The sequence below is a fragment of the Nycticebus coucang genome, chromosome 21, assembly GCF_027406575.1.
Source record: "Nycticebus coucang isolate mNycCou1 chromosome 21, mNycCou1.pri, whole genome shotgun sequence".
NCBI lineage: Eukaryota > Metazoa > Chordata > Mammalia > Primates > Lorisidae > Nycticebus > Nycticebus coucang.
The window spans coordinates 45457614-45529702 of record NC_069800.1 but is presented as its reverse complement, the minus strand read 5'-3'; the positions used below and the strand labels follow the sequence as shown (position 1 = coordinate 45529702).

The 72089-nt window shown below is 42.9% G+C and overlaps 1 protein-coding gene across 2 annotated transcripts; it reads right to left on the bottom strand.

Annotated features, from left to right (window-relative positions):
• Window positions 1-25560: 25560 nt before the first annotated feature.
• ACTR5 (actin related protein 5) lies at window positions 25561-58900 on the bottom strand. 2 transcript variants are annotated; one of them, XM_053574548.1, is made up of 9 exons: window positions 58281-58900; window positions 56282-56511; window positions 52532-52701; window positions 47200-47417; window positions 46385-46567; window positions 40318-40434; window positions 39455-39594; window positions 38149-38281; window positions 25561-26182 (listed from the first exon to the last, which is right to left on the bottom strand). In XM_053574548.1, exons 1-9 carry the CDS (start codon window positions 58653-58655, stop codon window positions 25925-25927), a joined length of 1824 nt encoding a protein of 607 aa, XP_053430523.1. In that variant the 5' UTR covers window positions 58656-58900; the 3' UTR covers window positions 25561-25924. The 2 variants fall into 2 exon arrangements, with proteins under 2 accessions (XP_053430523.1, XP_053430524.1); XM_053574549.1 differs by having other exon boundaries at window positions 58533-58900.
• Window positions 58901-72089: the final 13189 nt, after the last annotated feature.

Below are 72089 nucleotides of genomic sequence, written 5' to 3'. Positions count from 1 at the left end.
GTTGACCACTGAAATCCAGGGCCTGACAGAGTCTGGCACATGGAAGGCAGGCAGGACGGGTTCACTGAATGAATGCAAGGCCCCTGATTTATGAGGCTGGTGGGCCGGTTTAAAGGAGCAGGTTCCGCTCCTGGCATCACCGGGACTTTAATAAACAGTACTAGTGAATGCAGAAAGATAACATTCTGGACATTATAAACCGAAGATTAGGTTTTCATCCCCTCCATTTTTGTTCTGTTGCTGCTGTTGCCTCCTCCATCCTGGTCCATCTAGCCACTGTTACATTTGGCTTCTGGGGCGGAACAAATACCACCTGCAGCAAACAAAATTGTTCCTCATTCCCAGTAGCAAAATTGCGTCCAGAACATACATGAGCCAGAGGGTAGCCTGAAAGCCAAAGTGATTTTCACATCTTGCTGCCTGGAACAAGAGAAGGAAGGCCTTTGGGAATTCTAGAAATCCAGGCTTGGAAGATACGGTTGGGTCTCAGTATCTGGCAGAGATTGTTTCCCCAAATCGACACATACCCAAGTCCTACAGATACAAAAACGTCCCTTCCTATCACCTCTCCAATCTTACTGGCACTGTATTTTCTGTCCGCATTTGCATAATGTGGGAATCTGTCCAAAGGGAGGGCTGACTGTATTCATTGAAAAAAATCTACGGGCAAGTGGACCCATGCAGTTCAACCTGTGTTAAGGGCTAACTATACATAGGCAAAGTGTGAAGTGAGAAGGCAAAAGGTTTATCCCCAGACAACAGATTGGTTGAAGAGATGCTCAACTTCTCACTTATCAGGGAAATAGAAATAAAACAGCCAGGAGTTCAAAGCCATCAGAAGGGCCAAAAAAAAAAGTCTGCCCATACTGGGGCAGGCTAAGACTGTGCAACTGGAATTCCATAGAATGTGAGGAAATAAACATTGGTACAACTGTTTTGGAGAGAAATTTGGTGTCATTTAAGAAAGTCAGACATGCCTGTCTTGTAACCCAGCATGTCCACATCAGGGACACCAGCTGAGAGAAAATCTCCCACCTACGTAGGAGAAGATATGAGTACGGACTTATTATAACGTGTCTGAGCAGGATGTAGTTTGAGGCACTAAGGGATATAGGACATCGGTTTGGAAAGAGCCCCGATCAGAGCAACATGAATTCTGCTAAAATTGAAGCAAGAACAAACATCAAATTTATGGTGAAGCTTGGACGGAAGAGTGGTGAATCATCGACGCTTTATGAAAAGGCTTTACTACACTCCAAAGAAATCAGCAGTTCACAAATGGATAATTCATTTTAAGAAGGGACAAGACAGCCTCAGCACCTGTAGCTCAGTGGCTAGGGCGCCAGCCACATGCACCAGGGCTGGTGGGTTTGAATCCAGCTGAGGCCTGCCACACAACAATGACAACAACAACAACAACAACAAATAGCCGAGTGTTGTGGCGGGCTCCTATAGTCCCAGCTACTTGGGAGGCTGAGGCAAGAGAATCGCTTAAACCCAAGAGTTTGAGGTTGCTGTGAGCTGTGACACCATGGTGCTCTACCAGGGGCGACATAGTGAGACTCTGTCTCAAAAAAAACAAAAAAGGTTAGAATGGGTACAGGTGATTGCACTAATGTACACAGCTATAATTTAACAATAAAAAAAGAAAAATAAAATTAAAAAAAAAGGAAGGGATAAGACAATATTGAAGATAAAGCTTTCAGAAGCAGACCATCCACATCAATCATCAATTTGCAAGTAGAAAATTAACATTGTTTGTGCCCTAATTGGAGAGGACTGACAATTAACAACAGCAACTACAGCCAACACCAGAGACATCTCAATTAGTTCAGCTTACACCATTCGGACTGAAAAATTCAAAGTCAAACAAACTTTCCACTCCATGGGCGCCAAAACCATTGTTCTCAGACGGAACAATGAGCAGAACTTTCAACAGAATTTTTTTTTTTTTGTAGAGACAGAGTCTCACTTTATGGCCCTCGGGTAGAGTGCCGTGGCCTCACACAGCTCACAGCAACCTCCAACTCCTGGGCTTAAGCGATTCTCTTGCCTCAGCCTCCCGAGCAGCTGGGACTACAGGCGCCCGCCACAACGCCCGGCTATTTTTTGGTTGCAGTTTGGCCGGGGCCGGGTCTGAACCCGTCACCCTCGGCATATGGGGCCGGCGCCTTACCGACTGAGCCACAGGTGCCGCCCTCAACAGAATTTTAAACAAGTGGGATCAAGATCCTGAAGCATTTCTTCAAAGAGTCGTAACAGGAAATCAAACACTTTACCAGCATAAGCCTGAAGACACAACACCGTCAAAGAGATGGCTACCAAGTGGATGAGGTCTAGTCACAGCAAAAGTAAACCTGTCATGGCAACAAGTTTTTGAGATGCTCAAGGGATTTTACTTGCTTATTGCTTTTGGGATAATCAAAGAATAGTCTTCACCAGAGAGTTATTTTCCACTTTGACAATGCTGCCGCTCACTCCTTCCGTAAAACAAGGACAATTTTTTGAGAGTTTCAATGGGAAATCATGAAGTATCCACTTTACAGTCCTGATTTGGCCCCTTCTGACTTCTTTTTATTTCCTAATCTTTAAAAAAATCTGTAGGCTTGGCGCAGTGGCTCACGCCCCATCCTACGGCTCTGAGAGGCTGATGGGTGGTTGTAGTCCCAGCTACTGGTAAGGCTGAGGCAAGAGGATTTGAGGTTGCTGTGAGCTATGATGACATCACCACACCACACTCTAGCCTGGCAGCAGAGCAAGATGCCATCAAAAAAAAGAAAAAGAAAGTCTGTAAAGAGCAACCATTTTTCTTCCATTAATTATGTAAAAAGGATTACATTGAAGTGGTAATTCCCAGGACCTTAAGTTCTTTACGAATGAACAAAATGGATGGTATCATCACTCACAGAACTGTCTTGAACTCAATGGGCTTTGTGATGAGAACTAAAGTTTATATTTTTACCCTTAATATTTTGAAATAAAAAATAAAGTTGGGATGGCACCTGTAGCTCAAAGGAGTAGGGCGCCGGCCCCATATGCCAGAGGTGGCGGGTTCAAACCCAGCCCCAGCCAAAAACTGTGAAAGAAAAAAAAATAATAAAATAAAGTCTATATTTTTAATTTTTATCTTTTAATTCCATTTTTTCCACAAACTCTTTGAAGTCCCCTTGTCTGTCTAAGGATGTCCATTATGGCTTTGGGTATAGCAGGAAAAGATTAGCAACATCCTCAATGCCTACTAATAAGGGAAGGGATAAAAGAATTAAGAAGTAGCTTAATATCATGGAATCCTAAACAAAGAGAATACGAGCTGCAATAAAGCTACCTGCATGAACACTGACAAATCTGAAAAGCAAAATAAGCTGGGGAAAAAGAGTAAGTTGCAAATGGACACTTATAGTGTGATCCTATATATTTTAAAACTACAATAGCATCTATTTGTGATATACAGACAGACACGCAGTAGATACACAAACATAGGGGATGGATGTCTTCACTGGCCCCTCCACAGCCCTTCCCTAGCCTTCATCCTGCTCTGAAAGCACCAAGGGTCAAATTGCAGGAATTGCCTTATCTTCCAGCTTCTTGTAGGGTTAGCCAGCAGGACAGCAAAGGGCAGAAGGTGTGAAGCCATGTGAACTGTCTGCATTCTTCTACTGAAGGCCACAGCTTCTGTTGGTGGCCCTCTTCAGGCACTGGTCATTGTTCATGGCCCCTGCCTCATTTTCTCCACTCCTAAAGTTGGCATGATAAAAACACCTACCTTCTAGGTTTGTGGCACAGACTAGGTAAGCTCAGGGATTTGGCTCAGTGCCTGGTAGATTACAAACAAGCACAAATTAGCTTTTGGCTCGGTGCCTGTGGCTCAAGCAGCTAAGGTGCCAGCCACATACACCTGAGGTGGCTGGTTCGAATCCAGCCTAGGCCGCCAAACAACAATGACGGCTGCAAGCAAAAAATAGCCGGATGTTGTGGCAGACACCTGTAGTCCTAGCTACTTGGGACGTGGAGGCAGAAGAATCGCTTGAGCCCAGGAGGTGGAGGTTGCCTTGAGCTGTGATGCCACAGCACTCTACCCAGGGCGACAACTTGAGGCTCTGTCTCAAAAAAAAAAAAAAAATTAGCTTTTATTGTTCTTAATCACACCCTTTCTCCATGTCTGCAAGGAATCTCTGCCCCCTTTTTTAGACATTAAAATCTCATGGCTTCCCTTAATGTTACTTGAAATTTCAAAATACAGGTCTGAAAGCAATCCCTTATCTTAAGCCATGGGGGTCAATTGTCCTGTGGAGTTTCAGAATTTAGGTGGTTTTATAAACGTAATGTGGTGCATATAGTCTGTATCAATGGTTCTCATACTTAATGAGTGTGAATCAGAACCTACAGGTGGGCTTGTTAATGCACAGGTGTCTGGATCCTATGATTCCATAGGTCCGGGGTGGGGCCAGAGAATTCTCATTTTTCAAAGTTCCCCAGTAATGCCAATGCTGCTGGTCTGGGGACCACATTTGGAGAAGCATTGCTCTCTCTTGTAGATGAGGTCAGACAATTAAGTTCACGAACTCGTCCTAGAAAAAGTGCTACATACCTCATTGCTGAATATCACTGTGGTCATATACTTCAAAGTACTCCCCTTGGGAAGCACCAATGCCAGTGTCTAGTCCACCCTTCAATGGCATTCTGGAACTCTTTCTCTGGAATAGCCGTCAGAACTGGCATTATATGAGGTCAGACAATTAAGTTCAAGAACTCATCCTAGAAAAATTGCTTTGAGGGGTGGACAATGAGGCAGCATCAGTGCATAGCTTCCCAAGGGGGGTACTTCAAAAGTGACCATAGTGGGGCGGCGCCTGTGGCTCAGTGAGTAGGGCGCCGGCCCCATATGCCGAGGGTGGCGGGTTCAAACCCAGCCCCGGCTGAACTGCAACCAAAAAATAGCCGGGCACCTGTAATTCCAGCTGCTCGGGAGGCTGAGGCAGGAGAATTGCGTAAGCCCAAGAGTTAGAGGTTGCTGTGAGTCCTATGACATCATGGCACTCTACTGAAGGCAGTAAAGTGAGACTCTGTCTCTACAAAAAAAAAAAAAAAAAAAGTAACCCTAGTGATATTCAGCACTGAGGTATATAGCAGTTTTTTAGGATGAATTCTCAACTTTATTGTCTGATCTCATAATATCCTTAGAGGGGTTCAGAGTCACATTCCATAAGGAATCAGTAATATTTATGCTGTAAAATGTTAACGAAAGTCTATAAATAACCTTATGTCAGTTCGGGAGGTTTAGTTACTGGATAAACTTGTGCAAACTGATTGCAAACACAGTTCTCAGAGAATTTTGCATTTTGGAAGAGTATAAGAGACTGTCGACTTGTAAATGGAATTTCATGACCAAAGATGTAAGAATGTCAACCAGAGTAGTGTTAGAATTTACTTTATGAAACTAACTTTGACCTTCACCATCAGGGATTGTGAACGTTTGTGGAATGAACTAATAAATGTGAAAAAGCTTATCTGGAGGAAGGAAAACCAGTGGACTGTGCGTCATTTCTCTTGGCCACCAGGTGGCAGCATCAGCTCTCCATCAAGGTTGGGGAGTGTTCTGGAGAGAGGTCTTTTACCTGAAAAACAGAGCCAGGCAGAAGTAGCTATTCTGGAAGAGCCCTTGTGAGTTACTCTTGCTGTGTATCAAACCATCCCACACTCAGTAGAGTAAAAGAGCCATTTCACTATGCTCGTGAATTCTGTGGGACTGAAATTTGAGGAACAGCTCATTTGTTCACATGTCTGGGGCAGCAGGTGGAAAGACTCAGGGGCTGGGGGAGACTCAACAGCTGGGGATGAGAGATGCTGGGGCCGGTGACTCAGTAGCTGGAAGCTGGAATTTCCTGGAGGCGTCTTCACTCACATGTCTGGTGATGGATGCTGGCCGTCAGCCTCACACCTACCTAGGGTCCCTCTAAGTGGGCTAGCTTGGGCTTCCTCACAGCATGGCAGCTGGACTCAAGTGTAGGTTTCCAGGGGAAACAACATAGAGCACCACGGGTTGGAGGAATGTCAAGGTCAATGTATTAGTTTGCTGAGGCTGCCATAGCAAAATACCCCAGACTGGGTGACTTAAACAACAGAAATTTCTCATGGTTCGTAAGGCTAGAAATCCAAGAATAGATGTTTTGTCTGAGGCCCCTCTCCTTGGCTTGCAGATAGCTGCCTTCTTGCTATATCCTTGCAAAGACTTTCTTCTGTGTGGTGCATTCCCAGTGACTCTTCTTCATATAAGAACACCAGTCATATTGAATTAGGACCCTGCTCTAATGGCTTCGTTTTAATTTACTCATCTTATTAAGGCCCTGTCTCCAAGATCCTCAGATTCTGAGGTACTGGCCTTCACCATATAAATCTGGCAAAGCATGATTCTGCCTATAAAAGCCTCATTGTCAGAAGATCGTGGGAATGGGACATACATGTCTTGGGAGAATTCAATCTGCCATGGCACATCCCTATGCTAATGGCATCACAGTTTGCTAAGCATGTCATTCTCATTCCTACCTCCATGCCTTTGGGTGCGTCATCTCTCTGCCCGGGATGTCCTCACCTGCCCTCCTCTAACAGGCTGCTCCCACTAACCCACCCAGAGCTCTCTGCTCAAACAGAACACCCCTCCCTGTGTCTTGCCCCAGTCACCATCAACCATCATCATATCCCCCCAACTCTTGTTCCACTGACTATGTCCACTGCCATGTGTGGACTTCCTTGTGCCTGGTAAGCTCATGAGCTCACTGAGTCTCACACCAGGAGCTGGTCTCTTAGTGCAGCTGGCTGTGTGTCAGTCTCATAATTTTCACAACACCTTGAAGTGAGGTCCATTTCACAGGGGGAAGAAACCGACAGTCAGAGTAGGGAAGTTATTAGCCCAGGACCACACAACCAGTAAGTGGCAAAGTGAAGACTCAAATCCAGGTCTGCCTGGCTCCAAAGCCCATGTTTGTCATTTCTAGACACGTGGCTTCTGAAAGTCCTCCATTGTTTAGGCCCCCTCCTCTGGGCTGTCCTGGCCCACCTGCTGGCCTCCCTGCTTATGCCTGGGCTATCTCAGGGAAGGTCTTACCTGAACTTAAGCAGGCCTGGTATCTTATGCCATAAAGCCATAGCATTAATGGTTCTAAATGGACCACTTCCCTTACTGACATGGGGCTTGTTCCTGTGACTTGCTTTGACCTGTGGGACATTAGTAGACATGATGCAGTCAGGAGCTTAAAAAACAGTTATATACTGGGCCTGCTTCCCTTGGAATGCTGCCACTTTGTGAATAAAACCAGAGTAGACTCCTTGGGGATTAGAGACCAAGTAGAATGAATGACCCAGCCACTCCACCTCTTGCACGAATCCTAGCTGACACCCCAGAGTAAGACCACCTTGGACCACCCACCCCAGTCAAGTCACCATATGAGCGACTCTGTCATGACCAGCAGAAGAACTGCCAAGCTGAGCCCAGCACAAATTGCTGACTCAACAAATCCTAAGCAAATGAGATAGTTGTTGCTTTAAGCCACTAAGTTTTGGGGTGATTTTTTATATAGTAATGTCTGATCCCCTGTGATATTTTCCTCCTTCTGCTCCAGTGCCCTTCTTTAGGCTCATTGCTGCTACTGGTGCCCACCACTAAGGTTCTCCTGAAGTTCCCAAAGTGGTCACTATTTGAGGTGCCAAACCCCTCTGCCCAATTCGTGTGTCCCCTGGAGCCTGACACAGCTACACTCACTTGCAGTTCAGGTCTTATTCAGAAACATCTTCAGGTGAAACTGGATACAGGCCATCAAATGATGTCTTCAGGGCTCTGCTCGATTCTGCTGGGATTTTCTCTGCAGACAGGCATTTCCTACATAGTTGCTGTGTTGCCATGTTCGATACCCCATGTGTTAACTTAGTGAACAGACAGAGCCCTCAGACAGCTTCCATTCCCTTGCTAGGCTGGTGCCTATGGTGGAGGCTTTCCAAGTGTCCCCCGCAAAGGATAAAAACCCCAGAGCAGAGCCTCACTAGAGTAATGGTTGCAGCCTTACCCCTTCTGGCCTCTAGCCTGGTAATGATTTTACAGTCAAGACCAGCATAATAATAGTAAAATAATCATTTTACTTTCTTGCTACTTAATATCAAGGATATTATACATTTTATTTTGGTGTGTTTTATCTTTGTTCTCCCTCATACTCTTTTTTTGCATGTCAGTATTCTATTTTTCAATTTCTTGTTGTTTTTTTTTTCTCTTTATATTAGCATGGCTCTTATTACCTTATTATTTTATCTTTTAAAAAGCCTTTGGTCCTTCGATCTCATTTATAGTAAGATCGTTTCCAAATACATGTGCAGGGATTTTCTTTTTTGCAGCACTATTTGTAATAGAATAAATTTAGAAACAGATTTATTCAAATGTCACTCAAAGGTGGAATGATTAAATAAACCATGAAATGAAACATAATAGAATACTATTCAAGTATGTAAATGAATGAGTGACTTCACTAGGAATGTGGAGGAACTATATGAATAAAACCTTCAAAGTCTATAATATGGCCTGAAGATATGAATCCAAGAAAAAGGCATATCCCATTTTTGGCTAAAAATATCAATAAAGAAAAGATACCATCTTTCTATCTTTTCATCTATAATTTTATTGGGATGCAAATAAATCAACCAATGGGATTGAGAGCTTGATGAAATTATTCCAAATATCATATACAAAAATAAAGAAAAGGCTTGGTGCCTGTAGTTCAGTGGCTAGAGCGCCAGCTATATACACTGAAGGTGGTGGGTTCAAGCCTGGGCCAGTCCTGCCAAACAACAATGACACCTACAACAAAAAAAATAGCTGGGCGTTGTGGCGGGCACCTGTAGTCTCAGCTACTTGGGAGGCCGAGGCAAAGAGAATCGCTTAAAGCCTAAGAGTGTAGGTTGCAGTGAGCTGCGATGCCTCCACACTCTACTGAGGGTGACATAGTGAGAATTTGTCTCAAAAAAAAAGAAAATCAAGAAAAGTTCTGGGGGGAAAAAAGTGAAAGAAATCTGGGGGACAAATTCTGCCAGATCTTAAAGTGTATTATGTGTCAGTAAAAAATAGTTAATTCTGAGGTCAGGACTAGATAGATGAATGGAACAGACAAGTGAGTCCGGAAGTAGATTAAAATATATAAGACCATTTAATAAATAATAAATAATGGCATTTAAATCAGAAGAGAAAAGATGGATGACTCAATAAATATTGTTGGTATTAACACAGCTCGCTAGTTATCTGAATAGAAATTCAGCAGGAGCCCTACCTTATGCCAAGATAGATTCCAAGTGGATAAATAAATTATGGTCCGTGCATAAAACAAAACACTACACGGGAATGAAAATGAATGAACCACAGCTACAGGCACCGTGGAGGGAAGCTGAGCACAGTGTTTAGGGATGCATAGTGAGGGAGCAAGGCTGGCGAGCACACAAATTAAATACTGGAGAAGTCTGAATAATGGTTTCTTCTGAGGGAGGAGTGGACGTGGATTTTAACCGGGAAACATAGATCATGCCAGAGGCTACTGGGGTGACAACAAGGTTTTGTTTCTTGGCCACAGCGGATGGTGGCTGCACAGGTGTTCTTTTGGCCATAGTTGTTTGGGTGAACATTTATGTTTTATGTCCTCACGTGTGTGTCTTTACATAAAAGGGTTTAAAATAACCAAATATTTGAGAAGAAAAAGCAGCATTGTTTTTTTCCATGTCTCAGAGGAAGGCCTTCCCAAGTGTCACATAAAACACGAAAGCCATTTTAAAAGACTGCTTGATTCGAGTCCATAAAAAGAACAAAATATCAATGTCCATCATGGGAAAGTGTTTACAATTCTGATCACATTTCTTGTTTGGTTGTTTTGTTTTTGAGACAGTGTCTCACTCTGTCACCCCAAGTAAAGTGCAATGGTGTCATCGCAGCTTGCTGCAACTGCAAACACCTGGGTTCCCCCACATTTAATAATAATCAGCACACAGTCGCTCTTGTTTCATCTATAGCCCCATGCCCCGCTCCCATTTGATTATTTTGGGGTGAATCCCAAACATCATTTCATCCATAAATATTGCCATGTGTATCTCTATAAGATAAGCTCGCTTGCTCTGCACTCTGACTCTCCCTCCATAACCACAAAAATCTCAAACACATCTTTAAAAACTTATCAGTAATTCTTTCCTATCATCAAATATCCAGACAGTGTTCACATTTTCCAGATAGCCTCAAAACTTTCTTTTTTATTTTTGTTTTTTTTTTGAGACAGAGTCTCAGTCGCCCCAGTTAGAGTGCCATGGCGTCAGAGCTCACAACAACCTCAAACTCTTGGGCTCAACAGATCCTTTTGTCTCAGCCTCCCCAGCAGCTGGGACTACAGGCACCCACCATAACCCCTGGCTAGTATTTCTAACTTTATTAGAGACCAGGTCTCGCTTTGCTCAGGCTGATCTCCAACTCCTGAGATCAGGCAATCCATCCACCTCAGCTTCCCAGAGTGCTAGGATTACAAGCATGAGCTACCACGCCTGGCCACAAGTTTCTTGATTCTGCGTTTTGTATGGAACCGGAAAAAACCCCGTATAGCTAAAGCAGTTCTTAGTAATAAAAATAAAGCTGGGGGCATCAGCATACCAGATTTTAGTCTGTACTACAAAGCCATAGTGCTCAAGACAGCATGGTACTGGCACAAAAACAGAGACGTAGACACTTGGAATCAAATTGAAAACCAAGAAATGAAACTAACATCTTACAACCACCTAATCTTCGATAAACCAAACAAGAACATACCTTGAGGGAAAGACTCCCTATTCAATAAATGGTGTTGGGAGAACTGGATGTCTACATGTAAAAGACTGAAACTGGACCCACACCTTTCCCCACTCACAAAAATTGATTCAAGATGGATAAAGGACTTAAATTTAAGGCATGAAACAATAAAAATCCTGCAAGAAAGCATAGGAAAAACACTGGAAGATATTGGCCTGGGGAAAGACTTCATGAAGAAGACTGCCATGGCAATTGCAACAACAACAAAAATAAACAAATGGGACTTCATTAAACTGAAAAGCTTCTGTACAGCTAAGGAGACAATAACCAAAGCAAAGAGACAACCTACACAATGGGAAAGGATATTTGCATATTTTGAATCAGACAAAAGCTTGATAACTAGGATCTATAGAGAACTCAAATTAATCCACATGAAAAAAGCCAACAATCCCTTATATCAATGGGCAAGAGACATGAATAGAACTTTCTCTAAAGATGACAGACGAATGGCTAACGAACACATGAAAAAATGTTCATCATCTCTATATATTAGAGAAATGCAAATCAAAACAACCCTGAGATATCATCTAACCCCAGTGAGAATGGCCCACATCACAAAATCTCAAAACCGCAGATGCTGGCGTGGATGTGGAGAGAAGGGAACACTTTTACACTGCTGGTGGGACTGCAAACTAGTACAACCTTTCTGGAAGGAAGTATGGAGAAACCTCAAAGCACTCAACCTAGACCTCCCATTCGATCCTGCAATCCCATTACTGGGCATCTACCCAGAAGGAAAAAAATCCTTTTATCATAAGGACACTTGTACTAGACTGTTTATTGCAGCTCAATTTACAATCGCCAAAATGTGGAAACAGCCTAAATGCCCACCAACCCAGGAATGGATTAACAAGCTGTGGTATATGTATACCATGGAATACTATTCAGCTATTAAAAAAGAAGGAGACTTTACATCCTTCGTATTAACCTGGATGGACGTGGAAGACATTATTCTTAGTAAAGCATCACAAGAATGGAGAAGCATGAATCCTATGTACTCAATTTTGATATGAGGACAATTAATGATAATTAAGGTTATGGGGGGAGGAAAAGCAGAAAGAGGGATGGAGGGGGGGCAGGACCTTGGTGTGTGTCACACTTTATGGGGGCAAGACATGATTGCAAGAGGGACATTGCCTAACAATTGCAATCAATGTAACCTGGCTTATTGTACCCTCAATGAATCCCCAACAATAAAAAAAAAAAAAGTAAATAAAATTTGATTTATTAGAATCAGGATCCAAGCAAGATCTATCCTTTATATTTGTTATGTGTTTAAATTTTATTTTAATTTATATGTTCTCCTTTCTCTTTCCCCCCTTGCAATTTATTTGATCGGGGTGGGGGAGAATATTTATTTGTCCTGGGGAGTGTTCTGCATTCTGGATTTTGCTAATTGTGTCCCCGTGATTTTACCGTGTTTTTGACGATTTTTATTAACTCGCCCCGTTTAGATCCTCTTTCCACCTATTCTACTTTGACCTTTACCTTAGGACAACCTCCATGAACCCAGCTGGACCCTCTGGCTTTAGTTGGGTTTGGCCAATAGGGAACCCGGCTAGGAATGGAAGGGAGACAGGAGAACAGAGTGCCTCCCTGTGGGCAAGGCCATTTCAGGTTGTTTGTGCTACTTGACTGAAGGTGACCGTTTCCCTCAATAGCTGCTCTGCCCAATTATTTCTCCTTCCAGGTTTGGGTGTCCTCTCCTTCCTCCTGGCAAAGGCTTCTCTGCCGTCACCCAGGACTCTGCACTCTCCTGTGCACCCCGCCTTCACCTCCAACCACCCTAATCTGAGTCACACCATCTGCTTCATGTGGGGACCCCAAGTTATTTCTAGAGGCTTGATCCAACTCAGGTTCAATTTTTTTTTTTTTTTTTTTTGAGACAGAGTCTCACTTTGTTGCCCTCAGTACCGTGGCATCACAGCTCACAGCAACCTCCAACTCCTGGGCTTAAGCGATTCTCTTGCCTCAGCCTCCCAAGTAGCTGGACAACAGGTGCCCACCACAATGCCCAGCTATTTTGTTGTTGTTGTTGTTGTTGCAGTTGTCATTGTTGTTTTAGCTGGCCCAGGGCGGGTTCGAACCTGCCAGCCTTGGTGTATGTGGCCGGCTCCCTACCCACTGAGCTACGGGTGCCGCCAGGTTCAAATTCTTTTTTTTTTTTTTTTTTGAGACAGAGTCTCAAGCTGTCACCTTGGGTAGAGTGCTATGGCATCACAGCTCACAGCAACCTCAAACTCCTGGGCTTAAGCGATTCTCTTGCCTCAGCCTCCCAAGTAGCTGAGACCACAGGTGCCCACCACAACGCCCGGCTTTTTTTGGTTGCAGTTGTCGTTGTTTGGCAGGCCTGGGCTAGATTCAAACCCGCAGCTCTGGTGTATGTGGCTGGTGCCTTAGCCACTTGAACTACAGGCGCCGAGCCCAGGTTCAAATATTTTGGTAAGAATACTTCATGGATGATGTTCCATAAAATATCCATCTGTTATAAAGAGCCCCATCAACTTTTTATCAAATGGCTTTTTGCTGTCACTCATGCTCATTTGTCCCTTGCCATCATTTCATTAGGAATTAGAAAATGGTAGTATTCTATCATTCCATCTTCACTTACTAGGTAGAAATCCTATTACCTACTTGGTTACCATAGGGCAGAGTTTGTACAGGAAAAGCTCAATGCCTGCCTTTCCCCTCTTTTATTAGTTTCAGAATTATGAGCTGGTGCCCTAGAATCCTCCAAGGCAACCAGTGATGAATCCATGGATTTTAAGACACATTTCATTATTATTCTTTCTGATGCTCAAATTGTCCCACTCTTCCACTAGCGGGACTCCCTTCAACTTGACTCCTGAGTTCTTTTGATACAGGATTCAGGAGTCCTCCATAGTTTCCTTACTTTCTGATGCAACAAAATATTGCTGGCTTGTTGTATATATTTCCTGCCCCAGAACTGGAAACAGCCATTTCTTAAAGGAGCACTGATTTCTTTCAACAGTAAATGGTGGCCCGGCTCCTGTGGCTCACGCAGCTAAGGCACCAGCCACATACACCTGAGCTGGCAGGTTCGAATCCAGCCCGGGCCCGCCAAACGACTGCTGCAACCAAAAAATAGCCAGGTGTTGTGGCGGGCGCCTGTAATCCCAGCTACTTGGGAGGCGGAGGCAAGAGAATCGCTTAAGCCCAGGAGTTGGAGGTTGCTGTGAGCTGTGATGCCACGGCACTCTACCCAGGGCAACAGCTTGAGGCTCTGTCTCAAAAAACAAACAAACAAAAAAACCCAGTAAATGGTATTGAGAATCCATAATGTGGACACTAGGGATGTTCATTCCTTCTATAGGCTGTTCATAGTTTCTAGACCATAGTTTAGCTAAGAAATTAACTAATTTTTTTTTTAAAGAGACAAGGTCTTGGGCGGCACCTGTGGCTCAAAGGAGTAGGGCACTGGCCCCACATGCCAGAGGTGGCAGGTTCAAACCCAGCCCCGGCCAAAAAACTGCAAAAAAAAAAAAAAAAAGAGAGAGAGAGAGACAAGGTCTTACTCTATAACCAGGCTGGAGCTGATCCCAGCTCTCTGCAGTGTCAAACCCCTTGGCTCAAGCAACCCGCCTGCCTCAACCTCTGGAGTAGCTAACATTACAGGTGTGGACCACCACACCTGACTAATTTTTTAATTTAACTTTTTATTATTTTTTTTTGGTAGAGACTAGATCTCACTATGTCACTCGGGCTGGTCTCAAGTGGCCCTCCAGATTTGGCCTCCCAAAGTGGTGGTATCATAGGCATGAGCCTCCCACTGCCCCCAGCCAAATTAATATTTTTAAAGAGAAAATGCACCAGATGTTCATATAGATATGAAGATTATAAGATTTTTATTTATTTTTATTTTATATCTTGTTTTCCTGAAAATCTTGAAGATTGAAGATTATAAGATTTTTATTTTTATTTTATATCTTGTTTTCCTGAAAATCTTAGTTCCTAACATTATTTTTTGAACATACTATATATACACATATACAGAGGGAGACAAACAAATGTATACACATTTTTTTTTTTTTATTGTTGGGGATTCATTGAGGGTACAATAAGCCAGGTTACACTGATTGCAGTTGTTAGGTAAAGTCCCTCTTGCAACAATGTCTTGCCCCCATAAAGTGTGACACACACCAAGGCCCCACCCCCCTCCCTCCTTCCCTCTTTCTGTTTCCCCCCCCATAACCTTAATTGTCATTAATTGTCCTCATATCAAAATTGAGTACATAGGATTCATGCTTCTCCATTCTTGTGATGCTTTACTAAGAATAATGTCTTCCACTTCCATCCAGGTTAATACAAAGGATGTAAAGTCTCCATTTTTTTTAATGGCTGAATAGTATTCCATGGTATACATATACCACAGCTTGTTAATCCATTCCTGGGTTGGTGGGCATTTAGGCTGTTTCCACATTTTGGCGATTGTAAATTGAGCTGCAATAAACAGTCTAGTACAAGTGTCCTTATGATAAAAGGATTTTTTTCCTTCTGGGTAGATGCCCAGTAATGGGATTGCAGGATCAAATGGGAGGTCTAGCTTGAGTGCTTTGAGATTTCTCCATACTTCCTTCCAGAAAGGTTGTACTAGTTTGCAGTCCCACCAGCAGTGTAAAAGTGTTCCCTTCTCTCCACATCCACGCCAGCATCTGCAGTTTTGAGATTTTGTGATGTGGGCCATTCTCACTGGGGTTAGATGACATCTCAGGGTTGTTTTGATTTGCATTTCTCTAATATATAGAGATGATGAACATTTTTTCATGTGTTTGTTAGCCATTCGTCTGTCATCTTTAGAGAAGGTTCTATTCATGTCTCTTGCCCATTGATATATGGGATTGTTGGCTTTTCTCATGTGGATTAATTTGAGTTCTCTATAGATCCTAGTTATCAAGCTTTTGTCTGATTCAAAATATGCAAATATCCTTTCCCATTGTGTAGGTTGTCTCTTTGCTTTGGTTATTGTCTCCTTAGCTGTACAGAAGCTTTTCAGTTTAATGAAGTCCCATTTGTTTATTTTTGTTGTTGTTGCAATTGCCATGGCAGTCTTCTTCATGAAGTCTTTCCCCAGGCCAATATCTTCCAGTGTTTTTCCTATGCTTTCTTGCAGGATTTTTATTGTTTCATGCCTTAAATTTAAGTCCTTTATCCATCTTGAATCAATTTTTGTGAGTGGGGAAAGGTGTGGGTCCAGTTTCAGTCTTTTACATGTAGACATCCAGTTCTCCCAACACCATTTATTGAATAGGGAGTCTTTCCCCCAAGGTAAGTTCTTGTTTGGTTTATCGAAGATTAGGTGGTTGTAAGATGTTAGTTTCATTTCTTGGTTTTCAATTCGATTCCAAGTGTCTATGTCTCTGTTTTTGTGCCAGTACCATGCTGTCTTGACCACCATGGCTTTGTAGTACAGACTAAAATCTGGTATGCTGATGCCCCCAGCTTTATTTTTGTTACTAAGAACTGCCTTAGCTATACGGGTTTTTTTCTGGTTCCATACAAAACGCAGAATCATTTTTTCCAAATCTTGAAAGTACGATGTTGGTATTTTGATAGGAATGGCATTGAATAGGTAGATCGCTTTGGGAAGTGTAGACATTTTAACAATGTTGATTCTTCCCATCCATGAGCATGGTATGTTCTTCCATTTGTTAATATCCTCTGCTATTTCCTTTCTGAGGATTTCATAGTTTTCTTTATAGAGGTCCTTCACCTCCTTCGTTAGGTATATTCCTAGGTACATTCTATGAAGCAAACATCACCCTGATACCAAAACCAGGAAAAGACCCAAACAAAAAGGAGAATTTCAGACCAATCTCACTCATGAATATAGATGCAAAAATTCTCAACAAAATCCTAGCTAATAGATTACAGCTTATCATCAAAAAAGTCATTCATCATGATCAAGTAGGCTTCATCCCAGGGATGCAAGGCTGGTTCAACATACGCAAGTCCATAAACGTTATCCACCATATTAACAGAGGCAAAAATAAAGACCACATGATCCTCTCAATAGATGCAGAAAAAGCATTTGATAAAATCCAGCATCCTTTTCTAATTAGAACACTGAAGAGTATAGGCATAGGTGGCACATTTCTAAAACTGATTGAAGCTATCTATGACAAACCCACAGCTAATATTTTACTGAATGAAGTAAAACTGAAAGCTTTTCCTCTTAGAACTGGAACAAGACAAGGTTGTACTCTGTCACCTTTACTATTCAACGTAGTGCTGGAAGTTCTAGCCAATACAATTAAGCAAGACAAGGAAATAAAGGGAATCCAAATGGGAGCAGAGGAGGTCAAACTCTCTCTCTTTGCTGACGACATGATCTTATACTTAGAGAACCCCAAAGACTCAACCACAAGACTCCTAGAAGTCATCAAAAAATACAGTAATGTTTCAGGATATAAAATCAATGTCCACAAGTCAGTAGCCTTTGTATACACCAATAACAGTCAAGATGAGAAGCTAATTAAGGACACGACTCCTTCACCATAGTTACAAATGTATACACATTTTAAAAAAGGAAAAAGCTGTATTAAATTGTAATACTCAAGTTATTAAAAGAGGTGCTCAACATGACTTGTATTCATTTTTATTATCGGCATAGATGGAGTATTACAATTTTGTACTATTTTTTCCTTTCTTAAAATGTGCACACTTTTTTTTGCACTGACTGTATTTATATCTTATTATTAACAATATAATTACTGAAAACAGTAAGATTTCTTCGTAGTCGTTTTTTGCTCTTAGAATATACCCCACTAAAGATGTACATTCCACGACTGTGGTAGCTATTTTCTCAACTACTATGTAAAAAGTCACTTAAAATAAAGTTACCTAATTAAAGCCACTTCAAAATAAGTCCTGAGTAAGCCACCAACTTGATATATAATTAGGTTCACTTGTCTCACTTTGCTTTGGTTTTAAGCATTGTGCTGTTATTTTGATTGAAGTTGGTTTGTTTTGTAATTACGTATAAGATACACATGATTCCCAAGTCAATTAAGCAAGACACCATTAATTTAAAATGAGACAAAGCCTCTCAAACTCTTTGTTTTAAGGAAATCATAGTCATAGGACAAAGAAGAACAAACAAACTTGCAAAGCTCTTCTGGTGATATAAAGTGTACCTTCATTTTTAAAAACAGAGATGTCAGTGGAAAGGCTATGAACAGAGCAATGTGTGATTAAGGAAGGCCACGGATATACAAGCAGGGTTCTCTCTTTTGTTTTTAAAGCATTGCATAGTTACATTTCTCTGAAACCCAGCTGGCATAAAGGATTCCTTTGTTTCTTATAGCATTTGCAGCAGAAATCAGAACAGGGTAAGAGTCTCACATTTTCATACAGATGCCTAGAGTGGGAGGAGAGGGCAGGACTAGTGGCCTTGATGCTTTCCAGTTAAATGCTTCGTCAGAACAGGCTCTTTCACCAGCGTTAGGATGCTCTCAGCAGTGTCTGCTTTTCCAATCTGACACGGGAAGAGGGAGCATCTTTTTCACTGAAATTCTCAACAGAAATTGTGGATCGGGAAGATCTGCATTCTCAAGGCCAAGCGCAGGAATTCCACACGACAGCAGGGAGCCAAAAGACAGGCTGAGAATTCACACTTAGAAGATGGAAAAGAAAAGGGCAAGGAGTCTACGCTTCTGTTTCTAGGCTCACAAGGAGCCAGACCCCAGGCGCTTCGTGTCCTGAGTGATGCCTCTATTCCCATCTCCATAACCCAGCCAGTTCCTCCAGCAGCTCTTTAAAGTTGCCCCTTATTCAGAATCAGCCTCCAATTCACAGTCTTCAGAGATTTTGCACCCCTGTCATCAGGGTGGTCCCCAGAAAGCCTCCAGGAGGCACCAAAGGACCTACTCCTTCGCCCTGCTCCCATCCACCTCTCAGCCTACCCAGAGAGGGAGGGTTAACTGGGTGTGACTGGCATGTCCCCAAATTACTCAGTGTGTCTCAGCAATCTTGTAAGAGCTTCCCTATTGTCAGGCCCAGATGTGGGAAAAAAGGTCAAGAGAAAGAGGGCAGGTCACCCCCAGTCCTTGGGACGGCAAAGGCTGACAGAGTTGCCATCAGCAAAGGGCCGGGTTCGTACTCTTAGAATGCCTTTTTCTGCTAACGATGATCGGCGCATGGCTATTATTAGTCCAAACGTAAAGCCTTATAGATTTAATGAGACTTGTGAAGACACTCAGTCAAAATGACTCCTGAAGAGTCCCAAGCTGGGGAGGTAAGCCCTCCACTCCCACCTCCGTGACTAAAGCTAATGGGTTTCCAGAAGTTTATCCAGGCTGAGAACCCAGGAGGCTGCCCAGGCGGAGAGGGGCTGACAGGGCAGGACTGTCCATCTTTTGGCTGGGCGTCCCATCAAAACCATAAGCAGGCTGGAAAGTGCCAGGCAGCCGAATTCATCTCCCCATTCTTATGGAAGCAAAAGGTTGTCTAGGCTGAGGAATGGCTGCCAGAAAACCCCCCTCCATTGCCTCTGGACACTCCCAGAAGGCTGGCTAAGGCAGGCAGTAGCCAGGGCATGAAGCCCCTCCCTCCCATCCCAGACACATTCCACAAGGACGTCCAAGTTGAGAGACCAGTGGCCAAGGAAATGATCTCCCTCCTGTACCCACTCTCCTGTGCCAGAAGGGGTCACTGTGTGGGTCAGAGTGAAAGACCAGCTTTTTAGATTTCTCCAGAAGATAGCTAAATAAACACTGTATTATGGGATTTATAACATTATAGTAAAACAGGTGACAGCTAAGGACCAGTGGGGAAATATGGAGTTCTCCTGTGGTTCCATTCTTGGATTGCATGTGAAGTATTCTAGAAATACACGTTCATGGCAGGCTGTGACATGTGAAGGAGGCATATTATAACCCTTGAAACACACACACACACACAAGCCTAGAGGTACAACGCAATAGAGGTAAAATGGAATACCAAGAAACTAAATATGGCTAAATGATTTGACTGGTCAGTGAAATTTGAATACGTGTAGTAGGAGCCACTTCTGGGTAGAAGGTCTGGGAGGCAGGACTCAACTCCCCTTGACATTTCGTCCCTGCTGTGTTGAGATGGAAGGATCCTAGCCAGTGTGGAGGGATTATGTGGAGCAGGGCATCCCCCACCCCAACTGCCCCGTTCACATCCACTGAACATGGGGCATAAGAAATAAGCCTAGTGCTAAGCCTCTGGGATGCTTGGTATTTGACAGATACACTTGCATTCCTGGAATAAAATCCATTTAGTCATGACACATTATTTCTTCATGTGTTGCTGAATTCTGTTTTCAAATAATTCCTTTTCTTCACTGGTATTTTTAAGTGAGATTGGTAGTTTACTTTTGTGCCTGCATGCAATCTATTAGATTTTTGGTAGCAATGTTATACTGACCACATAAAAATAATTTAGATGATTCTTTTGTTTCCTATGCTCTGGAAAGGTTTCAGAAACACTGGAAGTATCTAGTGTTTAAGGCAGTAGAATTCCATGAACTCAACTGGACCTGGACGCTTTGTGGAGGGAGAGGGGGCAACTTGGGACAATTTTCTTTAGTTTATCTATGGAAAAAAATCTGTTTGGACTTTATATATCTCCTTTAGGGTTAATTTGGGTAAATTACATTTTCCTAGACAATTGACTAGTTCATCTAGATTTTCTATTGTATTTGCAAGGAGCTGTGGAAAGTAGATTGTTCTGCATTTTTTTTTGGCTGGGGCTGAGTTTGAACCCACCACCTCTGGTATATGGGGCTGGCACCCTACTCCTTTGAGCCCCAGGCGCCATCTGAAAGTAGATGATTTTTATTTTTTTTGGTAATTACTTCCTTTCCATTTTGTATATTTGCTCTTTCTCCCTAATTAAGCAGCTTTTTAATTTCATTTTGGAAACAATAAACTTATTCATTTATTTTACCATTTTTGTTTCCTAATTATTCAGCCTTTCTTTTTTTTTTTAAGTCTCATTTTGCCGCCCTCGGTAGCGTACTCTGGCATCGTAGCTCACAGCAACCTCAAACTCTTCGGCTCAAGTGATCCTCTTGCCTCAGCCTCCCGAGTAGCTGGGACTAAAAGTGCCTACCACACACACAGCTATTTTTTTAAGAGATGGGGTCTTGCTCTTGCTCAGGCCGGTCTCAAAGTCCTGATTCAAGCAATCCATCCTCCTTGGCCTCCCAGAGTGCTGGGACTACAGGCATGAGACACTGCACTTAGTCCTAATTATTTAACTTTAAAAATTAACTGTTTGCTATTAGACATTGCTGTTAAAACATCTGAGGTCATGTAATTTTTCTTTCTTGTGTAGTGGCTTCACAAAAAGCCATTTCATCTTCTTGTGGAAAGACAGAAAAGATTTTTTTTTTTTTTTTGAGACAGGGTCTTGCTCTGTCACCCAGATTGGAGTGCCGTGGCAGATTAGAGCTCACTGCAGTCTGGAACTCCTGGGCTCAAGCGATCCTCTCTTCTGAGCCTCCGGAATAGCCAGGACTGCAGCTGTGAGCCACTATGTCTGGGCTCTTGTATCTTTAAAGTTTAAGAGTTTTACTATGATCTGACACTTCTGAGTTAACAGGGTGTTTTCTTTTGTGGAGGGAGCAAAGTTTTATTGAGTTACCAGTTTAAGCACTGATTTTGTTCCACTGTTTTGTCTTCAATGTAAAATTCAGTGAAACTGTAAAGCTCCTAGAAGAAAACATTTAAAAACTTCAGGATATTGGATTTGGAAATGATTTCTTGGCTATGACATCAAAAGCACAAACAACAATAAAGGCAAAAACAGATACATGGGACTTCATCAAACATCTGCACAGCAAACAATAAACAGAGTGAAAAAGTAACCTACAGTCTAGGAGAAAATATTTGCAAACTATGTATCTGGTAAGGAGTTAATATCCTGAATATATAAAGAATTTGTTCAACTCAGTAACAAAAACCAAAATAACCTGATTAAAAATGGGCAAAAGATATAAATAGGCATTTTTCTAAAGAAGACATTCAAATGGCCAACAAGCACATGAAAAGATGCTCAACATCACTAATCACTAGGGAAATGCAAATCAAAACCACCTGTTAGTTGGGCTACTACCAAAAAAAAATATATAGCAAGAGTTTGTGAGGAGGTAGAGAAACTGGAACCCTTGTGCACTGCTGGCAGAAAGGTAAAACGGTGCAGCCACTGTGGAGAACAGTACGGAAAGTCCACAAAAAATTAGAAATAGAACTGTCATATGATCTAGCAATTCCAGTTCAAGGTATACCTCCAAAAGAGCTGATATCTGCCCTCAAATGTTCATCACACCATTACTTGCAGTAGTCAAGAAATGGAAGCAGGCTACGTGTGTGTGAGTGTGAGAGTGTGAGTGCCAAAATAAAAAAAAAGTGGAAGCAATCTAAATGTCCATCGGCATGTAAATGGATAAAGATGTGCTATACACATACAATAGATTATTCAGCCTTAAAAAGGAAAAAAATTCTGACTCATGCCACAACATGGATGAACCTTAAAGACATTACAACAAGTAAAACAGGCCACGAAACAGACACACACCCACTATATGATTTCTCTCCTATGAGGTGTCAAACCAAACTCTTAGAAAGTACAATGGTGATTGCTGGGCACAAAGGAGAGTTGTTTGATGGGTATAGGGATTGTTTTGCAAGAGGAAAAAGTTTTGGAGATCTGTGGACCAATAATGTTCACAGAGTTAACACTGCTATTCTGGACACTTAAAAATGGTTAAGACAGTAAATTTTGTCTTATAAATCACAGTAAAAAGAATTCAATATAATTGAATTTTATTCGACTATATTCTTTTTGGTTAGATTTTCCTTTGCTTCTTTTCCTTATCTACCAATCTAATTTCCTTTTTCAATTGAACACTTTCTCCCTTAGGTGTCAATTGAGGTTTGAGATAATTTTCCTTTTTTCCTGATTTCCTTTCCTGAGTTCTGTCAGTTCACATCACAAATCTGTCGTCTGGTCATCTCAATGCTTTTCATTATTTAGTGGTATCTTCACATCTGCTTTGTCTAATTATTCTAAGCTCAACTTTGGAATGTTGCGTTACACTTTGCTTCTGCCTTGCAGCTGGAGGGGGCAGGTTTTATCTGCCAAAAAGTTTTAATTTGAATTATCCGGGTTTGGCCTTCCAGTATCCCCATAAGGATGCTTAACTTTTATTAATGTTCTTACCTGAGCACATCAGATTTATCCAAACAACTGCTATTAACAGGAGAATAGAATGGATGAGGAATGGGGCAGGAAGGGCTTGGGCTGCGCTCCGCATTTCTCAAGGGCTCCCTCTTCTGTTGCTATAGTGAAAAACAGGTTCTTCAATTCATATATTCAACACTTTTTGTGGTCTGGCTTCCTCTGATTCTCTTTTGCTTTAATAAGTCTCCTATCACCAGGCCCTTCCTTGCCTCCCCTTTATCTCTCTTCTGGCTTCCAAGGTGCTCTGTCACTTCTAGAAGATGAGCCTTCCCAAGACTGCCAGCTCTAGTCCGGCGCACTTTCAAAGCCCAATCCCTTTACTCCTCACTGCGGTGCCAGCTCACCTGAGGCAAACCTTTACTGTCATCTAGGTTTTGCTAGCGCTTGCTCTGCTCCAACTCACAGGCAAGTCACTTCCTACTCTATGGCTTAACACTTCCCACCTGTGCTCAAACTCACTCTCAGACTCAGCCTGGCCATCTGTATTCATTCCCTAGGGCTGCCATAACCACAAACTTGGTGGTTAACACAACAAAAACTTACTCTCTCCCAGGTTTGGAGACCCAAGTCTGGAATCCGGGTGATCCCCTACCACCTTCTAAGTCTAGCTCTGGGTTCTAGATACTCCAAGCTGAATGAAACACATCGGTTCTTGGGGATCCTATCAGTTTAGAAGAGACCAAGGTGGTGTGGTGAGTGCTCTGCTGGTCTGTGTGAAGGCGGACGGAACCCATAGGCAGCAAACTCCTGCCTGCTGTGCAGAAGGATCTGCCCAGCAAAAGGCACCATGGAGTCATGGTGTATGTAGCGTGGGGACTAAGAGGTGCAACTCAAGAGCTCACTGCTCAGCCCCTTGCCCTATCCCTCACCACAGCCCCTAACCTCCCTGAGCAGGTCCAACTTTCTGCTTGTTTGGCCATGAGGTGCCCAGCTCACCTGCCTAACCCATGGTCTTTCCCTGTTGGGGTTTGACCTCCAAGGCAGTCTTCTGACCTTACCACTGCTATGAGGATGTTTAAACTGTGGGGCGTGGGAGAGACCCTGGGGCTGATAGCAGTTAGCACAGCCCCTCCCCCGGAAACATGCTATGAAGCTCTCACATGAGGTCTGGGCCTGCCTTCATGAACACACTGTCCTTTCTGAACAGCTCATGCCCCTCATCATCTCATTAGTCCCTGGGCCCAGCCATGGACAGCCAGTGGCTCACTAGCCATGACTTGGGAGGTCTTGGGCCAGCTTGGGTCTTCTACTTTCTTAACACCACTGCCCCCTCCAGGCCTGCAGTTTCTAAACCTTTGAAAGCCAGAGATCCAGGAGATTCCCTTTGGTAGACTAAAAGAGAAGCAGGTTCTGAGGGGGTCTTATCAGATGGGTGAGCTAGAGGTTCCATGGGATTTAAATAGTAACTAAAATATTTGCAGCTCAGGGACCTTCTGGGCTCAATTCTTGGTGTTTGAGAGCTAAAATTCTCACCAGGCAATCTTTGTAAAAAGGAAGAGTTATTTGTTCATTTCAGATGAAGCTTCTAAAGTACATGGAATGCAAAACCCCAAAAAGCTACAGGATTAACCTTCTCCAGTCTATTTCTTTCTTCAGAAAGGTATAAAAAAGTTAGAGTCAACAAAGTCACAGGGACAGAAACAAAAAATTTGTAAGAAGGCCTCACGTGGCAGAAAAGCTTCCAGCAAAGACAGTATGAATAGAAGTTGGGCCACTGGTCCTATTGTTGCCCAGTAAGAAGAGGGCACCCAGTAGGTCCTCAGCCAGCAGAGAGACTTTGCACAAGTTTGACCCTTTCTGGGTCTTTTCTCCTTATTTGCAAGGGAAGTAATAGCAAAAGGGAAATATTTTTGGCTCCCAAGATTTCATGAGTAACTGTTTTATTACATAAACACTTTTTCTTTTTTTTTTTTTTTTTGAGACAGTGTCTTTGTCACCCTCAGTAGAGTGCCGTGGCTTCATATCTCATAGCAACCTCAAAGTCTTGAGCTAAGGCAATCCTCTTGCTTCAACCTCCCAAGTAGCTGGCACTATGGGCACCTGCCACAACACCCAGCTATTTTTAGAGATGAGGTCTTGCTCTAGCTCAGGCTGGTCTTAAACTCCTGACTCAAGCAATCCACCCACTCGGCCTCCCAGAGTGCTAGGATTACAGCATTGAGCCAGCGTGCCTGGCCTAACACGATCTCTTCTTAAAAATTAAAAAAATACATAAATAAAAGTTTTAGAGATGAGGTTCTGTTGCCCAGCACTGTTACTGAAGTGCAGCAGCTATTCACAGAGCACACTACAGCCTCAGACGCCTGAGCTGAAGCAATCTTCCTGCCTCAGCCTCCATGGAGTGGGATTACGGGTGCCCACTAGTGCAGCCGGCAATGAACATTACTTTTCTATGGACATGAAAGACTTCCCTCTGCTGGACATTCATGGAATGTCTGAACAAACTTACAAGAATAAAACATGTACACTGACAATAAATTTTAAAGGATTTTTTTTTTTTAAATGAACAAAAACTCATCCGGTTCATCTTGCACATCTCTGTCCTCCACGCCGTCTTCACTTACTGCTGCAGGAAGCTGATGACGCAGCTCACCCGCTTCAACAGAGACACCAGAAGGGCCCTCAGTTTCTTCACTGTGGAAGCCCCCAATGAATATAATTCTAAAGGGCAGCTCCCTGAGTCCCTAACTTCGTTCTCCCCAGGAGAAATCCATTGTGCAGCCAAATGTGACCAGCAGACTCATACTGGACACATCTACCTTCTGCAGCCACTGTCCTATCACCTGGCTGCAGTGGCCCAAGGGCACCATGCAGGACCGCCTCCCCAAACTGCCCCCACTACACCTGCTCCCCGGCAGCACTCCCACCAGCACTTGGGCCCTTGCTGGACGCCTGGGCTTCCGAGGAGCGGGACGCCTGCTTCGGCAAGCGGATGGGAACGTAGATGTTGGAGGCACAGTGCTCCTTGAGGTATTCTCCTCCCTTCTCTTCGTATTCTCTCCTGGTGATCCAGGCTTCGTCGTCATCTAGGTGCTCCAAGGCCCAGTCACGGGCACCGTACCAGGCATCCAGCACAGGGTTCGAGGCGAGGTGAACCTGAAACACAAAGAGTGTGTTCACCAGGAGGACATCTCCCACCAGGGCTCAGGCAGGAATGTTCAGCAGGCTCAGCCACAGCCCTCTGCATCTTATCCCCAGAAACATACACAAGGCAGGCAGGACTATCTCTGCACCCTCCCGACAACGCACAGCTGGAACGCCCAGGCACTCCGGGACAGCAGGGAAGAACACAACACACACCACACTCGACCGCATGGGATGGCAGCTCTCAGGTTATTTATGAACACGAGACCTGCGGCTCTGGGTCAGAAGGGCCAAGTACCTAGCCTCCTGCTCCATGATGCTGCCAACCACAAGCTGGTGGGAGAGGAGAGGTTAAGTGGAGGCTGGAGCTCGACCTTGAGGACAGGCCCGTCTGGCCCCATTCCCCTCCTCTCCGTGAGCAGAACAAAGCAGAGGCTGATGGGAGGTGGCTCTGGTCAGACAGCAAGAGAGTCTCAGAAGGAATGACAGAAGAGAGGGGTGACGTGGGCATTCTCTGTGAGGCTGCCAGGGCTCACTTCCCATTGCTTATTACCAAGGGTGGCAGGGGTCAGAACCTCTGTGAGGACCCCTGGATGAGGCTGCCCTCACCATTCAGGTAACATTCTGTAGCTTCAAATTGGCCTTCTGAGTTCCAGAGTCACCTGCCCCACTTTCCGCCTCCCTTTCATCTCCTTTCCTCATCCAACTACACAAATTCCCACTTACAATGATGGTTTTAGAACTTGCAGAAGTAAAGGAGAGACAGATCACACAAAGTGGAACCACACACACAGAAAAGAACAGAGGTGAAAAAAGTGTAAGTCTGCCTGATCGCCTGGGGTTACCACACAGACTGGGAGGTGTCAACAGGGACCTCTGCACAAGATTAGGGTATAGGAGGCCGCATGGTTCGGGCAAGGGAGGAGTCAGTGAGAGAATGATATTAGGCCCTTGGCATACTTCCTGCTACATGGTGTCCAATAAATAGTAGCCATCACTATTACCGATAAAAATGCAGTAAGGTGTATGGTTAGCAGACACAGCCATAAACATGCTTTGGAAATGCACCTATCAATATAGAAAACCTGTCACAATAACTTGAAAGAGAAAAAAACATAGGCTACAAAATAAGCTTTCAACAATCTGTCTTTTTTTTGGTTAAAATTTTACATGGGAAGACCAATCAGAAAGCATACACAGAACATCCCTTTCAGAGGCTGGAATTATAATTATTTTTCGGTTTTCATTTTGGCTTATTAAAACAGCCTGGTATTAGAGAGCAAGATGGTGGCTGAGTAACAGCTTCCTTGCAACTGGGCACCGTGAGTCTGGGGAGATAAGACTCCAGGCTGATGGGATCTGCCTATAATCATCCCTTTGAGGATACAGGCAGTCAACGAGAGACTTCTGGACCCCAAGAGGAGGACAAAAACAGTGGAAAACTGGCAAGTGGTTGCGAGTGTTCAACTGGTCCCGCCAGCAGCTTAGGTACAGCAGCAGTGAGACTGCAAACCGGAAACGCCTTACCTGTGAACTGTTTTGTGTTTTTGGACTTGGCACTCAGTTGAACTGCCTTGGGGAGAACTTTGGGTGTTGTCTAGGGCCCCAGACTGACCCGCTGAGGCGGATGAGCTAAGTCCAGCTGAGTGTTCGGCTGTGGGCCGCAGGGAGCCATTGTGAGAGAACTGCCCTGGCAAGCTCTGCCTTCACAGTCACAGAGCAAGGATCGAGTGGGGAGCTAGTAACGTAGTGACTGAGCAGCCTAAAGGCGGGGACCGAGCTACCTTACACCCTTAACCCTCAGGGGCAGAGTGAGACCAGTTTTGGCACACTGGCTAAGTGGATAGCCACTTCAGCAGTGATCCCAGAGACAAGCACTTTCCTGGGAAAGCTTCTGCTTAGCCAAGTTTAGAAGTTTAAAGAGCCTTTTAAGAGGGCTGAAGAGAGATTTAGGGTGTCCATCCTGTGGGGTTTGAGAAATCAGTGGAGGCTGCGAGTCGTATCAGCATTGTGATTAACATCTCATACCCCAGAAGACCACCTGTTGCCCAGACAATATTCAACAAGATATATATACTGCTTTGTTTTTTGTTGTTTTGTTTTTTAATTTCAACCTTTTCTGTACAGATTTTTTCTCTGCTTTTTTTCTTTCTCCATCTTTCTAGTTTCAATACAATTTCCCATTGCTGCCTTTTTCAATAATTAGAATTTCATTTTTGCTAGTGTTTCTACCCCTATTATTTGGTTTTTCACCCAATTTTATCCCGTAAAAGTTTTCCGTTTGCTTGTTTTGATTTATAGCATTTTTGTCTTTCCTCTCTACTTGGTGGAGGTGGGGTACTGTGTCCAATCACGTTAGCAAAGAGCTGCTGACCTCAAGGGAACCACCCAACCGGGCACCCCAGAGCTTAGGGGTTTTTTTAAAGGTTGTGTCAAAGTACCTAGTGTACACCTATATGGCTCTGTCTCCCTCTTTCTGTGCCTCTCTTCTTTTTGTCAATATTCCCTTTTACCCACCCCCTCTCCTTTCTCTATTTTCTTTCCATGCTTTCCTTCTTTCTTTCATCCCTTCTTGCTTTTCAACCTTCTCATCCTTCTGGTCCTATACCAGAAGGACTCATGGAAACCTTGGTCCACAGGCACGGGAACTTAAAGAGCAAGAGGAAGTGAAAGGAAAATTAGGGCAAGGAAACAGATAAAAGAAATCACTCATGAGGAAGAATCAGCAGAAAACTCCAGGCAACATGAAGAACCAGTCCAGAACAACCCCTCCAAGGGACCATGAGGTGGCTACTGCAGAGGATTCCACCTATAAAGAAATGTTAGGAATGACAGAAAGGGAATTTAGAATACACATGATGAAAACAATGAAGGAAATGATGGAAACAATGAAGGAAACTGCTAATAAAGTGGAAAATAACCAAAAGGAAATCCAAAAACAGAATCAAATAAGAGATGAACGATATGAAGAATATAGAAAGGATATAGCAGAGCTGAAGGAACTGAAACAGTCAATCAGGGAATTTAAAGATGCAACTGAAAGTATCAGCAACAGGTTAGACCATGCAGAAGAAAGAATTTCAGACGTAGAGGACAAAGTTCTTGAGTTAACTCGTTAGTTAAAGAGGCAGAAAAGAAGAGAGAGAAAGCAGAATGTTCACTGTCAGAATTATGGGACTTTATGAAGCGTTCCAACATATGAGTTATAGGAATCCCAGAAGGGGAAGAAGAATGCCCCAAAGGAATGGAAGCCATAATACAGAATATTATAAATGAAAATTTCCCAAATATCACCAAAGATTCTGACACACTGCTTTCAGAGGGATATCGGACCCCAGGTCGCCTCAACTCTAACCGAGCTTCTCCAAGACACATTGTGATGAACCTGTCCAAAGTCAAGACAAAAGAAAAGATTCTGCAAGCTGCCAGGAGTAAGCGCCAGCTGACCTACAGGGGCAAATCCATCAGAGTGACCGCAGACTTCTGTAATGAAACTTTCCAAGCAAGAAGACAATGGTCATCTACCTTTAATCTACTTAAACAGAACAATTTCCAGCCCAGAATTCTACACCCTGCTAAGCTAAGCTTTAAAATTGACGGAGAAATCAAATCATTTACAGATATACAAACATTGAGTAAATCTGCCACAACAAGATTAGCTCTACAGGAAATACTTCAACCTGTTCCACACACTGACCATCACAATGGATCAGCAGCAAAGAACTCAGAAATTAAAGGACAGAGCCTAACTTCCACACTAATGCAAAAGATAAAACTAAGCAATGAACTCTCACAAAATAAGATGAATAGAATACTACCACGCTTATCAATTACCTCAATAAATGTTAATGGCTTGAATGCCCCACTGAAGAGACACAGATTGGCTGACTGGATTAAAAAACACAAGCCATACAAGCCATCCATTTGCTGTCTGCAAGAAACACACCTGGTTTCAAAAGACAAATTAAAACTCCGATTCAAGGTTTGGAAGACAATTTTTCAGGCAAATGGAATTCAGAAGAAAAGAGGAGTTGCAATCTTATTTTCAGATACATGTGGATTTAAAGCAAATAAAGTCAAAAAACACAAAGATGGTCAATATTGGTCAAGGGAAAAATACAAGAAGACGTTTCAATTCTAAATATTTATGCACCCAACTAAAATGCTCCCAGATTCTTGAAACAGACCTTACTCAGTCTGAGCAATATGATATCCGATAATACCTAATAACAGGGGACTTTAACACTCCTCTTACAGAGCTGGGCAGATCCTCTAAACAGAAATTAAACAAAGATATAAGAGATTTAAATGAGACCTTAGAACAACTGTGCTTGATAGACACATATAGAACACTCCATTCCAAAGATAAAGAATATACATTCTTCTCATCACCCCATGAAACATTCTCCAAAATTGATCATATTCTGGGAAACAAAACAAATATCAACAGAATAAAAAGAATTGAAATTTTACCTCATATCTTCTCAGCCCATAAGGTACTACAGGTGGAACTCAACTCTAATAAAAATGTTTGACCCCACACAAAGGCATGGAAATTAAACAACCTTCTGTTGAATAACAGATGGGTGCAGGAAGAAATAAAACAGGAAATCATTAACTTCCTTGAACATAACAACAATGAAGACACAAGCTACCAAAACCTGTGGGATACTGCAAAAGCAGTTTGGAGAGGAAAACTGATCGCTTTAGATGCCTACATTCGAAAAACAGAAAGAGAGCACATCAACAAACTCACAAGCCATCTTATGGACTTGGAAAAAGAAGAACAATCTAAGCCTAAACCCAGTAGAAGAAAAGAAATATCCAAAATCAAATCAGAGATCAATGAAATTGAAAACAAAAGAATCATTCAGAAAATTAATGAAACAAGGAGTTGGTTTTTTGAAAAAATAAATAAAATAGATAAACCGTTGGCCAGACTAACGAGGAATAGAAAAGTAAAATCTCTAGTAACCTCAATCAGAAATGATAAAGGGGAAATAACAACTGATCCCACAGAGATACAAGAAATCATCTCTGAATACTACCAGAAACTCTTTGCCCAGAAATTTGACAATGTGAAGGAAATGGATCAATATTTGGAAGCACACCCTCTCCCTAGACTTACCCAAGAAGAAATAGAGCTCCTGAACAGACCAATTTCAAGCACTGAGATTAAAGAAACAATAAAAAAGCTTCCAACCAAAAAATGCCCTGGTCCAGATGGCTTCACACCAGAATTCTATCAAACATTCGAGGAAGAGCTTATTCCTGTACTGCAGAAATTATTCCAAAAAATTGAGGAGGAAGGAATCTTCCCCAACATGTTCTATGAAGCAAACATCACCCTGATACCAAAAGCAGGAAAAGACCCAAACAAAAAGGAGAATTTCAGACCAATTTCACTCATGAATATAAATGCAAAAGTTCTTAACAAAATCCTAGCCAATAGATTACAGCTTATCATCAAAAAAAGTCATATATCGTGATCAAGTAGGTTTCATCCCAGGGATGCAAGGCTGGTTTAACATACGCAAGTCCGTAAACGTTATCCACCATATTAACAGAGGAAAAAATAAAGATAATATGATCCTCTCAATAGATGCAGAAAAAGCATTCTATAAAATCCAGCATCCTTTTCTAATTAGAACACTGACGAGTACAGGCATAGGTGGCACATTTCTAAAACTGATTGAAGCTGTCTATTACAAACCCACAGCTAGTATTTTACTGAATGGAGTAAAACTGAAAGCTTTTCCTCTTAGAACTGGAACCAGACAAGGTTGTCCTCTGTCACCTTTACTATTCAACATAGTGCTGGAAGTTCTAGCCAATACAATTAGGCAAGACAAGGAAATAAAGGGAATCCAAATGGGAGCAGAGGAGGTCAAACTCTCCCTCTTTGCTGACGACATGATCTTATACTTAGAGAATCCCAAAGACTCAACCACAAGACTCCTAGAAGTTATCAAAAAACATGGTAATCTTTCAGGATATAAAATCAATGTCCACAAGTCAGTAGCCTTTGTATATACACCAATAACAGTCAAGATGAGAAGCTAATTAAGGACACAACTCCCTTCACCATAGTTTCAAAGAAATGAAATACCTAGGAATATACCTAACGAAGGAGGTGAAGGACCTCTATAAAGAAAATTATGAAAGAGGATATTAACAAATGGAAGAACATACCAAGCTCATGGATGGGAAGAATCAACATTGTTAAAATGTCTATACTTCCCAAAGCAATCTGCCTATTCAATGCCATTCCTATCAAAATACCAACATTGTACTTTCAAGATTTGGAAAAAATGATTCTGCGTTTTGTTTGGAAGCAGAAAAAACCCCGTATAGCTAAAGCAGTTCTTAGTAATGAAGATAAAGCTGGGGGCATCACCATACGAGATTTTAGGCTGTATTACAAACCATAGCGGTCAAGACAGCATGGTACTGGCACAAAAATAGAGACATAGACACTTGGGAGTCGAATAGAAAACTAGGAAATGAAACTAACATCTTACAACCACCTAATCTTTGATAAACCAAACAAGAACATTCTTTGGGGGAAAGACTCCCTATTCAATAAATGGTGTTGGGAGAACTGGATATCCACATGTAAAAGACTGAAACTGGACCCACACCTTTCCCCCCACTCACAAAAATTGATTCAAGATGGATAAAGGACTTAAATTTAAGGCATGAAACAATAAAAATCCTGCAAGAAAGCATAGGAAAAACACTGGAAGATATTGGCCTGGGGAAAGACTTCATGAAGAAGACTGCCATGGCAATTGCAATAACAACAAAAATAAACAAATGGGACTTCATTAAACTGAAAAACTTCTGTACAGCTAAGGAGACAATAACCAAAGCAAATAGACAACCTACAAAACGGGAAAGGATATTTGCCTATTTTGAATCAGACAAAAGCTTGATAACTAGGATCTATAGAGAACTCAAATTACTCCACATGAAAAAAGCCAACAATCTCATATATCAATAGGCAAAAGACATGAATAGAACCTTCTCTAAAGATGACAGACGAATGGCTAACATCTGAAAAAACGTTCATCATCCCTACCTATTACAGAAATGAAAATCAAAATCAAAACCACCCCGAGATACCATCTAACCCCAGCGAGAACGGCCCACATCACAGTATCCCAAAACTGAACACTTTTACACTGCTGGTGGGACTGCAAACTAGTACAACCCTTCTGGAAGTAAGTATGGATAAACCTCAAAGCACTCAGGCTAGACCTCCCATTCGATCCTGCAATCCCATTACTGGGTATCTACCCAGAAGGAAAAAAAATCCTTTTATCATAAGGACACTTGTACTAGACTGTTTATTGCAGCTCAATTTACAATCGTCAAAATGTGGAAACAGCCTAAATGCCCACCAACCTAGGAATGGATTAACAAGCTGTGGTAGTAACCGAGATAACGCCGGAAAGGCTATGTTAACCACTGTGATAAAAATGTGTCAAATGGTTTATGAAGTGAGTGTATGATGCCCCATAATCATATCATTGTATACAGTTATGATTTAATAAAAAAAATTAAAAAAAAAAAAACAAAAAATAACAAGCTGTGGTATATGTATACCATGGAATACTATTCAGCCATTAAAAAAAATGAAGACTTTACATCCTTCGTATTAACCTAGATGGAAGTGGAAGACATTATTCTTAATAAAGCATCACGAGAATGGAGAAGCATGAATCCTATGTAGTCAATTTTGATATGAAGACAATTAATGACAATTAAGGTCATGGTGGGGGTGGGGGAAGGGGAGAGCAGAGAGAGGGAAGGAGGGAGGGGGTGGGGCTTTGGTGTGTGCCACACCTTTGGGGAGCAAGACACGATTGCAAGAGGGACTTTACCTAACAAATGCAATCAGTGTAACCTGGCTTATTGTACCCTCAATGAATCCCCAACAATAAAAAAAAAAAAATTTAAACCTAAAAAAAAAAAAAAAACAGCCTGGTATTTTTGTGATTATTTAAATGTTTTGCTGTTTGTAAAAAAACAACAGAAACTACCTTTTTAAGGAAGTTTAAACACTGCAAATCTTGGGGTTCTCTACCTCTTAAAGATCACACGGGGCCTTAGATCACATGCCTCAGGTACTGCTAGATACGTAACTTTACACTGGGATATCAGGAGTTAGTGGTGCTCCGACTACACTGGGACATCAGGAGCTAGTGGTGCTCCGACTACACTGGGATATCAGGAGCTAGTGGTGCTCCGACTACAATGGGATATCAGGAGCTAGTGGTGCTCCGACTACACTGGGATATCAGGAGCTAGTGGTGCTCCGACTACACTGGGATATCAGGAGCTAGTGGTGCTCCGACTACAATGGGATATCAGGAGCTAGTGGTGCTCCGACTACAATGGGATATCAGGAGCTAGTGGTGCTCCGACTACACTGGGATATCAGGAGCTAGTGGTGCTCCGACTACGCTGGGATATCAGGAGCTAGTGGTGCTCCGACTACGCTGGGATATCAGGAGCTAGTGGTGCTCTGACTACACTGGGATATCAGGAGCTAGTGGTGCTCTGACTACACTGGGATATCAGGAGCTAGTGGTGCTCTGACTACACTGGGATATCAGGAGCTAGTGGTGCTGCGACACACTCGTTGCCTGAGCAACATGAAAGGGAGCAGGGAAGGTGGAGCCAGCTGGGCAAGGCCTCCTGGAATAGGAACAGCCCTAAGCCAGGCCCGGGAGGAGGTCTGGCAGCAGTGTTCCTCCACACCAATACTCACTCAATAATTCATGATCAAGGCCTTAGGGATTACAAAGAAACAGATCTTGAAAATCCTCTAGGATTTTTTTCTTGACTACTTCAATGCAAGTCAGGCCTGCCAGTGTGACTCAGCCCCTCACTCACGATTCCTAACATCACCCGCTGCTGCTGCTGCTCCCTCGGTTCTCCTCCCACCTCCTCCGCCTCTTCCACAGCCTTCCCCAGACTGCATCCTGAGCATCCTACACCCTTACGTGTGGGTTGGTGTCCTTTAAGGCTTAATCCTTGACTTTACCTGTCCTCCCAAGCAGGACCTACAAGCACACTCACAAAAGGGGGTGAGAAGCCACCCTTCCCCCAGCACTCACCGGCTTGCTATGGCCACCTCCTCCAGTGTGTCCACTGGAAACTCAGCTCAATCCCCCCTAGAAACAGAATGTACTATCCTCCCCTCCAGCCTGTTCTTCTGCCCATGGTTCCCAGTTCAGTGAATGTCATATTATCAAATTACTTGCTCCACCTATAACTCGGGAGTTGACAAAGGTGCCTCTTCTCTCCCCAAATCTAATCCACTATCAGTTCTGATCATTTTATTCTCTTAATCTCCCTCAGATTGACGCCCTCCTTTTTTTTTTTTTTTTATTGAATCATAGCTGTGTACATTAATGTGATCATGGGGCACCATACATTAGTTTCATAGACCATTTGACACATTTTCATCACACTGGTTAACATAGCCTTCCTGGCATTTTCTTAGTTATTGTGCTAAGACATTTACATTCCACATTTACTAAGTTTCACATATACCCTTGTAAGATGCACGACTCACTCCTTTTCCCTCCCTCTACCACTGCTTTCTCATTTCCTGCATAGCTACCAAGTAACACTGCACCAGGGGCTTGAAACACATCATAAGACAGCTGCTGTCCCTTCCCTAATGGAGGTGGGTCTAGTAAGGAACATAGGTAAGGATAGGGAAATCTTCTTGGAAAAAGTGACACTGAAGCCAGAATTGGAATGAGCTAGAAAGAATACTCTATGCAAAGTATATCAAAAGCCCTGAGGCAGGAAAAAAATGGCATTTCTGAGAACTGACAGCAGTTACCTATGGCTGAAATACAAGTCAGAAGTCGAGTGATGAGATAATTCTTCAAGGTCGGGCGGCGCCTGTGGCTCAGTCGGTGGGGCGCCAGCCCCATATACCGAGGGTGGCGGGTTCAAACCCGGCCCCGGCCAAACTGCAACCAAAAAATAGCCAGGCCTTGTGGCGGGCACCTGTAGTCCCAGCTACTCGGGAGGCTGAGGCAAGAGAATCGCCTAAGCCCAGGAGTTGGAGGTTGCTGTGAGCTGTGTGAGGCCACGGCACTCTACCGAGGGCCATAAAGTGAGACTCTGTCTCTACAAAAAATAAAAAAAAAAAATAATAATAATAATTCTTCAAGGTCAGATCACAAGGGACCTTGTAAATTGTGATGAGTGGAGAAGAGTGAGGACCTCCTACTAAAAGCTGGGGAGCTGCCTAACCAGTCTCCTGCTTCCAGTATTTCTCGATATTCCATTTTTTCACACGACTGCCAGAAATATATTCCTACAATGCAAATGGGATCACAAGACTCCTCTGCTTAGACTCCTTCCTGGTTCACTATGGCCTAAAGATAACAGCTGTGCAGGTAAGAATTGCCCAGGCAGACCTAAGGCCCATCCTTTATGCGCGTCTAAGGCTGATCCTGGGAACTTCAATTTGGGGAAAGCTCCCCCAATTACCTGATAGAGTGGCTCTCTGTGCCTGTATGTACAAAGTAGTTTATGCTCAACACCTGCTTTCCCTTCTGTGAGTCTGGAATTTAGGTCTGCTCCAAGCAAGGGGTGCGTGTGTGATGTGCCCCACACAGAAACCCTAGGCACTTAGTCTCTAATAAGCCTCCCTGGTTGGCAATATCCCACACATTACAACTTGTTGCTGGGGGAATTAACTATGTCCTGTGTGACTCCACTGGGAGAAGACTCCGGAAGCTTGCACCTAGTTTCCCTCAGACTTCTCCCGTGCACTCTTGTCTCTTGGCTGATTTTGCTTTGTATCCTTTCACTGTAATAAATCATAGCCATAAATATGACTTTACAGAATCTTATGAATCTTCCTAGTGAATCAATGGTTTTTAAGAGCCCCCAACACAAAAGCTAATGTTGAGCATTTATTATATTCAAGCCCCAAGCTGAGCATGTGGCGTGCACCAGTACACCGAATCCTGCCAGCAGGTGACTACGCCCTTGTTACCAAGAAACAAGGCTTAGCAAAATTCAGTAATGGTGATGACAGAGTCAGGACTGTCGTGCAGCAGAGTGGACCATGGCTACCCTTCTCAGCAGGACACAGTGCACTGTGTGGTGTGGGATTTGCTGACCTCTGCACCTCACCTGCCCCTACTCCCAAGCTACTGCAGGCTCCACCAGAGTCAGCCACTTTGCACTCCCTCAGCAAGCTTTTGGCCCCAGTGCCTTTGCTTGTGCTACTCCTTCTGGGTGGAATGCTCGCTCCAATCTAGTCACATCACGCTGTCTAGATGGCAAGCACCATTTCAATCTTAGAAGATCCAGTTCCATGAAGCCCCCTCTGAATGCCAATGGATACCACTAGGCACTTCTGCCTGTATAGCCATCAAACTCTGGGCAGCTCAGCCTGTTTACTTGGGTGCTGCCTCCTCAGATACTGAGGTCCCTGCAGTTAGGAGCTATACCCAGGACACTGCAGCATCCCACAGCACCTGACCAATGATTGGAAATCAGCACATGTTTCTTGGCGATCAGGAATTTGGTAGATAAACTGTGGGCATCCATTCCATACAATCTTTTAGAAAGCAGTAACACACTCTTATGTATATAGAACTTATGAAAGAAAAGCTCTGCCTGTAGGGTAGGGAGGATGACTCATTCTTAATGTACACTCTTTTGTAGTCTTTGAATTTTATTACATGCATGTCTTCCTTTTCCAATTAAAAAACACACACACACACAAAGTAGTACACAAAACATGATTCCCATTCTGCTTTAAAAATTCAGCATGGACTAAAGACCAGAAAGAAAGCCACAAAAAATGTTAACAATGGATATCTCTGGAAGATAGAAAATATACAGTAATTTTTCTCCTTTATACGTTGTTACTTTTGTAAGCAGAAAACATTAATGCTATTTTCAAACTAGGTGGACCCATGAACAATCAGTACCTGAAAAGAAGACCTAAAGGGCCGCATCTCCAGCAGCTCCTTCTCCATTCTGGCTTTCATCCCAGGGTACATGGTGTTCCCACCAGTGAGGAAAACATTCTGAACCAACATTTCCTGGACATCCTTTGGGTACCTAGGAAAGAAACAATTCATTCTGGTAGAGTCCCCCCAACTTGAATACCAGAGGGAACGCAGATGTAGAAAGGTAAGCTCTCAGCACAAAACAGAGAACACTACACAAAAAGTAAAAAAACAAAGAAAACCTTTCACTTTCCATTTGTGTCTCAATAGAATGTCAGTCCAAGGTTTCCAAATAGCTAGCTAAAGCCTTAATTTAAATGGTTAACTCATTTCCTTAATGTGATTAGAATGTTTGTACTTTTGTAATACATGGGTTTTTGTTTTGTTTCTGAGACAGTCTCATTTTGTCATTCTAGGTAGACTGCTTGGCTCTTACAGCTCACAGCAACCTTAAACTCCTGGGCTCAAGCAATTCTCTTGCCTCAGCCTCCCGAGTAGCTGAGATTACAGGCCCATGCCACAGCAGGCGGCTATTTTTAGAGATGGGGTCTTGCTCTTGTTCAGGCTGGTCTCAAACCTGTAAGCTCAGGCAATCCACCCACCTTAGCATCTATAGTGTTAGGATTACGGGCGTGAGCTACCTCGCCTGACCAACTTTTTTTTTTTTTAATAACAGCTTTATCTTACACATGTAGGATCACTTTCCCACCCACCATTAAGAAAAAGTTCAAAGCCACTCAAAGTAGCTGCAAAAGCTTTTTTCTCTTGCTAGGTGCAAATTTCCATCCTGTTATAAACAACAGCAGCCAACTTGTCCAACTTGAATTATAAAACCTTACACTGTAGGAACTGCCTTCATGAACAGGTGAAGGGAGGTGCATTTTCACTGAAATGTAAACCCTTAAGTAAAATGTATGTAAGGCAGGAAAAAAACTTAAAAGCTCTGCAGTATGTTGAGCGTGACTTAAAATCACTAGTCTTCAATAATGTGAAGCTTTATATGAAAGCCAGAGGACATTATCATGTTGCTCAACTTAAACTCTTAGAACTCCTCAAATCAAATGAGCATTTACAGATTCATAAAATAATACTAACATCCCAAAATAGGTGCAAAGCCTGGAGAGAGAGACAAAATAATACAACTGGAGTACACCGAGTCAGTGAAAAAAAAAAAAAGAGGGCGAGATGGATTTCCAAAATGCCTGACCGTCAGATCTACCATCTGATGCAAAATCAAAGGAAAAGATTCAGGAAAATATAAAGAAAAGAAGTTTCACCGTCTCACCTGTCCAGAATGTACTGAAGAGTCTCTGCAATCCCAGCCTGCTCTTCTCCTATGAGAGATGGCTGGAAAATTATCTCTGGAGCTCGAATTCTTTCTGTCCCAACAAACAGCTGATGATATGCTGCCAAGTTAAACACGGGCTTTAAAAACCCAAGGTTTAAAAGATATTTTTAGGCCATAATGATAAACATTCCAGTTGCCAGTTTCCTCAAACTGTATTTCTTATTCCAAAATAGTTTCTGTCCTTTGTTCCTGCCAGAATACCCTCTCCCCAACTCTCGACTTGATAATTCAATCTCCCACTTTCTTCTAACCTCTGAATTATAAACACCTACACACTTACATAATGAAATGGTCCCTGCACTGCAGGGAAAGAGACTGTGGAGAGCAGGAGTGAAAAGGCCCAGCGTAGAAGACAAGTCTCCCGTTCCATGCCTGACCTAGCACCCCCGCCCCTTTCTCTCAGGCAGGCCTCTGACTTTGGAGGTTCACCTGGTTACCACTATAATGACAGAAACATGGACCCCGATGGGGATCAAACACAAGGACACTGGCTTAAATGTAAATGAAACCATTAATAAAAGCCATTCTTCAGATCTAAAGTTCCCAATTATTTCCCCAAATGTTTCTGCTGGGCAGATTCTCACAGATTCGCTTACTCTTACTGCTGGAACCTCAAACAATAACTGGGGGAAAAAACCCTGACTTCAGATGTTGTAAGTATTGGTGCCCCTTTTTTAGAAAGCATGACTGGGATTTAAAAAAAAAAAAAAAAGATAGTCCTAAAGAAACAGATTAGACTAGCCCAGCCGTTATATCAATAGCTTCAAAGCACAAGCACAGTGCAGCTGCAGGGGACAGACCTGGACAGTGGCAACCGGCTTCTCCACTTCAGGTGTTTCCTCTGAAAACAAGGGATCAAGGTCATTCATGCTTTCCACGTCCTCCAAAGACGGCTCTATCTGCTCCAAGTCTGGGGTCTAGAACAGAATAGAATAAACAAAATAAACTGATACCTGCAGCAAGCCTTAGTTCTATTATTAGTTCAGTGTCACAAAAAGAATTAGGATCTTGCTCAATATTTTAAAACTATGAAAAAATTTCTAAGCAATTTTTTAAAAAGCACACACATAAACACAAAGTTTCAAAAACTAAAAATGCCAGGAATGGGCTCTGCGTTTGTCTCCTACCTTTCCTATTTACACAAACCTGTCAGCCCTCACCACCTCTGACTTTCTGATGCTGCCAGCTCAGGGCTGGGCCCCGTGGGAGGCTTGCTGCTGCACTGGTTATACCACCACACACACAGCTCTGGGGGAGAAGGGCAGAGGGCCCCACGAGGTAGTTAGATTACAAGAAAAATTAAATAAACCTCCTAGAACGCAATAAAGACATACGCCAACACTAATGGCAGCAATTAGTTCTTTAACAATAGGGATGTGTATGGCTCGGCACCCGTAGCTTAGTGGGTACAGCGCTGGCCACATGCACTGGGGCTGGTGGGTTCAAACCTGGCCCAGGCCTACTCAACAACCACAACTGCAACAAAAAAAAATATCCAGGCAATGTGGCAGGCGCCTATAGTCCCAGCTACTTGGGAGGCTGAGGCAAGAGAATCACTTAAGCCCAAGAGTTTCAAGTTGCTTCAAGCAGTGACACCTCAGCACTCTACCGAGGGTGACATAACGAGATTCTGTCTCAAAAAAAAAAAAAAAAAAAAAGAATCAAAAACAATAGGGATGTGTTAGGTTGGGGGTGTGACTAAAACATCTCTTGAAACTTTCACACCAACCCTCCTGGCTTCTCTCTTCTCTGGCTGCTCTTTCTCAATCTCTTTCCCTGGCACTCTTCTGCCACCTAACTCCAAAGTAGTGGCTTTCCCTAGGCAATTCCTTTTCTCACTTCCCATCTGATTCTCTGTCTTCCCATAGCTGAGTCCTGGAAAGCTCCACCCGATATCCCACAAAGACTTTAGAGATAAGGTGTCAAAACTTAGCTCATTATCTTCCCAAACTTGGTCATAGGCACTACCACCCACCACTGCCTTTCCAAACAGCTCTTAGTATTACCGAGTGGCAGCTGGAGTGGGACTGCTTGAGTCTGACTCTCGGCTGCACTACTTCTTTTCTTTTCTTTTTTTTGAGACAGAGCCTCAAGCTGTTGCCCTGGGTAGAGTGCCGTGGCATCACAGCTCACAGTATCCTCAAACTCCTGGGCTTAGGTGATTCTCTTGCCTCAGCCTCCCAAGTAGCTGAGACTACAGGCGCCCACCACAACGCCCGGCTATTTGTGGGGGGAGGGGGGCAGTTGTAGTTGTCATTGCTGTTTGGCAGGCCCAGGCTGGATTTGAACCCGCCAGCTCTGGTGTATGTGGCGGGCGCCTTAGCTGCTTGAGCTATAGGCACCGAGCCAGCTACACTACTTCTACACATGTGACCTTGGGCAAATGGCCTCAGCTGCCCAAGTCTCAGTTTTCTTGTCTGCAAAATGGGAATGATAGTATCTACTCACTGAATTGTGAAAATTAACTAGGATGACACTTGACAAGGGCTCAGCACAGGGTATGGCAAGTGCCACTGTTCTGTTATCAGCCACTGCCACTCCTGTCACCCTGGCTTTTAAATGGCATTGAGATTTTGAGATCCTACCTCTCAATTATTTCCTCCTTCCCCACAGCTCCTGACAAACTTCAGGTCGGCATCAGCTCTCTTCACAGTCAACAACACATTTTTATTTTGTTTTCCCACATTCAGCCTTACCTCTTCCTTCAGCCCATCATCCTAACTGCCACTAGTTATGTTCCTAAAATAAAATCTCATATCTCCTTGCTCAACTTCCTTAGAGGTCTCCCTAGTCCGACAGGTAAAGAACTTTCTAGCCATTTCTGCTCTGTCACCTGCAGCACCCCTTCTTGCCTACACTCTATAAACCTCCCTGCATGCGTGGTTCTTTCCACTGAACCGGCCTTCCTTCCTTCTGTGCTACCTACTGAAATCAGATACTCTGATTTCAAGGCCCAGATCAAACATCCCAATCCCTTCTCAGAAAGCCATCTGGGTTCCCATACCAGCCACTGCCACATTTAACATGCTCTATCCTAAGCAGCTAGGAATGCTGCTACAGCCCTAAGTTTTTGTTTTTTCGTTTGTTGGGGGTTTTTTAGGTAGCCTGGAGGGCAGGAACTTTTTGTCTGTCTGTTGTATTAAAGACATGGGATCTCACTCTGTCACCCCGGCTGGACTGCAGTGGCACAATCATTGCTCAATACAACCTCAAGCAATCCTCTTGCCTCAGTCTCCTAAATGACTGGGACTACAGATGTGCACAAAAATGCCAGGCTGATTTATTTTTTAAATTGTTTTTAGAGGCAGGGTCTTGCTATGTTGCCCAAGCTGAGGAGCTATATTATATCACCTCTGCATCCCTGGGCCCTGGAATACTGTGCCTGACATGAGGGCTCCTGGGATATACCCTCAAATTCCCCCCAGAATAGAGAAGATTATAAACATTTAGGTTTCAAAAACAAAAATCATTTATCTTCATCTAGCTCCATTCAGAAACATGCCATCTTAAAATATCATATTACTTTTTAGCTTTGCTAAAAATGGTAAAAAGATACTTACTTATCCTACTTCCTAAGATTCACAGACAGGAACAAAGCTAATAATTTCAATGCAGAAAAAAGGCATCAAGAGAGAACAGATTTCTCTACCACAGTTGGCTGCTCTCCCCCCTGAGGTTTGCCAGGGTCTCTGTGTGTATAGTGTGGTGTTCAGAAATATTAAGACTGTGCTTTTGGAATTGAACAGAATGACATTTGGCCAAAGCTTATCAGAGAAGATGCAGCATGGCTCCCTAAAACAGCCCTGAATAGCAGTGAACAAGCAGAGGCCAACTCTGATCCTAGCTAGTAAACAAGAGAACTTCCTATATTTGGCCATTGTGTTTTCCAACAAATGCTGGGGCTCTAAAACTGTGCTCTCCCCTCCTACCCTTATGCTGTGCTTGTAACTATGAAAAGCAAGTGTCTTCTAGTTTCGTTACTTCATCAGGATGCTACCAAAGCCCACTCCTTTACATACTCCCCACAGGAATAACCACAGAATACCAAGGGCCAGAATGGATGCATGAAAAAACAGATTTCAGAAAACACTGTAAATTTAAACATTCCAGCTGTATTAATCCATTCAGCAATTACTGCTTAAGTAGAATGTCAATATGAATTCTGGTCCACATATATCTGTTCACTTCATTTTAAATGAAAGTATGGTTGGGAAATACTACAAATAGTTTTTGAAACACAGAACTGAATAGAAAGTGTCACAGTCAAATCTATCTCATGAATGTGACTGTAACTGACTCCAATCACTAAAAATTACCCTCAATAAATGCTCACCATTAAGCTTTGGTTTATCAAATTTGTTGAATATGGAGAAAGTTTTTGAGGTCCAAAATTTCAAAAGCTCCCAAGCCCAAGGGGATTTAAGTATATGCCCCAAGAGCAGAGAACAAAGCAGGTGCTTAGTAAGTATCTACTGAACAAACAGAGGAATGCCTGCATGTAACAAAGGCAGAAAAATGAACGAAGAAAGAAAAAAAACTAGTTTCCCAACATCTTTGTAGCTGTTTGGTTTTTTCCTTTTTAAATCTGAAATCCTTCATCTGCACATGGCTTAGTGGCACCTGATTACAGCAGCTTATGTCCTGTTGACATATTATGATAGAAACTACACATGGATGAATAGAAACAAAACAAAGACAACATGGTTCTGGATTTCAGTAAACCACAGGTCAAATCTAAAACAAAAACCTAGAAACTGGGAAAAGCAAACTAGGGACAGAACACTGATTCAACTGAAGCTGATCCCGGATGCTGTGGGGAAGAAGAAAGATGGTGAAGGTCCCTTCTACCTGGGATCTTAGTTGATCCAAAATGTTCTATCTGGAAAGGCTCCCTCCAAATCTACTCTAATGCACGCATGCTCACGGCCAGCTACTGTCCTCACATAACCTACAGCCTACCAACCAGACATAGAGAAGGCAAAGCTGTGAGCAGGAATAAGCCTCCAGCTGAGAGCCTGTCACTGCAGAAGCAAACTTCACGCGGAGCCTAAGACAGCTCTGACATCACTGACAAGCACCACCCTGCTCCCAGCATCCAATGGCACTGACTTGGATTTTTCCACAGTATTGTTTCTTTCTAAAAGCACAGACAATCAAGAGTTTAAAGAAAGCTGATTTAGGCGGCGCCTGTGGCTCAGTGAGTAGGGCACCGGCCCTATATACTGAGGGTGGTGGGTTCAAACCTGGCCCTGGCCAAACTGCAATTAAAAAAAAAAAAAAAAAAATAGCCAGGCGTTGTGGCAGGTGCCTGTAGTCCCAGCTACTCAGGAGACTGAAGCAAGAGAATCGCCTAAGCCCAAGAGCTGGAGGTTGCTGTGATCTGTGACACCATGGCACTCTACTGAAGGCAACAAATTGAGACTCTGTCTCAAAAAAATAAAATAAATTAAAAAAAAAAAAAGAAAGCTGATTTAACAACAAAAAGCCAAGAAGCTAGTCTGATTAATCCTGCCTAAAACATGTCTCAAGGCAGTAAGTAAATTCTTATGTTTTGGAACCACAGGGAGGACAAATTCAGGAACAATGCATATACTTATCAATACTTTGTTCCAATTCTAAAGACTGGTGACCCAACCTGTGACTTCGGCACTGAGGAGTGACCTAGAGACTGCCCCTTTGGCCACCCCCCACGCAGGCCCTGAGATGCCAGGGTCTGGATTACCCAGGGCCTAGCAGAGCCCTACCACCTGCTCTTTTTGTCACATCAATACTTATTAACAAGGCAGCGCCTTTGGCTCAGTGGGTAGGGTGCCAGTCCCATCTACTGATGGTGGCAGGTTTGAACCAGGCCCCGGACAAACTGCAACAAAAAAAATAGCCAGGCGTTGTGGCGGGTGCCTGCAGTCCCAGCTACTCAGGAGGCTGAGGCAAGAGAATCGCCTAAGCCCAAGAGCTAGAGGTTGCTATGAGCTGTAATGCCACTGTACTCTACCGAGGGCAACAAAGTAAGACATTGTCTCTTAAAAACAAACAGGCGGCGCCTATGGCTCAGTGAGTAGGGTGCCGGCCCCATATGCCGAGGGTGGTGGGTTCGGACCCAGCCCCGGCCAAACTGCAACAGAAAAATATCCGGGCGTTGTGGCGCGCGCCTGTAGTCCCATCTGCTCGGGAGGCTGAGGCAAGAGAATCGCGTAAGCCCAAGAGTTAGAGGTTGCTGTGAGCCGTGTGACGCCACAGCACTCTACCCAAGGGCAGTACAGTGAGACTGTCTCTACAAAAAAAACAAAAAACTTATTAACAGTGGACACGCAGGTAAACAAATAAAAAAAAAGAAAATCAAGGAGCTTGTTCAAAGGTGTAGTCTTCTTTAGTAGCTAATAAAAGGCTAACCTTAAGGCAACCTGCGAATTTTTACTGAGCATAGCTACTAGCTGTAAAAACTCACATAAAGTACTTATGAAGCATGATCCCTGTCCTTAGGGAACATCAAAATGGAAGAAAGGGAACGTGAAAATCAATCATGACATAACGAATAAAATACCAGAAGAACATTAAACGGAGTGTATGATTGTCAAATAACCATCAGACGAACAGGTTCAGGTCCAAGGCAGCACCAGGGCTGGTGTTCTCCATATTTATATGCACATTTCCCCCTTCAGGTGCCCAGAGGTCTATAGGTATAATCCCTCCTGACAGAACTTCAGTTGGTCCAAAGTCAGGTCCACTGCTATACCCACCAATGTCCCTGTGGACTTCAGTCATCATGTTCTCTTTTCTTGCTGGACTCGAGGGGCACCCCTCAGACATCTGCCAGCCCTCTTAGGACACTCCCCCCCACCAAGGGCTGCTCCCTGCCGTCATGGTTACCTCTGGCTTGCTATCTACCACATCCACCTCCAGGGTGACTTCTGCTTGAAGGATTTTCTGCTTAGCTTGCTCTACTGCCAAACTGAGCTTCTGTATGTAGGACTGCAGCTCTTCTGGGGAGTCCATGTTCAGTTCTATCAGAGCTTTGTGAAACTGATCCATCTGGCCATCCTCTAGAAGTTCCTGAAACCAGAGCATTCACAATTCATCCTCAAAGCCAAACAGTGCACTCATAAACAGGAGGGAAAGAGAAGCAGCTTCAAAGCCAAACAGAGAAGAACTGTAGCAGGAGAGGGCTCGCCTGGCCTGCCCACTGCAGAGCCTCCTCCCCAGCTGTCTCTAGGCATCACCGTTCCAGCAACACTTGATTAGGCAAAACCAATCACTGTGATGGATGAAAGAAATTGTGTTACCATCTGCAGGAGAAGGGGGATGAGGAGACATGAGGGAGGCTTCTGAGACGCTGGGACTGCTCTGTTTCTTGATCTGAGAGCAGACGCATGGGTTTGTTTCACTTTGTGAAAATTCACTAAGATGCAAGTATGTACTGTATGTGCTACGCTTAAGTTAAAAAAATGAAATAAAGGAGATTATAAGGCCAAAATAAAACAAATCAATAGAGCTGGAGTTCACAGCTCTTTGAGAAAAAGCTGGTTCTATACTGTACTCTACACTGATGATCCCCCTGGATTTATTCCTGACTCTAAAGGGGACTCAGATGGTCAACACATTTTATGGCCAAGGAAAAATATATAGGGAGAGAATTTTCTGGGGCCATCTTGTTGAGCAGAGGTGTGCATGCCTGTGTCTGGTACCTGCACGTAGAGCAGTCTCTCCAGACGCTCCTGATCCAGCTGCAGCTTCTCCTCCCGCCGCCGGGCGTTGAGCTCCTGCAGCCGACGCAGTTGCTGCTGCCGCCTTTCCTGTTTCTCCTCAGAGGTCACAGTGCTGCCGAGAAGCTTGCTGGAAAATGGGAGCTGCATCTTGTGGACGTTGTTCTCGTAATAATCAGGGCACCGCCATTTCTGCAATTCTTCAAAGAAATAATTTTGTAAGTCACAAAATGGAAACACTATTAACATAAAAACTAAAACATCAATACCTGGGTTCCACATACAGGTTTGAGATGGAGAAAACACACTCTGTCCCATCTTTGAATCCACTCAATCCACTAAACGCAGATGTAAAAGCTGGACATGATGCCCAAGGCCTAAAAGAACTGCTAAATAAGGGTCTTCGTACAGAAATGACATTGGAAGGAAGCTTGGAACATTAGGAATGAAGGAAGAGTAACATAAATGATAAAAATCTGGCTGAGCATATAACACCAATCTTTCCCCATGAATTCCCTAAAAGGTGTTCCACAATTTAAAGTAAAAATCATAACACTGTCTGATGGGTTTCCAGGGTATGTGGATGTAACACATAAGACAACTCCAACATAAATGGGGAAGAATAAAGGAGTCTACACAGCACTAACATTCTTTTTTTTTTTTTTGTTGAGACAGGGTCCCACCCTATGCCCCTGAGCAGAGTGCAGTGGGCGTGGTAGCTCACCACAACCTCAGACTCGGGCTGCGGGCACCCCGCTGCCTCAGCCTCCGGAAGCCGCTGGGATTACAGGTGCTCGCCGCGGCGCCCGGCTGGGTTTTTCAATTTTTTTCACGAGTCGGGGTCTCACTGTCGCTCAGGCGAGTCTCGAACTCCTGAGCTCAAGCGATTCTCCCTCCTCAGCCTCCCACAGTGCTGGGATTACAGGCGTGAGCCACCGCGCCCGGCAGCACTAACATTCTTATCACTTGAATTGGTAAATACTGAGTCTAAGTAGATGGCGAAATGTTTACTGTAATCTCTAGAGCCGCCACAAAAAAAACTGCACAGAGATACAGTAACAATAAAAAAAGATAAAATGGAAAACAAAAGAAAAGAAGATTAAAAAATTTAAATAACATAAAAGGCAGCAGAGAGTTCGTGTGTACCTCAGCCGGGAAGGATGCACTGAGGTTGGCAAATCCACCAAGGACACCAACTACCATGGCTTCCAGTGCTTTGGCCAACCTCAGATCCGTGGCCTCTTGGCCAGGTGCCTAGAGATTCATATTGTTGGAACATCTGTTGTATCCCTGGGGGTTGCAGCTTTCTATAAGTTTGCTTGGCTGAACCAAGAAAGAAGGCATGTGCAGATTTTTACAGAAATTATGATTCTATGAAAGATTTTGAGGAGGGTGGCGCCTGTGGCTCAAAAGAGTAGGGCGCTGGCCCCATATGCCGGAGGTGGTGGGTTCAAGCCCAGCCCTGGCCAAAAACTGAAAAAAAAAAAAAAAAAAAAAGATTTTGAGGAGATGAGGAAGGCTGGTATCTTTTCAGAGCATAAAGTGATTTTGGAATATAAAGAATTTCTTTGGGCTGATTTACACAGACGTTTGTCACTGATCCGTGTTTCTGAGCTATGAATATGAGTGATAAATAAACTATTAATAAATTCAAAAAAAAGAAAGGCAGCAGAGAGAAACAGGAACAATAAACAGAAAACAAAAAACAAATAAAATGGTAGACCTAAATCCAAACATTGATAATGAAATTAATTGTGAATGATCTTAATATACTAATTAAAGAATAGATTGAAAAACAGATTTTTAAAAAATGACCCAACTACTAAGATATTCACTTTGAAGGTAATGATACAGGTAGATGAAAAGTAACAGGATGGAAAGATGTACCATGCACACACCGAGGAAAAGAAAGCGGAAGCGGCTGTGTTAATACGCAAGTAGACTTCAAAGCAAACTGCCAAGGCAGAAAAAGGATGTTACATGATGACAAAAGGTCACTTTGCCAAGTAGACATAAGAATCCTAAATATATACTTGACAAAAGAGATTCAAATATCTGAAAGCAAAACCTGACAAAAATGAAAGCAGAAACAGGAAAGTCCACAATTATATGTGTACCTACAGACGTCAATATTCTCTTCTCCACAATCCGGAGGCAGTAGATAGGAAATAAAGAGGGGCACAGAAGAACTGAACACCACTGCCAACCCAGAGATTCTAAGTGACACAAAGAGAACACTCGAGCCACCAAGAGCAGAACGTGTGTTCTTGGGTATGCCAAGGGTATGCCAAACTTCTGCCCAAGTAGACTCTATTCCGGATCATAAACAAATTTAACTGAGATTAGACACAGAAAGTTCTTTGACATAACAAAATTGAATTACAAATAAATCACAAAAAGATAACAAGAAAATTTCCAAACACTTGGACTTAAAGTAATACATTTCTTTTTTTCTTCTTTTTTTGTGGGGGCGTCATTTTATTAGTTTTCTACGATAATCAATTGCTCAAACAAGCCTTGAAGGAAATTAAAAAATATCTGAATTCAATAAAAATGAAAATAAAAAAAATTTGTGGGATACAGATAAAGCAAGGCTGAGATGGGAACTAACAGCATTAAATGGGGTTCGGCACCCATAGTTCAGTGGTTAGGGCACCGGCCACATATACCAAGGCAGGTGGGTTCAAACCCAGCCTGGGCCTGCTAAACAGCGATGACAACAACTGCAACAAAAAAATAGCCGGGCATTGTGGCGGGCGCCCATAGTCTCACCTACTTGGGAGGCTGAGGCAAGAGAATTGCTGAAGCATAAGAGTTTGAGGTTGCTATAAGGTGTGACACCACGGCACTCTACCGAGGGCAACATAGTGAGACTCTATCTCAAAAAACAAACAACCAAAATAGCATTAAATGGTTATACTAAAAAAAAAAAAAAAACAGAATGGCCTCATAATAATCGAAGCTTCTACCTTAAAAAACTAAACAAAAAAAGAGCAAAATAAACCTAAACTAAGGAGAAGGAAGGCAATAAAGAGAGGAAATCAATGAGATTAGCTGAACAGTCATACCTCTGTTAAAGAAATTGAATTCATGGTTAAGACTTAAGAAAAAAAAATCCCTAGGCTCAAATTGTTCTACTATAGAATTCTACCAAATATTTTAAGAAAAAAATTTCAATTATGTACACAATCTTTTCCAGAAAGTTCTATGAGCACTTTTGAGCTCATTTAACAAGGCTAGTATTGCCCTGACACCAAAACTACACAATGACAGTACAAGAAAACTACACTATTCTTCATGAATACAGCCATAAAATCCCACAAAATGAGACCAAATTGAATCCAGCAATATATAAAAGAGTAAACAAATGAGTGCGTATATACCCCCTAAAAAATCAAGGTTGGTTCCATATTTAAAAGCAATCAATATGATGCCTCATATAAATAATCAAAAGAAGAAATATGGGGGCAGTGCCTGTGGCTCAAACCAGTAGGGCGCCGGCCCCATATGCTGGAGGTGACAGGTTCAAACCCAGCACCAGCCCCAAAAAATGCAAAAAGAAAAAGAAAAAAAAAGGAAGAAATACCAAAAGATCATCTTAACTGATGAAGTAAAAGCATTTCACAAAACTCAAAATCCATTCATGATAAAAATGATCAGCAAAATTAGGAATAGAAGAGAATTTTAACAGCTTGATAAGAGCCATTTGTGAAAACCTAGACCTACCATTATATGCTTAATAATCAAAAATAAATGCTTCCTCCCACCAACACCCCAGGATTAGGAATTGGAAACAGGACAAGAATGCCTACTCTCTTGCCTATGTAGTCCAGGTTCCAGCTACTCAGGAGGCTGAGGCAGGAGGAGTACTTTAGCCCAAGAGTTTGAGACCAGTATGAACAACAGCATACCGAGACTCTATCTCTAAAAGACAAAAAAGAACACCCACTCTCATCTCTCCTATTCAACAATCTACTGAAACTACTACTGAGTAAAATAAGGAAAAGAAATAAAAGGCATATGGATAAGGAAAAAATAAAGCTTTTGTCTGTTTCTGGACAGATTTGGAATATACAAAAACCTACAACCAAATATTTGTATGGAAAGGCAAAGGAACTAGAATAGCCAAAACAATTTTGAAAAAGAATAGTTTTACAGGAATCATACTGGTACATAAGTATTTGGATAAACTTGTCCATGTGTACAAAAAAATTCTCTTGGGGGCGGCGCCTGTGGCTCAAAGGAATAGGGTGCTGGCCCCATATGCCAGAGGTGGCGAGTTCAAACCCAGCCAAAAACTGCAAAAAAAAAAAAAACACATTCTCTTGAGATTTTGATTGAAATTGCATTAAGTTTATAGATTAATTTAGGGAGAATCATCACCTTTACCATGTTGAATTTTCCAATCCAATTGGGAAATTTTCCATGAACGTAATATGTTGTTTTTCCATTAATCTGGTTCTTTATTGGCTTCTTTCATAGCATTTTGTAGTTTTAGCAGACAGATCCTGTACCTGTTTGGTTAGATTTATTCCTAAGCACTTGTTTAAATTTCAGTTCCCAGTTGCTCATTGCAGTTATGTACAGCAATACAGTTCACTTTTATGTGTTGACCTTGTATCCTATGATCTTGCTAAACTTTATGATTGTAGGTTTTTTGTATATTCCTTGGAAATATCCTGAGTAGCTAGGACTACAGGTACATGCCACAGTGCCCAGCTGATTTTTACAAATTTTTTGTATAGGCTCGGTGCCTGTGGCTCAAGTGGCTAAGGCGCCAGCCACATACACCTGAGCTGGCGGGTTCGAATCCAGCCCGGGCCCGCCAAACAATGACGGCTGCAACCAAAAAACAGCTGGGCATTGTGGCGAGTGCCTGTAGTCCTAGCTACTTGGGAGGCGGAGGCAGGAGAATCGCTTGAGCCCAGGAGTCGAAGGTTGCTATGAGCTGTGATGCCATAGTACTCTACTCAAGAGTGATAACTTGAGGCTCTGTCTAAAAAAAAAAAAAAAAAATTTTTTTTTTTGTATAGATGAAGGTCTTGCTATGTTGCCTAGGTTCGTCTCGAACTCCTGGGCTCAATCAATCTTCCTGCCTTGACCTCCCAAAGTGCTGGAATTACAGGCATGAGCCACTACTCTGAGTCTTGTCACTGTATTATATTTTAGCTATTCTAATAGTTGGATAGTGGTGGCTCGTTGAGGTTTTGTTTTTCCCTAATGGCTAAAAATGATGAACATATTTACGTAGTTTAAATAAATTTTTAAATAATTTAAATAAAATTAAGCTGTAGGCAAAGGTCCTCTTCCTTACCTTCTACATAATCCTCAGCTATGTAGCTGTGCTCATGCAGAATCTCTTCCATGCGGCTGAGAGTGATAGCTGCCAGGTGCCCAGGATACTTCAGCTGGAGCAGACGCTGGAGGTAGCCAGCTGCCTGACTTCCTCCAAGATTGATGCGCTTGCAGTTTTTAGCATCTAATCTACAACCAAGCAGTAGAAAACAGCACTGCAATTTCTAACAACACAGAAGGGAGAGTATGGAGCATCTTGGAAGAAACAGATCATCTGGGAAAACACAAAACCTTACACTTGTAAGAGACTTTGAAGTTCCCTCAGTCCAACCTCTTATTCAGGCAGGAATTCTTAGTTCATGCCAGACATGATCATCTAACTTCTGGCCAGAGGCTCAGAAAGAAACAAGGTTTGACATAAAGAACATGCACGCCACAGTCAGACCTCTGTATGTCTCATCATGTATTTCTCAAACTGTGGTCCTGGGACCAAGTTATCTCAGAAAAAGCAGGAGAAAATGCTAAATATGCCAAGAGCCAGGACCCATCTGCATTGGGATGGGCCAGGGAATCTGCATTTTAACAAGCTCCTCAGGCAACTCTGGTATAGAGTCTGAGAAATTTGAGAAGCCCTTCCCTAGACACCACACTTCTGCTATAAACACATTAAGTAACCACACACATACTAGCTACTGCAGTCTCCTAAAAGGCAGATCCCTTGTACATTAACCAAAGGGGAAGAGAAACAGAACTATTTTCCTAATGTGAAAGTAAAAGCACTAGAAACTTGCTGTATGATACTGAAGTGTTACTGCTGCATCATACCTCACCAGTAGATGCCAGCACAGAATAGGATATTCTACAGTGTCCCAAAGGTCACCCACAAAGTCACCATGCACAGGGAAAATGGGAAATTGTGGCTCAATGTGCATTTACAAATTATTCATTACAAAATTTTACAAAGAGAGATCAAACATGTAGAGAATGCTTTATAAATATTTTGCAAAATTTTGTAATGAATTATTTAGTAAATAAAAGTACATTTAGGCTCGGCACCCAAACCACAGTGGTTACGGGACCAGCCACATACACGGAAGCTGGCAAGTTCGAACCCATCCTGGGTCAGTTAAACAATAATGACAACTGCAACAAAAAATATCCAGGCGTTGTAGCAGACGCCTGTAGTCCCAGCTACTTGGGAGGCTGCGGCAAGAGAATCACTTAAGCCCAAGAGTTTGAGGTTGCTGTGAGCTGTGACGCCCCAGCACTCTACCAAAGGCAAGGCAACACAGTAAGACTCTATCTCAAAAAAAAAAAAAAAAAAAAGTACATTTAGTTATTATTTCCTACTTTCTCTATAATATGGTGACTTTATGGGCACCTTTGTAACACCATGTATTATCCGAACAGATAATTTCTTAGCCTTCCAGGTAAAATAATTTTCTCTCAATAAATTAATGTAAAAATAACATGTTAGGCAGGTGGCTAACACCTGTAATCCCAGCATTCTGGGAAGCCAAAGTGGGCGGATTGCTTGAGAGCTCATGAGTTCGAGACCAGCCTGAGCAAAAGCAAGACACCCTCTCTAAAAATAGCGGGGTATTGTGGCAGGTGCCTTAGTCCCAGCTACATGGGAGGCTGAGGCAAGAGAAACACTTGAGCCCAAGAGGTTTAAGGGTGCTGTGTGCTATGACACCACTGCACTCTACCCAGAGTATCAAAAAAAAAAAAAGTTAGTTTAAATTTCTACATATTCTATTTACATGAAATAGAGAACTCCATAGTCAGAAGTGTTTGGTAATGTGTAAGAATTACCTTTTCCTTCATAGAGTTTTATGGAAATGTCAAGAAAAATTCCCATTATATGTGCCAATGAATTCAGTGATATATATCTTGATTTAAATATTCAGACTGCTTTATAGTTTACAAAATACCATTATCTACATTATCTCATTTCATCCTCAGGATGACCCTGAGAAACCCATTTTTTCCAATTTTACATGTTAAGAGACTAAGTGAAGAGGTTAAGAAGAAGCTATACATGCAGGCATTTGGTTGTGAAGTCAGCGCTCTCTGCCTACAATACACACTTCCTTACCCAGTGTGAGAAACCTTCCCGGGAGCATACAAGGCTGCCCTCATCTCTCATCAGACAGTGAAAGGCCAACTATAAAGTGGGAACATATTTCAAATATGACATAAACTACCACGGTCTTCTACGCAATTCAGTTATATTTCTAAGTGCCTACTTTTTGCCAGGCACTATACCTGAAAAAAAAGGTCCCCAGGGTGTCCAATCTTTTTTCTTCTTTACTGCACACATTAAATACACAAACACTAACAACTGATGAACAGAAAACAGTCTATACATAATTTTCATGGTAGTCGACACAACAGATAAGCAAAACAGTCCTCAAGTAATCCACATGTGACCCACAACAGGTTGGACACCCCTGGAAAAATAGCGATTAAAGAGCTTTAATTTAAAAAAAAACAAAAAAAAAAGAGCTTTAATTTTTTTTTTTTTTTTTTTGCGACACAGTCTCTCACTCAATCACTCTGGGTGGAGTGCCATGACATCGTAGCTCACAGCAACCTCAAACTCTTGGGCTCAAGTGATCCTCTTGTCTTAGCCTCCTAAGTAGCAGGGACTACAGGTACCCATCACAATGCCCGGTCATTAGAGGTGGGGTCTTGCTCTTGCTGAGGCTGGTATGGAACTCCTGAGCTCAAGCAATACACCTACTTCGGCCTTCAAGAGAACTAGGATAACAAGCATGAGCAACCACACCCAGCCGAAGAGCTTTAAATTGAAAAAATAAAAAAATGTGGCTGGACGCAGAGGCTCACACCTATAATCCTAGCACTCTGGGAGGCCGAGATGGGTAGATTGCTTGAGCTCAGAAGTTCCAGATCAGCCTGAGCAAGAGCGAGACCCCATCTCTAAAAATAGCCGGACGCTGCAACTTATAGTTCCAGCTACTTGGGAGGCTAAGGCAAAAAAATCACTTGAGCAAAAGAGTCTGAGGTTGTTGTGAGCTATGACCCCATGGCACTCAACCTCAGAGCTACTGAGTGAGATTCTATCTCAAAAAAAAAAAAAAAAAAAAAAAAGTAAAAGTAAAAAAGTGATTCCAGAATACAAAGATGGTCTAACTTAAATCTATTCAAATATCTAACTTAAATCTATTCAAATAACTTAAAACATTTCTATTAATTGCCTACTACCTGCAGATACTATGTTAGCTATCTCCCCCTAAATCAGGATAATAAAATTATAGAATTATGCATTTGGGCCTAAGATACCGTCCATCTTAACTCTCTCCAGAAGGTCACAAAGGAGAAGTGAAGTGACTTACTCATAGTCCCACAGTGAAGTAGGTCAAAGCCAAGCCCAGAGGCTCAGTTCATAGGCTACTTGCTCTTTCCACGCCACCTTTAAAGTAGGCACTAAATACAGCAGAATCTTCACAGTTGACCACATCCCTATACTGGCCACCTCCTTACACTGACCTAACTTTCTAAGACCAGATATGTACCACCGGTCCTTAATGTACACCAGGCCTAGTTCTTTATGTTGACTACCTCTACATTGACCAATTTGTCACAGTCCCTTAGATCAATGCCGCAGCTCTTTAATACAGTTCCTGTGGGTCACGACCCTAGGTTGAAAACCGCTGCCTTAGATGGTCCAGTTACAGAGGTTCTATTATAAATGTTTCCTGAATGCTTCTCAGAACAACACTCAAATGTCATAAATGCAACTTACCTTCCTTCTAGGATGGGCAAAATATGCGTGCACTGATATCCAGATGAAACGATGAGCCCACTGGACATTGAGTTCTTTGGTTTATTGTAGTAGAAGCTGAAAAGGCTGTCTATTCCATAGGCAACCTTGGGGATCCCATAGCACTCAAAAAGAAGCTCCGACATCATTTGTCGTGAATACAGGGGGTTGCACACAGCTTCTGTCAAAACTATGGGATGATCAACACAACCCTACTTTGAAAGAAAAAGGCAAATAGATGAGTGGTATAACAGAAGACTTTTTTTTTTTTTTTTTTGAGACAGAGTCTCACTATGTCATCCTCCGTAGAGCACTGTGGCATCACAGCTCGCAGCAACCTCAAACTCTTGGGCTTAAGTGATTCACTTGCCTCAGCCTTCCACGTAGCTGGGACTACAGGCCCCTGTCACGACACCTGGCTATTTTTGTTGTTGTTGTCACCGTTGTTTAGCTGGCCTGGGCTGGGTTCAAATCCACCAGCCAGGTACATGTGGCCAGCGCCCTAAGCACTGAGCTAGGGGCACCATAGCTAACAGAAGACTCTTTTAAAGCATAAAAATCCTTATTGCAAGACTGAATTTGTTTTTGGTTTCTTAATCAAAAACTTGATCAGAAGCAACTGTAAATCTCAATGCTGGAAAATACAAACATATAGTCAATTTACGTTATTAAGGCCCATCCAACTATCAGCAAATCTTGTTGGCTCTATTTTCAAAAAAAATTTCCAGAACCCAACTGCTTCTATATTGTTTTTTTTTTTTTGAGACAGAGTCTCAAGCTGTCATGCTAGAGTGCCATGGTGTCACAACTCACAGCAACCTCAAACTCTTGAGCTTAAGTGATTCTCTTGCCTCGGCCTCCCAAGTAGGTGGGATTATAGGCACCCCCTACAACGCCTGGCTATTTTTTTGTTGCAGTTGCCACTGTTTTTTTTTTTTTTTTTAGCTGGCCCAGGCTGGGTTTGAACCTGCCAGCCTTGGTGTACGTGGCCGGTGCCCCACCCTCTGAGCTAGGGGCACCGCCCCCAACTGCTTCTTACATTCCCTTCTACCTCCCTAATCTGAATCACCATCATCCCTCGAGTGGATTATTTTGACAGACTCTTAACAGGTCCCCCTATTTCTCTCCTATGAGCCATGACAGTTCATTCTCCATAAAGCAGCCATAGTGATTGTACTGAAACACAGGTCATGTTCTTGCTCTGGTTAATACTCTGCAATGGCTCCCCATTTCACTCAGAGTAAAAGCTAAAAGACATTTGAATTGTCCCCTTACTACTCTCTGACATCCTCTTCCAGGTAGTGTGCTTCTTCTATCACTTTTGGCCTCTTGGCTAAGATAAAGAGGTGGTCCCTCTTCCAGGTACTACTCTCCGGCTAGCTCTGGCTGCAGTTAGCATCAGGGCACACTCCTGCTTCAGGGCCTTTTCACTGGCTACTCCCTGTGACTGGACTACATTTCCCTCAGATACTCACACAGCTTGCTCTGTTCATCACCTCCTTAAAGTCTTTGCTCAAACATCACCTTCTCCATCAGTCCTACCCTGCCCAACTTATTGAAAAAAAAAAATGTAACCTCCTCCTCTCTATCATGGCACAGAATCTACTACTTAATTCTATTGTTCATTGTCTTTTCATACTCCAGTATCTTTCCACACTAACTCAGTAAGCTCAGGAAGTTCTGTTATTTTACAGATGTATTCTAAATACCTTAAAAAATGCCTGACATAAAGTGGTCAATACATATTTGTTAATAAATAAATCTATTACCAAAAAGCACACATTCCCCAAGGTGTACTCCAAGAAGAAAGGAAAGGTGTTCTCTTTGCTATACCCCCAGCGCCTAGCACAGGGCATTAGGTGTGTAATATTTGCTTGACTGACTGACAATAGAGGTTACTGAAATGACTATTATCTCTCGGAGAGCAGAGGGGAGACAAGCGCTTACCCCACCCTCAAAACCAGCCCACCCCGCTCTTCACCTGTGAGGAGACACCCAGGTGCTGGAAGCTGTAATCAAGCAGCAGCTCCTGCAGCTCCAAGTTAACAGGTACATTGCGGTCGAAGGGTGAACGCAGCATCCAGCGCAGCGGCTCCAGGCTGCCCAATGCATTGCCCACCTGTGGGCCCGCCCCGCCCCGCGCCCCGCCACGCCCGCGGGCGCACACCGCGCGGAACTGCAAGCGCGGCTCGGGGCCTGGGTCCGGCCCGGGACATACCCAACCCGCGCGGACCTGGAACGACCCGTTGTCTAGCACCAGGGGCACTGGCAGTGGCCCGTGGGCCAACGGGCCGGCCTCCAGCACCGGATCAGGAGCAGCGCGCACGTCGCGGAACTGGAAGACGTTGGCCGCCATCTTGGAGCGCTCGGCCGGCCCCGCCCCTCGCCGCAACGTCTGCTCCTGCACCACGAGGCCCTGCCCCCCGCGTCCACCGCGAGACTCAGGCACTAAAATTCCTCAAAACCTCCTCCCTTCGCAAAGTCTGGCTAACCGTCCCACCTGCCTGGCCCTTAGGCGCCCAGCCTTCTTTGGGGAACCTCCCATCTTGGCTGAGAAATTGTTCCTTTCGTTAACATCGCCTGCTCGAAAATGACCACCCCTTTTCGCTCCAACCGGGACGCACGACCAGAGAGCTCCGCCCACAATGCGTAACGCCATCAGGCTCCTCCCCTTCCTTGTCTTGAGAAGGAGCGTCGAGCTTGGCGGGAGCCGCCTCTCCTCTTGGCCACGCCCCGTTTGTCTGTGACCGGCCCGCGACCAGACGCGGCCCGGTCTCCCTAAGTTACCGGGTCCCTGGTCTTGGTGACTCCTCTTTTAGGTTGCGAAGCAAACTCAACTCTGAGGTAATGATGGTTTAATTTCTTGACCTGCGAGTTCGGTACGCAGGTGTGTTCACTTTGTGAATATTCCCCAAGTTATCCACTTACAATTTGTGTACTTTTCGTATTTTATACAGTATTTCATACAGTCTATATAAAATTTAAAAATAGATTTATTGGATCTCACCTGTAATCCCAGCACTCTGGGAGGCCGAGGAGGTGGATCGCCTGAGCTCACAAGTTGGAAACCAGCCCGAACCAGAGCGAGACCCGGTCTCTAAAAACAGCCGGGCGCTGTGGTCGGCACCTGTAGTCCCAGCTACTCGGGAGGAGGAGGCGAGAGAATCGCTTGAAACCGAGAGTTGGAGGTTGCTGTCAGCTAAAGACAGCGCAGCACTCTACCGAGCGTGACCTAGTGAGACTCTGTCTCAAAAAGAAAAAGAATAAATTCATCTATTAACTCCCACAGAGTAGGAGTGAGACTAGGTCCTCTCCCTAAGGCCTCAACCACTAAGAACTGCTACTTGTTCCCCAAAGTGTATAGTTTCCCTTTGATGGGTCACCTCGCTTGATGTGATCATGTGACTAAGTTCTGGCAAGTAGAGGTGGGAGTGATGTGACCACTCCCAGTTTTAGCTGCTGCTCGCCACAAGCTATGGGCGTAATAAGCATTAGAGCAGCTTTTGGGTAGCGCCTGTGGCTCAGTGGGTAGGGCGCCGGTCCCATATACCGAGGGTGACGGGTTCGAACCCGGCCCGGCCAAACTGCAACTAAAAATAGCCAGGTGTTGTGGTGGACGCCTGTAGTCCCAGAAGAGAATCGCCAAAGCCCAAGAGCTGGAGGTTGCTGTGAGCTGTGACGTTACAGCACTCGACCGAGGGTGACAAAGTAAGACTCTGTCTCTAAAAAAAAGAAAAAAAAAAAAAGCCAAGTGGATCATAACGGGTGGATCTGAACAGACATGCTTAGTGAGAGCTGAAACCTGAGACCTTTCTCAAGAACCTCTGTTAACACACTTCTGCCAAGAAGTAAGCCCAGTGTCAAAAATCAGATGGTGCCTGTAGGTCATTAGTTAGGGTGCTGGCCACATATACTGAGGCTGGAGGGTTCGAATCCAGCCCAGTCAGGGGTTGTGGCAGGCACCTGTAGTCCCAGCTACTCGGGAGGCTGAGGCAAGAGGATCACTTGAGCCCAAGAGTTTGAGGTTGCTGTGAGCTGTGATGCCACAGCATTTTTCTGAAGGTGGCATAGTGAGACTCAGTCTCAAAAAAAGAAAAAATCGGACGTATTGCCAAACAACACAAGCCCATTGTTTCAAACATCTGAAGCTACACATCATTAAATTAAGAGTAAAACAAGAATACACAAACCAGGAAATATGAGTGTAAATTTAAGAATTACATCTCTATGTACTCAGCCCTACTATGAAGCTAAATTATAGCTTTCACATGAAGGCTATAACCCAACTGTAGCACAAGACTATGAGGAAAGGGCCAAGGAAGGGGAAGGGAGGGGAAGGTTAGGGTGGAGGGAGGGTAACAGGGCATCCTAGAATGGGTACAGGCGAAACTTACTAAAGGCAGAATACAAATGTCTACATACAATAACAGAAAATGCCATGAAGGCTACGTTGAACAGTTTGATGAGAATATTTCAGATTGTATACGAAACCAGCACATTGTACCCCTTGATCGCACTAATGTACATAGCTATGATTTAACAATAAAAAATAAAAAAAAATTACATCTCTAGGGTGGTGCCTGTGGCTCAGTGAGTAGGGTGCCAGACCTATATACCAAGGGTGGCAGGTTCAAAACCAGCCCCGGCCAAACTGCAGCAACAACAACAACAACAACAAAATAGCCGGGTGTTGTGGCAGGCACCTGTAGTCCCAGCTACTTGGGAGGCTGAGGCAAGAGAATCGCCTAAGCCCAAGAGCTGGAGGTTGCTGTGAGCTATGATGTCACAGCACTCTACTGAGGGCAACAAAGTGAGACTCGGTCTCACAAAAAAAAAAAAGAAAAGAAAAAGAATTACATCTCTGTATACTAATATGAAAAACTCAAAGATATATTTTGTAAAGAAATAAATTGAGGCAGTGTACAGTGTATAGGGAACTCCTTTCAAGGAGGAGGAGATATATATTTGTTTTTGCTTGTAATATGTATAATGCAGGTAGAAAAACTAATAAAAGAGTGTAGCTGTAAGAGAGGGGACAAGGTCCATGAGTCAGGTGTGGGAGACTTTTTTATAGCATACTTTTTGATACATATTTGATTGTTTTTTGAGGCAGTCTCACCCTGTCTTCCTGAGTAGAAGGCAGTGACATCATAGCTCACAGCAACCACAAACTCTTGTGCTCAACAGATCCTCTTCCATCGGCCTCCCAAGTAGCTGAGGCTACAGACAGCCACCACAATGCCCAGCTAGTTTTTCTATTTTTAATAGAAATGGGGTCTGGCTCTTTCTCAGGTTGGTCTTGAATTCCTGAGCTTAAGTAATCCACTCACATCAGCCTCCCAGGGTGCTAGATTATAGGTGTGAACAAATACATCCAGCCTATACATTTAATTTTTGAATCATATGAATGTGTAACCTTTTCAAAAAAATTTAGCGCTGTGTATGGGTGAAGCAGAATGGATTATTATTCCTAGTTCTTTGCTACTTTATAATGGGATTATAAATCTATACCAGTTACCATGTATCTTTGTAGGACCTGTAGACATTGATAATGGGCTTGGTTGTGTGGCATAGTAGACTATTCCTGAACATGGTTCAAACAGAGGCTTTAAATGTGCTTATGTGGTGAGACTGCTCTCTGGCACTTCTGCTACCATCATAAGAAGACCACACACATTCAAAGAGGATAAGAGATACATGGTGAGGCCAGGCACAGTGGCTCAGGCCTGTAATCCTAGAACTCTGGGAGACAAGGAGGTGGATCACCTGAGCTCAGGAGTTGGAGACAAGGTCTCTACTAAAAATAGCTGAGCATTGTGGTGATCCCTGTTGGCCCAGCTACTCGGGAGGCTGAGGCAAGAGGATCGCTAGAGGTTGATGCATGGCACTCTGCTGAGAAAAACAAAGAGAGAAAAAAAAAGAAAGAAAGAAAATAAAGATACATGGAGCAGGGCGGCACCTGTGGCTCAAAGGAGTAGGGTGCCAGCCCCGTATACCAGAGGTGGCGGGTTCAAACCTGGTCCTGGCCAAAAACTGCAAAAAAAAACAAACAAACATGGAGCAAATCCAAATCGAAACTGTACTCTGGAGCCCAGTTCAACCAAACTGTGATTTAATGTTTTAGCTGCACCATGGAATTTCGAACAAGAAAGATGTTTGTTCCTATAAACCACTGAAATTCTGGGGTTGCTATGCATATTATTGCAAAAGAAAACTGACTAGGCCAGGTGAGCAGACTTACGACTATAATCCCAGCACTTTGGGAGGCCGAGGTGGGCAGATTGCCTGAGTTTACAGGTTTGAGACCAGCTTGAGCTAGTGTGAGACCCCTTTCTCTAAAAATAGCCAGGCGTTGTGGTGGGTGTCTGTAGTCCCAGCTACTTGGGAGGCTGAGGCAAGAGAATCACTTGAGCCCAAGAGTATGAGGCTATCCAGTAGAAATTTGCACAGTGGAAACATCAAACTGATGGAAATGTTCTATAATCTATGACAGGGTGTCCAATCTGTGGCCTGTGGGCTGTGTGCTGATTTTGTTAGGACATTTTTTTGCATATATGTGGTGTCAGATATCATGAAATGTGTGCATAGACTTTTTTTTTTTGCTAATCAGCTTTTGTTAGTGTTTGTGTATTTACTGTGTGCCCCAAGACAATGTTTCTTCATCCAATGTGTGGCAGAGAAAATAAAAGTTTGGATACCCCTGAGATGTCTAACAAGGTGGCCACTAAACTTGAAATATGAATAGTGCAATTGAGGAACTGAATTTGTTTTTGTTTTTGTTATTTTAGTAAGAGTCTCAAGCTGTCACCCTGGGTAGAGTGCCATGGTATCATAGCTCATAGAAACACTCCAACTCAGGCTCAAGCAATCCTCTTGCCTCAGTTTTTCTATTTTTAGTAGAGATGGGATCTCGCTTTTGCTCAGGTTGGTCTGGAACTACTGAGCTCAAGCAATCCACCTGCCTGGGCCTCCCAGAGTGCTGACCTTTTTAATGTTAGTAATTTTAATAAATTACATTTAAATTAAATAGTCATCCATAGAATCTAGTTAGTGGACTCTGTTGCAGTAAAGCACTAGACAAAAATCTACAGCTGTGATTATTTGCACATGGAAATGACTTGAAGAAAATACATCAGAAGCCTACTGTATCCGTTTCCAGCTGCTATAATGAAGTACCACAAACTGGCATAGCTTAAAACAGAAATTTGTTTTCTCACAATTCTGGAGGCTACATCAAGGCGTCAGCAGAACCGTGCTCTCTCTGAAGTCTCTAGTAAAGAATTTGTCCCATACCTTTCTCTTAGCTTCTGGTATTGCCAGCTATGATGGTTAATTTTATGTAACAATCTGATTGGGCCACAGCATGCTCAGTTATCTGGTCAAACATTATTCTGAGTGCTTTCTCTGAGGGTTTGGATAAGGTTAACATGTAACCCCCATAGATTAAATCAGATTGCCCTAATGTGGGTGGCCCAATCCATTGAAGGCTTGACTAGAACAAAAGAGCTGACCCTCCCCCAAGTAAGGGAGAATTCTTCTGCCTGACTGTCTTTGGACTGTGACTTCACCTTTTTCCTGCCTTTGTACTTGAACTGAAACATCAACTCTTTGTTGGTCTCAAGCCTTGTGGACTTCAGACAGGAATTACACCATCAGCTCTCCTGGTTCTGTGGCTTTTGGACTCAGACTTGAACTAAACCACTGGCTCTCCCGGGCCTCAAACTTATCAGCTCACTCTGCAAATCTTGGTACTTTTCTTCCTCCATAATTGCTTGAACCAATTCTTTATATGTGTGTATGTGTATACTTACATACATATCTATTATTGGTGCTATTTCTCTGGAGAACCTTGACTAAAACACCAGCAATCCTTGATCACTCCAATCTCTACCTCCACCATCACATGGTGTTCTCCCTGAACCTCTGTCTCTTTCCTCTTCTCATAAAGACACGACTCATATTGGATTAAGGACCCACCCTACTTCAATATGATCTTATCTGATTACATCTGTCTTTCTAACCTATTTCCAAATAGGGTCACATTCATAGATAACAGGGGTTAGGACTTCAACATATCTTTTTGAGGGATACAATTCAACCTGTAATTCCTACCAAGTTTTCAGGGAATTAAACCATGAAACCACAAGCCTGGACTGTTGTAAAAGCCTGTAAGCAGACTAGGATCCCAAACCTGCACAGGCAAGAAGCTGTGTGTGAAAGCTATAGAGCGAAAGGCCTTACCTGTGAACTGTTTCGGTGTTCTTGGACTTGGCACTCAGTTGAACTGCCTTGGGGAGAGCTTGAGCAATAGTGTGGAGAACTTTGGGCATTGTCTGGGGCCCCACACTGAGCCACTGAGCTGGGCGCAGGAAGCCATTGTGAAACAACTGCCCTGGCAAGCTCCGCCCTCAGGGTCTCAGAGCAAGGATTGGGCGGGTCAAAGTAACCTACTGACTGAGCAGCCTAAAGGCAGGGACTGAGCTGCCTTACAGCCTTAGGGGCAGAGTGAGACGGTTTTGGCACACTGGAGCCTTGGGCTGTTGCCCTGGGTAGAGTGCCATGACGTCACAGCTCATAGCAACCTCAAACTCCTGAGCTTGGCGCCGCCCAGACCTCCAAAAGAGCTGTGCAGCAACCCCCAACCGGTGACCCGCACCCACCAGGCCTCCATATTCCCTGACCAGGAACTGTGGGAGCCACGCAACCCTGCATCCTCCCTCCTGTGTCCTCCCAGCTTCCACACTAGCCCGTTCACCTGGACAGGGACTCTGGTAGCTGCGTGCCCTTTGGAGCCCTCCCTGACTCTGCGCAGAGCTCTTCTCCTGGCCAGAGACTGCTGGAGCCTTGGGCTCTCTGTGCCAAAGTCACTGGGTGCCTGGCACTCCCAGAACTGTGCGCACCACCCCCAGCCCTGTTGCTGGATCTGGGTGTGTCACAAACCAGAGCTGCTTCCACAACCAGAACTCCCTAGCTAGAGCAGCCCCAGAGGAACTACACAGGGTCACTCCCTACAAAGATCCAGCAACAATAGAGTGATCCCACTGGGGTCTAATCTTGGAGAGACACCTCCCCAACTCTAAGGACAGCCAGAGGCAACAGTGAAAAACAATCATGAGGTGAGATCAACAGAAAAACTCTGGCAATATGAATAATCAGAGTAGATCAACTCCCCCAAGGATCAATGGGGCAGAAACAGCACAAGACCCCATGCACAAACAAATAGCTGAGATGTCAGAAATTGAACTCAGGATCTGGATAGCACATAAGATCGAATTAGAATTCAAAAATTTATCTCAAGAATTCAACAGATTAAAAGACCAAATGACCAAAGATTTCGACACATTGAGACAAGAAGTTGCATCCCTCAAAGATCTGAGAAACACAGTAGAACCCCTCAGTAACAGAATGGAGCAAGCAGAAGAAAGGATTTCTGACATTGAAGACAAAGCTTTCGAACGCTCCCAAACCCTCAAAGAAGAAGAGAAATGGAGAGCAAAAACAGACCACTCTCTCAAAGAGCTCTCAGATAATTTGAAGAAAACCAATATTCGTCTTATAGGGATCCCCGAAAGTGACAGAGTGGCTTCACAAGGCACAGAGTCTCTTCTCCATGAGATTATGAAGGAGAACTTTCCAGACATGCCAAGAGATTCCAAAATTCAGATAGCAGACAGTTTCAGAACTCCAGCATGACTCAAACCAAATAAGACATCCCCCAGACACATCATAATCAATGTCACTAAAGTTAATATGAAGGAGAAAATTCTGAAAGCTGCCAGACGAAAGAAAACCCATTACCTACAAGGGGAAGAATATCAGAATAACTGCAGATCTCTCTGCTGAAAACTTTCAAGCTAGAAAAGGATGGTCATCGACTTTTAATCTCCTAAAACAAAATAACTTTCAACCCAGGATCCTGTATCCAGCTAAACTGAGCTTCATTTGTGACGGAGAAATTAAATACTTCAACGACATTCACATGTTGAAGAAATTTGCCACAACTAAACCAGCTCTCCAGGACATTCTTAGACCTATCTTCCATAAAGACCAGCGTAATTCTCCACCACAAAAGTAAACCCACTCAAAAAATTTTTGATCAAATTCCAACTTCCACAGTTGCAAAAGGATTAAAAATGTCCACCAGTCTCTCGAAAGGCTTATCAATACTCTCAATTAATGTGAATGGTTTAAATTGCCTTCTAAAGAGGCATAGGTTGGTGGACTGGATACAAAAACTCAAGCCAGATATCTGCTGCATCCAAGAATCGCATCTTACATTAAAAGACAGATATAGACTCAAGGTGAAGGGATGGTCATCTATGTTCCAGGCAAATGGAAAGGAGAAAAAAGCAGGCATTGCAATCCTGTTCGCAGACACAATAGGCTTTAAACCAACCAAAATAATTAAGGATAAGGATGGACACTTCATATTTGTTAAAGGTAATACTCAATATGATGAGATTTCAATTATTAATATTTATGCACCCAACCACAACACACCTCAATTTATAAGAGAAACTCTAACAGACATGAGCAACGCAATTTCCTCCACTTCCATAGTAGTTGGAGATTTTAACACCCCTTTAGCAGTCCTGGATAGATCCTCCAAAAAGAAGCCAAGCAAAGAAATTTTAGATTTAAACTCAACCATTCAACATCTGGACTTAACAGACATCTACAGAACATTTCATCCCAGAAAAACTGAATACACATTCTTCTCATCAGCCCACGAAACATACTCCAAAATCGACCACATCCTAGGCCACAAATCTAACCTCAGCAAATTTAAAAAAAATAGAAATTATTCCTTGCATCTTCTCAGACCATCATGGAATAAAAGTTGAACTAAATAACAACAGGAACCTGCATAACCATACAAAAACATGGAAGCTAAACAACCTTATGCTGAAGGATACACGGGTTATAGATGAGATTAAGAAGGAAATCACCATATTTTTGGAACAAAACAACAATCAAGACACGAATTACCAGAACCTCTGGGATACTGCAAAGGCAGTCCTAAGAGGGAAATTTATAGCACTGCAAGCCTGCCTCAAGAAAACGGAAAGAGAGGAAGTCAATAACTTAATGGAACATCTCAAGCAACTGGAGAAAGAAGAACACTTCAACCCCAAGCACAGCAGAAGAAAAGAAATAACCAAAATCAGAGCAGAATTAAATGAAATTGAAAACAAAAGAATTATACAACAGATCAATAAATCCAAAAGCTGGTTTTTTGAAAAGATCAATAAAATAGATAAACCTTTGGCCAACCTAACCAGGAAAAAAAGAGTAAAATCTCTTAATTTCATCAATCAGAAATGGTAATGATGAAATAACAACAGACCCCTCCGAAATTCAAAAAATCCTTAAACTCTACAAGAAACTCTACTCCCACAAATATGAAAATCTGAAAGAAATCGACCAATACCTGGAAGCACGCCACCTACCAAGACTTAGCCAGAACGAAGTGGAAATGTTGAACAGGCCTATATCAAGTTCTGAACTAGCATCAACTATACAAAATCTCCCTAAAAAGAAAAGCCCAGGGGCAGATGGCTTTACGTCAGAATTCTACCAAACATTTAAAGAAGAACTAGTACCTATACTACTAAACCTCTTCCAAAATATAGAAAAAGAAGGAATATTACCCACCACATTCTACGAAGCAAACATCACCCCAAACCAGGGAAAGACCCAACAAGAAAAGAAAATTATAGACCAATATCACTAATGAACATAGAGCTAAAATACTCAATAAGATCCTAACAAACAGAATCCAACAACACATCGAAAAAATTATACACCATGACCAAGTCGGATTTATCCCAGGGTCTCAAGGCTGGTTCAATATATGTAAATCTATAAATGTAATTCAACACATAAACAAACTTAAAAATAAAGACCATATGATTCTTTCAATTGATGCAGAAAAAGCTTTTGATAATATCCAGCATCCCTTTGTGATCAGAGCACTTAAGAAAATTGGTATACAAGGGACATTTCTTAAACTAAGAGAGGCCATCTACAGCAAACCCACAGCCAATATTGTATTGAATGGAGTTAAATTGAAATCATTTCCACTTAGATCAGGAACCAGGCAAGGTTGCCTATTGTCTCCATTGCTCTTTAACATTGTAGTGGAAGTTTTAGCCATTGCAATTAGGGAAGAAAAGGCGATCAAGGGTATCCACACAGGGTCAGAAGAGATCAAACTTTCACTCTTCACAGATGATATGATCGTATATCTGGAAAACAGTAGGGATTCTACTACAAAACTTTTAGAAGTGATCAAGGATTATAGCAATGTCTCAGGCTACAAAATCAACACCCATAAATCTGTAGCCTTTATATATACCAACAATAAGCAAGCCGAACAAACAGTCAAGGACTCTATTCCTTTCACAGTAGTGCCAAAGAAGATGAAATATTTGGGAGTATACCTAACAAAGGACGTGAAAGATCTCTACAAAGAGAACTATGAAACTCTAAGAAAAGAAATAGCCGAAGATGTTAACAGATGGAAAAACATACCATGCTCATGGCTGGGAAGAATCAACATTGTTAAAATGTCCATACTGCCCAAAGCAATATATAATTTTAATGCAATTCCTATTAAAGCTCCATTGTCATACTTTAAAGATCTTGAAAAAATAATACTTCATTTTATATGGAATCAGAAAAAACCTCAAATAGCCAAAACATTACTGAGCAATAAAAACAAAGCAGGAGGAATCACGCTACCAGACCTGAGACTGTACTATAAATCCATAGTGATCAAAACAGCATGGTACTGGCACAAAAGCAGAGAAGTAGATGTCTGGAACAGAATAGAGAGCCAAGAGATGGATCCAGCTACTTACCGTTATTTGATCTCTGACAAGCCAATTAAAAACATTCAGTGGGGAAAAGATTCCCTATTTAACAAATGGTGCTGGGTAAACTGGCGGGCAACCTGTAGAAGATTGAAACTGGACCCACACCTTTCACCATTAACTAAGATAGACTCTCACTGGATAAAAGATTTAAACTTAACACATGAAACTATAAAAATACTTGAAGAAAGTGCAGGGAAAACTCTTGAAGGAATTGGCCTGGGTGAATATTTTATGAGGAGAACTCCCCAGGCAATTGAAGCAGTATCAAGAATACACTACTGGGACCTGATCAAACTAAAAAGCTTCTGCACAGCCAAGAACACAGTGAGTAAAGCAAGCAGACAGCCCTCAGAATGGGAGAAAATATTTGCAGGTTATACCTCCGATAAAGGTCTAATAACCAGAATCCACAGAGAACTGAAACGTATTAACAAGAAAAGAACACGTGACTCCATCTCAGGGTGGGCAAGGGACTTGAAGAGAAACTTCTCTAAAGAAGACCGATGCAAGATCTACAAACACATGAAAAAAAGCTCATCATCCTTAATCATCAGAGAAATGCAAATCAAAACTACTCTGAGATTATCACCTAACCCCAGTAAGAGTAGCCCACATAACAAAATCCCCAAACCAGAAATGTTGGCTTGGGTGTGGAGGAAAGGGCACACTTCTACACTGCTGATGGGAATGCCCACTAATACGTTCCTTCTGGAAGGATGTTTGGAGAACACTTAGAGACCTAAAAATAGACCTGCCATTCGATCCTATAATTCCTTTACTAGGTTTATACCCAGAAGACCAAAAGTCACGATATAACAAAGACATCTGTACCAGAATGTTTATTGCAGCCCAATTCATAATTGCTAAGTCATGGAAGAAGCCCAAGTGCCCATCAACCCACGAATGGACTAGCAAATTGTGGTACATGTATACCATGGAATACTATGCAGCCTTAAAGAAAGATGGAGACTTTACCTCTTTCATGTTTACATGGATGGAGCTGGAACATATTCTTCTTAGCAAAGTGTCTCAGGAATGGAAGAAAAAGTATCCAATGTACTCAGCCCTACTATGCAGCTAAATTATAGCTTTCACATGAAGGCTATAACCCAACTATAGCACAAGACTATGGGGAAAGGGCCAAGGATGGGGAAGGGAGGGGGGAGATTTCGGCGGAGGGAGGGTAATGGGTGGGGCCACATCTATGGTGCATCTTAGAATGGGTACAGGCGATTGCACTAATGTACACAGCTATGATTTAACAATAAAAAAAAGGAAAAAAAAAATAAAAAAAATAAAAGCTATAGAGCCCCCAAGGAAGAGTTACCCTCCACGATAGTCAGGAGGATAATGGATAAGGAACAACTTCTCAGAAGGCCTAGCCAAAAGTCATCAAGAACAATGGACACGGGAGTTCTTCCCAGAGAGATCTACCAAGAACTTAGTCCACTTCCAGGGCGGAGAACCAAAAAATTCCTGCACAACAGAGTTTGGTCATTGGTAGAAACAAGTGATTGTTGTATGGGGAGCTTTAAAAGCTCTCATGCTTGTGTCTCATCCCCAGCAATTCTGATTTAATTTTTATGGGGAAGGGGGTCTGGGTATTGGGAGTTTTATCATCTCCCCAAGTGATTCTGATGGAGAGCAAAGAAGTTTGAGAATCGGTGCCCTAGGACCTTGCAGCTCCACCGTGTGCTTCACTGCCCAGCAGCCTTAGCATTACCCGGAACCTCCAGCTCCATCCAGACATAGTGAATCAGAACCTGTACTAAATACTCTTCTATTTCTTTATTCTCCTTCTTCTTATAACTTGGAAGTTATACATTCTCTGTCCATTTGCTGTTCTTATTCTTGTTGATGGTTGTGGTAGAGGTAGTGGTGGTTACCCTTAAATTTTAACATTCATACACATTAAGCCTAAATTTAATTAATATTTCTCCCTAGATCTGAATTTAAAAAAGCCTTAGAAGACCAAGCCTTCAATCATTCTCTACTGTCTTAGAGGTTATTTGCCAAACTTTTAGTTCCACCTTAGATTCCTAGAATTGGTTAAGTATGGTATTACTTCCTACAATCTCCTTTCCTCTGGGTTCAGTTTCTTTTTTGCTGAAGTCTGTCGTTTGATAGTTCTTTCAGTAATTGTTGATGGCACACTGTCTTGAATCTTGAAAAGAAAATATCTTTATTTTGTTCTTGCTTTTGATTGGATATACAATTTGAAGTTGACAGTTGTCAGTTTTCTCACCACTATATATTCTTCCACTGTCTTTTGACCTTTATGGCTGCTGCTGATTTGTCTCCTGTTAGTCCAACTGACTTTCCCTTTAATCACTTGGCTTTGGGGTGGGGGCAAGTGGCGGACAGGATCCTGTTCTGTCACTCAGGCTGGAGTGCAGTAATATGATCATAACTCACTGCAACCTTGAACTCCTGGGCTCAAGTGATCCTCCTGCCTCATCCTCCCTAGTAGCTAGGAATATAGGTGCATGCCACCACACCTGGCTAATTTTTAAAATTTTTTTCTAAAGACAGGGTCTTGCTGTGTTGCCCAGACTGGTCTCAAACTCCTAGCCTCAAGCGATCCTCCTGCCTCAGCCTCCCAAAGTGATGCACTATGGTTAGCAAGAACTACTTATTTTTTACATGGTTGCCTTTAAGTCTTTCTGGTTTTAGTACACTGAAATTTCATTTCAAAGAGATTTTTAAAATCTAGTTGGTTTTTCTTTCAGTATCTTGGTTTTTATGCTTCAATTGCTTATCTTAGGTCTTGAATAATTTGAAAGCTATTTATCATAGTCTCTGTCAAGTTATTCTATTATTTGAAATGCTTGGGAGGATAATACTGTGTTGTTCTGTATGTCTTCTGACTATTTTGATAATAGGTTCATCTAATGTTTTGTAGCTTTTTTTGT

Bases quoted from the DNA above. Each gene is read 5' to 3' on its own strand.
- ACTR5 (XM_053574548.1), bottom strand. From the start codon at position 58,655: ATGGCGGCCAACGTCTTCCAGTTCCGCGACGTGCGCGCTGCTCCTGAT. The intron at 46,568-47,199 runs GTACCAGACACA...CTCTGGTTTCAG, and splicing joins AGAGACTGCTCTACGTGCAG to GAACTTCTAGAGGATGGCCA. The intron at 26,183-38,148 runs GTACTGATTGTT...TTTGTGTTTCAG, and splicing joins CCTTTAGGTCTTCTTTTCAG to GTTCACCTCGCCTCGAACCC.